We start from the raw sequence: 54,006 nt of genomic DNA, 5'->3' as shown, positions 1-54,006 counted from the left end.
TAGGCAATGGGTATTCCTCTGCTGAGGTGGCCTTTGCGAGAGATTCGTAGGAATGGCCTGTCCCCGCGGCGGAGTTGAACGCTGGTGGGCAGAATACCAGATGCCTGTTGGTCGTTCCCAGTTCGAAATTCCTCACAGTCGGGATGTCCCTGGGGTGTTTGGAGGTTCTAGCTGCCAGTACATTTCCATTCTCGTCTTTGGGTGGACATATGGTTTCAGCCTTCTTTTGGCTAAAGTCGTAGCCTTTGAATGCGTCTACCCAAAAGACGGAAATCTTTCTTCGCTTGAAGCTGAAAAAGGGTTCGTCGATGGGAAGATACTCCGGGGTTCGCCATTCTGGCCCTCGTTCTTCACGACCAGTTCGCCATCTTTGTCTTTGGCTAGTGAGCCCCAGGGCTGGTACTCAAACGCATCTGGGCCGCAAAACAGTCGAGGCTTCTCTCCCGGTACTTGGGGGGAGTCCACGACGCCGCTGTTCAGAAACCTAGAAACGCGATCGATATGGGCTGTTGGCTGTGTTAGTATAATTGCTCATTTTGACGGCAATGAATTCGGGTCAAGTACCTCCAATCTCGGACCACCGCCCTTTATCCCTTGGGTGTATCACGAATTTCTTTGGTCCAAACCACTCCACGTCCGTTTTGAATCCGAAAAAGGCGTCGAAAGTGCCCATGATGTACGCGTCAGTAGGGGCGTCTTCGTATGCCTTCAAAATGGCGGCGTGCAACCCGCGGGCCTCGTGCAACCAAAGATTGAGAGTGTCCTTCTGCCCCAGACAGTCATCATGGAGTAGGAAGAGGTCCGTAATGGAGCCTGTATTCTCACCAACCCCATGGCTACCATCTCCTCGAGCTCTGAGACTAAGCTCGAAGTCGGATGCGTTACCGTGAGCTTGCAAGGGAAATGCGTTGGCGACAAGGACCAGGCCCAGCGCAGCCGACAGTGACTTGAGGAGAAGCATATTAGCGACGACTAGACAAGCAACCGGCTGAGGATGTGATGCTTGGGGCAAATCAGACAGACAGCAAAGGACTTGTCGGATTTTCAACCTGCAGGCCCCAGCATCTATAACGCCTCATGCCCTTTGGAAAGGAAGTGCCAGCATGATGACACCCTCACCGGGGCCCGGCTGCCCGCGAGTAAGCACAGAGGCCCAGAGGCCCAAGGCTCCAGCGTTGTGCCTCGTTTTGTGCATAAGTATAGAGGTAATTGCGCCGGCCCGCCTGTACAAGGGTCGACAAGCTAGACAGGGTAGTACTAGATCTCCACCCGGTCTGTGACGAGCCACGGGCCCGCAATCTGTGCCGCGCATAGTGGACACCACGCACATGGATGTTTACTAAAGTATGGCGCAAACCGCGGCCTCATGCATATTAGGAATAACCGGACAACCACGGACTAATTAGATCAAATGGTGCCGTAATATTGATTCCTTGCATTAGAGCTTACAACATCTACGAGTTGGTTCGAGGTCGTACTGGTATGACCATCTAACGAGAGGCTGTCTCTCTTCTCGCGCATTATCAATTTCAATCACTTTCGAGTTCATCTGAGAACCAACTTCTAAGTTCCTCCGAGAGTCCACTTTCGAGATCGTCAGGTGGCCAGACCAATATCATCTTGATTATAGTTCCGGCTCCATCTCGGGACTAGGCAGCCAGTTCAACTTTCATGCAGGACATCGTTCGGGGTCAAACTCCGGCTGGAGCCGACGAGCTCTGGTAATAAGTATCATCGACAATCTGCTGATCACGTCTCACTCGCAGTCCCATAGCACCAACCCCATAGCTTCCCGCCCCGTCGACAACATGGTGAAGTTCAGTACCCTTCTTTCCTCGGCGCTGGCTCTGAGCCTGGCAGACACCTACTTGGTTACCCCTGAGGGAACCGCGGCTCCAGGCGCCACGCAGAGCTGCAGTGCCTGGGTGCAAGACTCGTACAGCCTGACGTGCGAGGTTCCTTACCAAGGCCGTGGGTATTACGATGCAACAGTTCCAATCTTGGGTGAGTAACCCGAGCCAGGCCATATCCTCACGACAGCAGATGCTGACCTCGAAAACAGAATCCCAGCACCAAGCTCGGAGGTCGCTGCACCCTCATCCAGAACCTCTACTACTGCGTCGAGGTCAACTATGCCAAGACGACCCCTTCGCCCACAAGCCCGCCGGCCGCGACAGCCACCACGGGCCCCAGCGGGGTCGCCACCCCGTCACCCACGCAGGCCGGTATGGTGGCCGGCTGCAACAACTTCTACCAGGTGGGCGACGGCGACACTTGCGGCAACATCGCCTCCGCCCAGGGCGTCCCACTCGCCCAGTTCTACGCGTGGAACCCCGCCATAGGCAGCACTTGCGCCTCCCTGTGGTCCGGGTACTGGGTCTGCGTCGGCACCAGCTCGGCGGCGCCACCGCCCACCACCTTGGTCACGTCCACGACGACCAGCGCCGCTACCACGACCAGCGCCGCCGGCAACGGCATCGCCACCCCGACGCCGATGCAGGCTGGCATGGTCGGCAGCTGCGACGCCTTCCACCTCGTGGTCGGGGGCGACAGCTGCTACGACATCGCCGCGGGCGCCGGGGTCGCCCTGGCCGACTTCTACGCGTGGAACCCGGCGGTCGGCGACACGTGCGCCGCGCTCTGGGGTGGCTACTACGTGTGCACCGGCGTCCTTGGGGGCGGTGGAACCCCGACCACCACGCAGCAGCCGACTACTACCGCCAGCCCCGGAAACGGGGTCGTGACGCCGACGCCGATCCAGGCCGGCATGACCAAGAACTGCAAGGCGTTCCACGCGGTGGTGGGGGAGACTCGTGCTACGACATCGCGGCGGCGGCTGGGGTTTCCCTGGATGATTTTTACAAATGGAACCCTGCTGTCGGGACTAGCTGTGCGGGCCTTTGGGGTGGATACAATGTTTGTGTTGCTGTGTTGTAGTTTATAACTTTAGAGCTACAACGGAAGATAAGTTATAAGAATTGGGAGAAGACTGCTATGAATGTGATATGACGATATTTGAGAGTAACCTGCTCAAGGCGACCGATAAACTGAGACTTCCACTGTTCCTGTTGTCCCTCGGCTTCAAGCCATCGTCTCGTCGCCAGCTGCACCAAACTGTGCATTGCGAACGTCTCTCTATCCTCGTTTATAGAGATAAACGAGTAATCATGCAAAGCCGAAATATCGATCTCGAATTGATTATCCTTACTAGAACTCGACTTAGAGTCGTCATCGGTAGATTCTTCATCGCTACTCGAACTATCCAAAGTAGGGCTGTGTTGCTGTCGGTCTGAATCACTGATGGCACCTTTCTTATCTAAAGGTCGTAGGAGACTCTCAGGGATGCCTTGGCGATCGCAGAAGCTTATTAGCGAAAGTAGGTCGGCTGCCGATGGTCTGGTTTGACGGATGTGGTCGAATGAGATTTGCTATGTGATGATGATTGAGTTTTTCGCTTCTCGATCCCGCCGTAACTGCCCTCTTTCGTAATTAAGAAGACTCGCTTTATTCCGGTCGCTCTGTGTAAACTTCTCGAGGTATTGTCGCACGGAATAACGTGGAACTCTCTGCGAGATATAGGCTGTCGCTTGAACGATTGCTAACGGCATATATTCGAGCGTCTTGATGAGGGATTTAATAGCCTCGATATCTCCCTGCTTGTTTAGCTTTCCTAACTTTTTCTGCGCTAGGGTGATCGCCTCCACCTGATTTATAGGATCGACCGCGATGATATCACGTAATTCGGCCAGCTTAGCCGCCACATCTCTGCTTCTTGTCGTGATGAGGATAGATCTATGTTGGCAACTAGGAAGATATGAGACGAGCGGCTGACTCTGACCGTTTGAGCTGTCCTGTTGCCCGTCGCCATAATCGGCTAGGTTATTTAATAGAAAACTGGCTTTATCGACGTTATCGAGTATTAGAACCCATTTCCCACTCTTCTCTCCGCGTAGCCAGTTATACAGCAATTGGAAGATATTATTTTAGGATTCCTCTGTTCGGGTAGCTTGAGGTAGTCTGCAATGTCTCGGAAACTCTGCTCGTAACGGGCTGCGCTACTCGCGTGGACCTAAAAAACCCAGGTCTCGGGCGATCGGTCTCGGATTCGGTAGGCGTATTCGATGGCGAGTTGCGACTTGCCGACTCCGCCCAAGCCGACAAGTGCAGTTCACGAGGCTGGCTCGCTGCATAAGCGTTGGACCTGGTCGAGGATTGTGTCCCGTTGCACGTAGTCTTTGTCGCGATTGAAAGGAATGAGGGCTGTCGGCTTCGGTGGGGTTCCGGGTCGTTCTGGGTTGGGTTGGACCTAACGTTAGCGCTATTTGGCTCAAGGTTTGGCTATATAGCAACGTACCTGGAGCGGAGTAGTGATGATTATAGGTTACTGCCCAGGAATTTTAGAATTGAGCGATGGAAACTATATCTTAACCGACTTACAGTTCATCGCAATATTGCCCGAAGCATTACCCTGGAATACCTGACTGCTATCGGTTGCTGTTGCATTACCGAACTGTTGTTGGTTCGTGGCCGGTCGTTTCCGCACGGAATCCGATATGGTGCACCTAGTACGTGTCTAATGAGTGGACCAGTATGTAACTAGGTTTGGCTGGGGAGATTTCGACTTCGGTCGCGATTATCGTACAGAGTATTTCAAGTCCATCGAGAAGCGTTTTCGAAGATGGAATGGTTTCAATTGCTATTGTAGATTCTCGACAGCTTTCTGCTGACAATGGTCCTGTGCGGAGGAAATCACGTGTGCTTTATACCAACGAATCAGAGTGTCAGTATATTTTGCGGCTGAATATCATTTCATACGATCAGGGTACGAAGACAACCTCCTCGTCCGTGGTTACTACTATATTATATTTAACCGTTAAACGCCATAGATCCATTAAGCGTCACGGCGAGTATAATCGCTATTACTGGCCTTGCGACGCAGAGTACTAAAGCCGTTTACAAGGTCATCGATGGCTTGGTCGAGGCCCCGCAGACTATCGCTAACTCGAAGGCTCTTGTCGCAGGGACACAAAACTCATTGGACACCCTGACAGGCACATTAATAACAAGCCAAGATATACAAGCCCGGTTTGGTTCTGTTCTGCGATCGATTAACCTTGATCAGACGTTATCGTCTACCCAAGAGCTATGCGACAGATTCAATACGACAATTACGAAGTACACGAGCCATTCGACTGATTCGAGATTTAGTAGCCGTGATAGGTTCCTTGTGAACTTACACGAATCGCAGATCGCACAATTTAATAACCAATTAAGTAATTGTCAGAGAACCATCTCCTTGGTTATAGAGACGATCACATTATATGTTTTACACATTTTAATCAGAGCTGAGCCGTACTAATGAGGTTTACTGTTTACAGGATTGTCTCTCACAGCACCTCGAACGACGTTCAACATTTAAACGCACGCTTCCAAGCCCAAGAACAGGCTCTATCCACCTTGGCTACAGAACTATCAAAGAAGTCCACCACTCCAGAAGGAGATACCACTGTGCCAAACACTATAGGTGGTAACGAACAAGCCAGCCTCCAGCGGTTCGCGACCCTGCAAAAAGCGTGCGAAACTTCTCTGAAAGCCACTCAATCAGCGCGGACCGGCCAGAGCTTTGGAGACATGCAGATAGATCAGTCTCTTGCCATGCAAGGGATAGTGGGCGAAGCTCAAAACGGGGTGGACCAGTCATTCGGAAAGCTGTCGGCGCAAAACAACAGCAGGGCATTCCAAGGGCAAATGGATGCGGCTTCCTTCGCTCGCATGTTTGGATAACGTGGGATGGCTGCACAGGAAGGAAGAAGGTAGTAATAAACATAATTGCTCGGCTGCCTGCTTCGACGGCAGAGGTGTTGCGGAAGGAAGGGAAAGAAGAAAAGGAACTAGGGGAGTCATTTTGTCGGGGAACCCATCTTTTGGGAGAGCCCTGTGGCAGCAGCCACTGTGGCCGAACAGTCAAGTGACCATAGCGCTGCTAGGCACCTCTGCTTTAAATCTGACAGCCTGCTAGCTTGGAAAACTAAGAGCCCCATATTATAGACGCTATCCGCAGTTGCCTAGGAGAATTTTATGATGATTTCAATGAAGGATTCGAAGGCGATGCTAACAGACAGCAGTCGTCAAACATGCTGGAGTGAGCATGGCTCAACTACTTCTTGGCTATCTTGGAGAGGTGTGTTATCTGGATTCTGTATCTTGTGGTTGGTGATTATGGTCTAAAAGGAAAACACACAAGACCGAGTGGATGAAAGATATGTACGAGTGATCTCGACATGGGAAATCGTTCGTATTGTAGGAATAAGGAGTGGAATGCGTGCCGAAGACGCTGCTGACCGGATTTGTATCCAAAGCTCTATTTGCAGACGCTGACAGGGACGGTTGCATTGCGAAAGAGAGCATAAACTGTCAGCAGCTTCTGGCTCCAGATCTTGTCCGGCATAAGGGAATGCAAATATACTGTACTATATGCGAGTTATGAATGCACAAGGGAAGAGTAAGCGAAGCCAAAATTGGTTCGGTACTTGTGAGCTTGGAGGGGTACATGGTGTCAGCACATACCCCTGCAGAGTGGGTCCAGAACGGGAACTATAAAAGAGTAGAGAGAGGACGTAGGTTTCGCTAGTGACTGTAATCGCATACTGGCACGAGAAGAGAACCCGATACCCGCGGCTCTCGAATGGCATTGGAAATTCTCACGGCACAGTCGATGTCGGCGGAGTGTGAACGCCTATTTTCTGGGGCAGGACGTATGGTGACGCCCTGCAGGAACAGGTTAGATGCGCGCACGATTTCGATAAGCCAAGTGTTGCGAAGTTGGCTGGCGGCAGGGCTGATTGAGGAGCTTGACCCATTGTTCGTGCCGGCAACCGGAAAGATGGAGACTCGCGAGGGCAAGGACAGCTCGAGCGAGGATACTGGTAATGCCAGTGATTAGACCAGCGAGTAGTTGTGATGTCCAGAAGATAAATAGTTCTGGGCAACTCCACTCAACATCACATTCTCAGGATAGCGTTTTTATGTCCACTGTGTACATACACCCCATTCGACCCTAACGTGGATCAATTTACTACACTCCACGTCTTCAAATCCGTGGATCTACACTTCCACTCCATAAACCCCGTTCGTGTAATTGATTGAGTTGATCGGAACCCTGCCCCTCTCTCATCTAAACAACGGAACATGCACCTGGTTGGGATCGAGCAAAGCGGAAAGCGGATACAATTCCATCGAAATGGATGTATGCTGCAACCATTACAGCCACATGGAAAATCTGGTGACTTGCGCCGCAGATGTCGAAAAGCCGAGGTGCCCTGCTCGAAATGTGAGCTGGAAACATTTGATGGTTGCATGGCTTCAACACCGACCCTTGCATTCCTATTGGTTTCATATTACGCAAGTACCTGGAGGAGCGCTATCCTCCCGAGGACAAGAAGGGCAGCGGACGTGGCGACTGCCTTTGGGCTGTGATTATAAGGGTTTAGGCAGAGTATTACACTTGTGTCTTCAATCAACCATATCGCAGCTTGCGCACAGTGTTGCGATAAATTTCAGGTGCAGAAGAATCTGTTAACTATAGAAATAAATACTGAGTTAGACACTGGGGGAGGTTAATAAATGGGTAATATTGAACCAATATGGGGTGATGTGCGTAACATTGCTTCAACTACACTTCCACCTCATCCTCTTTCACAAGTCTTCCCAGTATGATACTCTGCACGAGCGTCTCGCTTGTGAGTACCCTGATTCCATGTAATGGGTAGTTGTTGTTTGTGCTGAGTCTGCTTTGTTCTGCACTGGCACCTTGGCCTGTGGTGTAGACGAAGTCGAACGCATGAGTGCTGCTCTCCATGTTTGTCCTGGCCTGTTCAAGACTCCTTGCGCCGACTACAGTTGCGCCTAACATCCGCAGGAGAAGTAAATATGGCGTATGGTTCTGCTCACTACCCTTCTCACGAGCAACGAAGATAAACATGTTCCGCAGAAACGCTGGCCTCTCTTCCAGGATTTGCGGAAGCGTTTTGCTACTGGCTTCGTAGATAGGTATGTTGCGAGAGCGTATTGCGCCACCAAGTATTCTGCTGGAGCCAGCACAAAGCACATATGAAGACCAGTCCACAACCTTTCCTCTAGAAATGCATATGGAGATCCACTTAGCAGACAGGCAAGGGAACCCTAATGCAAGGGCTTGCATATACTTGGCCTCGCGAGAGTGGCTGTCAGCAATCAGTGCCGTAAAGCTAGTAGCTTGGAAATCGGACTTTAATGCTAGGCTCCTTGCTTCAGTGGATGAAGATAGCTTCAGTGGCAGACCAAGACACGCAGGCTCAAACAATTCTTCGAAGCCAGTTACGAGTATCTTTCCACTCGCTTGTTGGATGAGGGACTTGGTGAACTGCTTTCGCGCTTCGCCCTGAGAGTTGAAGGATAGAGCAAAGACCATGCCCTTGAAGAGATCTGAAGACGCAGAAACGCCTCCGAGAGGACCTTTGGCAGGTTGAGCCGGCCTCAAACGGCGTGTTCGCTTGTTGGCTAGCTTGGGTATAGAGCTCTGCGGTGTCCTCGTGTCAGTGCTATTTCCCGTGCCGTCACCCATAGGCGGTAGGTTGCTATCCACCATGGCGATTGGGTCTTGATCCTCTGTCCATTGTTGTTCCCTATACGTTGATGTGGCTCTGACCGACTGGTCGGGGGGGCTCTGTCGTCTAGGTGTCTGCGGAGTGTCAGGAGAAGCTGTCCCAGAGATTCGCTCTTTGCTCTTTCTACTATCCTCAGTGCTAAGTAGTGAGACTGGAGTTGCTGTCTGCAAGTCTGTATAACTGTAAGGGTTTTGGGCATCGGTTTGCAGCGTCCGATCTTCGCCAGCTGATGGGCCAGCAGCATTTCAATCTTCGCTCTTGCTCAGGCCGCCCTGAACAATCCCAAACACCCCTTTCCCGTTGTCGTTGACCCCAATTTTGGCATAGGTTTGGTTTTGACGCTTACTCGTACAATTTTGTATTTTGGCCTTTGCACGATCTGCCAACAGTGCCTTAGTATACTTTTGACTTTTGGCAGTGGGCCGAGGAATGTGATGCGTCGCAACGATGCAGCGGCTCACTCCTGTCTGCGATTTACTAGGCGACGGTACCGGAAGGTGTTTACCCAATCTGAGTCTAAATCCGACCTTTCACTAAAGCAGCGGTTAGGAAGTTATCTGGAATTGCAGATGGTCCTGGTCAGTCCTTTTCGTTACGTACGCTCGTGCAAGAGGCATGGGGGAGTGACTCACACTAAATCAAACCGTGTCTTCCCTCCTTGTGACCACTTCCCGTTCACCATGTACTCTTTCCTGGCTTCATTTGTCGACTTCCCCTCTGGTGACAAGAAGGCCACCACACCCAAGACACGGTAACTATCACCGCATGGTCGGATAGCATGATAGTAACCAGAGCCAGGGAGAAAGCAGATTGTATCGCTCAGCTCATGCGACCCTGCGCTCAGGGTTGGAATAGTGCACAACGTGGCGATGGCCCCATTCCCCAAAACGTAGATCCTGTGCCCCAAATAGGCGGCTAAATCTTCGTGATATTGACTGTCGAGAATGCCGTTTAATTGAAGCGAAAACGACGACGCATTTGTTTCAGTTCGAAGGAGAGCAAGGAGGCTCTTAGCAACATTCTGTGGTTCTTCTATTGCGAGTATCAGAACCAGCCGTTGTTCTAGCCACCGCAGAGAGGCAAAGTCCAGCTCATTCCGAGTTATGCCCGACACAGGATGCATGAGATCTAGCTCGATTCTTCTCCACCGGTGCGCAAGCCACTGACTGACATCAGCATCGACCGGTGACGGTTCGTGCTCGAGCGAAGCCACGCAGCCTTCTATCAAATATCCGTTTACACTCATGTGCTTTCGGTCAGGAGAAATGGTGAGATCCGAATCGAACGATGCACCGGTCTCCAGGTCCAGAGCGTAGCTTGGATTCCACATGGCGCTGAAGTCGGGCACCCAAGACGGGATTTGGCCCGACTGTTCAGATGTTCCTGGGCCTTCCTGGCGTTTTGTGCAAAGCACGACAGGGGATCCCATGTTTTCCGAGATGTAGAGGGCAAACTGGTAAAATACCTCGTTGTTGTTCAGCCCATAGTCTGGTAAAAGGACGCTCGGAAGGTCCTGAAAGTAAGCCCACTTCCAAAAACTCAGCACCGCGTAGATGTGATCGCGTTTCAATTTGGACTGGCGGAACGAGGTGGCAAAGATCAGTTCGAATAACTTTTGTGCCGCCTCCCTCGGGGTCAGCGCGGGTCCATCACGTGCGTCATGGCTGAATTCCAGAATCTGTTTGAAGTTGTATGAGGGGTCAACATTTTGGAGCATTCTCCCGCTGCCAAAGACCGTCATGGCTAATTCGCAGAGAGAACGCATGTATGTATGGTGCCTTCCGGTCCATACGGTGCATCGATACTCACCCATGACCGCTTCTGGGAAAGTCCAGACCCGCCCGAACCATTTCCTCTTGGCCAATCTGAGAAGCCCTTCCCTGATCGAAGGATCGCTGAGTTGGACAAGAGAAGGTGTAAGGTTGGGAAGTGGGCGGGCCCGACCCTTAGGGAAGTGCGTGTCGGCAGCTTCAAAGACAGGTTGGAGCATTTTTTCTTCATAGTACTTCGTAAGACCGACCCAAGCCAGCACTTCTATGGCATCGCGGTAGATATTCGTCATACGAAGAATCTGCTCGTTCTTTTCGGCGGTGTCATCCTGGTTGATACTGATAGCGTCGATCCATATGTTACGCTTGGTCCACTGTTTGCAGTGGTATCGTAGCTCGTCCAACGCTGCGAGAAGCCTATTTGTAATGGTAAATGGCAACCCATTCAAGCTGATTTGAGTCTCGCTTTCCTTTCTACCCCAGACGTAGGAGAGTGCGATGAACTTGCTAGCCCGCTCCAGTGGGACGTGATGGATGGTGCAGACAACCGGACTGCCAAGTTTGCCTGGGGCGATCCTGAGTACCCGAATGTCATTTCCCTCCAGCGGGTTATAGGCGAATGCTGCCCGACCGACGCTGGTGATATCGGTCAAACCAGGGTCGTTGAAACTAGCGGCTGGCTCTGCGCCGCGAATTGGGCCTATACTGGTGTTTTGCTCATCGAGTGCCGGTGTATCGAGGGGTCGTTCGGTTGAGGCCAGTCGTCTAACCATGGTCGCAATGGTCAAACGAATTGCGTCCTTAAAGATGCCAAGTGTTTGTTTTGAGTTGTCAAGTCTGGGGATCTAGTTTCTGGAACGGAGTCAGCTTATAATTCGGTCCTACGCTTTCTGACCTGACCTGACGCACCTTTTTTTTTCTCTCCCGGGTAGACGGTTGTCAGCGTAAGCAGCTCCCGCCCCCCCCCCCCCCACAAGCACAACAGCGTTAGCTTGCTTGGCATGATGCAACAAACCCCGGTCAAACGTCCCAGACTACAGATATATGCTGACGTGCATTTGAGAGCTGAGCTCAGGCTAAACAGAAATTCTTCTCTAACTTCGACAGAAGAAGAAGGCGCAAGTTATGAAAGCATGGGATGATTTTGCTCTAGGAGATGAAGTAATGGTCGAGCCGCAAATAGGCAACCTTGAAATGCCCACTCGGTGATGCTAAACAGAAAACATTGGCCGGCAAACTGGATCCAGAAGGGAAATGCCAAACAGTGGAGAGAGGACGCAGGATTCGCTAGCGACAGTACGGTTATCGAAAGAGCTGTACTAGGTCTGGAGTACAATAACAGGATCAGTAGATTAGCAAGAGACCTGTATTTTATTTTTTGTTCAATTAGTTGTTATTCCATTACATACTCAGAGGGGAGTTAGATGAAGAGGCGGCGGACGTCCAACGCGATAATGGAGGATTGTGTAGAGATGGAGATCGTGGTGGACGCGCCAAATTCTATCGCGACGTCGGTCAAACAAACGAAGCGGGCGAAGCCCAGTGCCAAAGCACGAGATGCGCTACTCTCAAATGAAAGCCACAATGGAACAGAGACAAGTTCGAACGGCAATGGAACCATCGGACCGGAAATGTTGCAGCGCATCTACGAGCTGGTGGCCAACTCCCGTAACGAGATCCATGATTCCCGCATCGAGATCCGAGACCTGAAAGAGATCATCGACAACTAGCAGGCAATCATCCAGTGGCCCACCGCTAAGCTTCAAACCGTCACCCAGCAATTGGAAGTACCCAGGAACGGCGCGGCCCTTACCGGCAGCGCCCAGACGAGCCCACAGGCCGCCCCGCGCTTTAAAGACCGCCAAGATTACTCGTTTAGCGTTATTCACAATAATTACAAGCTGTCTATACTCATTTACGCTACCCGAACCAGAAGATTGGCTCTTGATTATCGACAGAAAATCATAAGCTGGTCAACGCGATTCTGCCCGAATCTGCAATACGATTGTTCGTCCGAAATAGCAGGCCTTACCTCTACTACGGCACCCATTCGGAAGACGGACCTGATGGGTTTCAAAGGTGGGTGCATGGAATGTCTGGCTAACAAAATGGAGCTTGTCCCCCTCGGCTACGTCGCCCACGTCGTCGATTGGAACCAAAGCCGTAGACCGGAGCTTGAATACTTGCTCCCCCATTCCCTCCGCCGCCGTCTCCTCCTCGATACTGACCGAAGGCGGACGCAAAATCCCCTTGGTCTGCTCCGCCACGATCTGCTCCGCCGTGCGCTCTACAGGGGTGTAGAATGGGCAAGTTGCGGTAGGCAGATGTAGGCCTCAGGATGTAGAGCTGCTGATGGATGTCAACATCGCCAGCGACGCGCCAATACTAGCATATGTCAACCGGAGTAATCTAAATAAAATGCGCAAGAAACGCTTACGCATGACGCGTGGGCGCAATGGGCCAGATAACGGCCCAGTGCACCGGCTGCAGAAGATACGCGCCAACCGCCTGGTACCGAGCAATGTTAACGAGGACCAATACTTCCTCGCTGTTATGATCGCCATTGCTCAAAACTCGGTCTATGCCGATAATCTAGAGGGGATTAATTTCTCGCCGAAAGATGTCAGAGTTCGTTTGATGACAACTTCTAAGAACAATGATGCTTTTATTGTCTACACGGCGACAGTTCCAGCTGCGTCTTTGATGATGTTCCATAAACCACACAAGGCGCCAGTGGGCGATGCGCAAATACTGGTTGACTACATCCGCGTACCTATATGGCCTGTTATGGGCCTTAAGGAGCGGCTTGGGCAGGTTCTCGGACGAGAAGTGGTTGGCCACTTTGAGAAGGATAATATGGAGACGTTCGATTCCCAAGGCCGCATTGCTAAAGCATAGACTCAAGGTCTTGACTGCTTAACCCAACACGAGCTTCTCCGAGTGCTAAGAGCCGTACTTCAGGATATTGCCATAGTCTATATAATAAACATTGTCAAATAAATATGAGGCGCCAACATTCGGGTTGCTCGGTGAGCTTCCAATGTTGTACAACGGCTCTCTATGACTAAGTTGGTGGACTTATCCGTTCCTATACCCGTGATCTGCATATGCAACAATTACAGATGCGGTACCTGTATTTCGAAAGATATAACACTACTTAAACAACAGCCGTCATTTGATACGGCATGAGAAGCATGGCCATAGATGTGCACTTGGTCTCCCCAATCAGCATGGGAACTTGGTTGGATCTCTTATGTGAGTCAGGCTACCAAATGAGCCATGAATACAACTGCGCTTGAACGACTAAGCCTAGACTCCGTGAGCGAAGCCATAACGTCCATTTTAGCACGTACTGCCCACGATCTCCTCTCCCACATAACATCGTCGGATGCAGTTGGGATTCATCAAGCCTCCAGGTGTTGTCGAGAATGGACTGGAGGCGTCTCCGATAGTTCAGTGGAAAGCGAGGCATTTTTGCTTCAGCGTTTCATTTCTCATCTGGTGAAGGCCTCCAACACCAATCCGCTTACATTGCTGGCTACCTTGGAGCATTTACACCGCTTGAAAGGCAAGCTCAGGTTGGCGACACGCAAGTTCAAATGTACAACGTACCGTATCTTCCCAGCTTCGCTGATAGTAGCGAACAAGTATCTATACGATTGGTCGCCGAAGAACAAGAAGTGGGCCAGATACACATCTATCCTCCTATACATGTGGTCTTGGGATCAGAGAAAAATGTTAGATGACGATGACGATAAACCTGCTTGCGGTATGCACCAACCAGATTCTACTCTCAATAGCACAACTCAGAACCAGATTCTTTCTCGGCATCTATGTGCATCCAAATGGCAAAACGACCCTTGCCATCTGCTCCTTCTATGACGAGATGACTTTCAAAGGATGTACTGTCATCACCATCAAGTAGCCAGTGTGTTAGGGCACCAGTGCCTTACTTGTATTCGACTCGGCCAAGTAGACAAGTTCGCCGCCACGGAAATCGAATATTGTATTGGTGCGGAACTCCTCTGGTAACAGCCCATTCTTTGCCGACTCAAATAGATCACTGTGGCCCTGTGCACAGTTTTCCTTACTCATAATGTTTATAACCCGCTCTCCAGATCGAGCACCCTTGAGGATATTGATAACATAAGCCCCTTGAACATTGGCTTCGAGAATCTGGACGATCCTGGGCAGTAGTTTATGTTCCCAGAATTTGGAAAACGTAGTGTCGTTGTTCGGAGTGGGTTGGGACCGGGCATCGTGAGATCTGTGTCCTTTTGCTGTGACTAGTCCACCATAATATCCTGTCTGCAATTTGTCCTTAGCAGAGATTGCTGGTTTCGACGGAGAGGCAGCTGCGACAATTGCCTTGTCTTTTGCAAGCCAAGCTTCCTGTTCGCCAATACCTTCTTGGGCCATCTTTGACTTTCAAAATCTGAGGAGAGAGGGTGCCAGGGGAGATTGAGATTTTGAGGGGGCCCCCCTGGTGGGCAGGAAGGGCGCGGCTGTAGGTAGCGCGTAACCTGTGTGCTGACACATCAGACCTCGTAGTGCTCTCCAATAATTCATTAGTTCTTCTAGTTCGCACCTACTCGTGCATATGTTTCGGATCATGCCAGCTGAAGCTACTTCTAGCGTTATGAATTTCATACCGCAAGATACAACGAGGGACAGAGATTATCCGGCTCGCTGACGCCTTCTTCGTCCGGGGCTTCGACACCATCCGTAGCGAGAAACGGGCTTGCACCTGTACCTGCCAATGTGACTTAAGAGAGTACAGATAGAAGAGCTGTAATAACGCCGACCGCGTGAGACCAAGCGCGTAATTTCTGGCTCTACACTATGTGAGATCTAGAACAGGGCCTGCACCGCTTCTAACGCTGCTTCCAAGCAGCCATAGATGCTCATCTTCTTTTAGGTGTCTGGTCTGGTTCCATATATCATGCTGACTCTAGTTCAAGTGTGCCAGCTTAGGGAAAGGGTTACGAGCCGGTTCGGCGCCAAGGGCGGCTGGCAAAAGTCCCGAGCTGGATCACCTGATACCGATGCTTTATTATATAAGGACGACTTCAGTACATCTTTTAATTTGTCGAAAGCAGTCCACAATTGAATTTTCATCACTTGAAGCTTTCTCGAATATGTCTGGCTCAATGACATCCGGCATCATGACTGTGAGTAAAAACTTTGAGAAACTGTACAAGACGGAGCTCGATGGGATGCAGTATGAGTTTACCAATAAGCAAGACGCGATCGCCCAGCAAATCTCGCAATTCTGGGCGCATAGTCAGGCGACGGGAGACGTCAAGGCCTACCTGGAAGGTGATGAGGGTCATGACTACGCCAAGATCGACAAATGGGTGCAGGCTCGCACTCCGTTTACAGATCCGCCTAACGAAAAGCTGGCAGAAAACGATGAGGTTTACATCATTGGCAATCGAGCATCCTTTGACGTCGCACAGTACGATAAGGCTTCATCTGCCGGCATGTCCATGATCCATCTACTCGCTCTTCCTAGGAAGCGCGTTTACAACGGTGTCTCCTTGAATAAGGAGAATGTCTATCTGATAGACAACATGATCGATCTCTTCAAGTCGAATTGGAAGAAAGCGGAATTTCGGAATAAGGTGTTAGCTCACCAAAGAGAGGCCATCGATAATGCCAAGGGCAGCAAGGACGACGAAGGCTATAGGCTTGCATTGAAGCACTACGAAGAGTTGGAGAGCAGCATACATCAGCTCCAGGCCGAAGACTTCAAATTCGGCTTGCACCTCTTCCCAGATCAAAGCATCCCCCACCTGCACCTGCACATCATTGCAGCAACCAAGAGTATGCGCAAATACAGCACGTCGCACCATGACCAGAAGACAAAAGATGCTCTGGAGGTACGGGATATGATAAGGAATGGCAAGGTCCAAGTTCCGACGCACGATACGACTACAACCGTGACGGAGGCCGCAGACTGTACGACAGAAATCACCATCTGCGAGTGTAGTGACGGATGTATGGTCATTGCCGAAAATGGCAGGTTCGAGAAGCCTGACAATCTTGAAATTTGCATGGAGGAATACAGCAAAAGTCACACATGGTTCATCAGATTGGGAGATACTACGGTCAAAATGGTCTCAATCTTTGCACAAGACGTCATGGGCCAAGAGGTGCTCGAGATGCTGAGGGAAGACCACCTAGACAAGGCAAGACCCTACAATTACACTCAGTTGGTGGCGTTCCAAGCTGCCGAGCTACTTGCCCGCATCAGGGCAGCAAAAGCTCAGCCAGAGCTAGAGGATTGGCAGTCTGACCTGGACGCGACGCTTCTTGAGTTTGCCCGCATACAGGTGACTGGGGCAATCTACGAGACGGAGTGACAGGAGAAGCTGTTCGTGGAAGTGATGGCGACGAGGAAGCAGAAACTCGGGCCGGATCATCCAGACACGCTGACCAGCATGAATAACCTTGCTTATACGTGCGAGGGCCAAGGCCGGCTACCTGAAGCTCTTGCTTTGATGCAGGAATGTGTGCGGGCTAGGCGAGATGTCTTGGGTGCTCAACATCCCCATTACATGCTTGGGAGCTGAAGCAAACCGGCGCAGATGCTGGTTGAGTATTAAATGGTCGATCGTGTAAGGATTGTGCATTTTGGGGTAACGATGGCGGTCGTGGTCTCAAAGAAAATTATAAGACTAAATTAATAAAGGATGCGACGATCACGAGATAGGAACTCGCGCATACTGTGATAATAGAAGATGAAATGAGCGTCGAAGCTGGCGATGGCCGGATTCATGTCAAAGGTTCTTTTTGCAGACGCTTACATTGACGATTGCATTGGACGACACCAAGAAGGACAGCACCAGGGCCAGCAGCTGGGATTACGCCATCGTGGCCACGGCCCGTTTCGACCTCGGAGACGGCAAGGTCCCAGCCCCCTATTTCAAGCCGACGCCGTTCTGCAAGGACAGCAGCAAGCCGTACTACGTGTGATACACGGACGACAAGCGCCAGAGCCTGCTCAACCTGGCGGCCCACGCCGCCAACGAGGCCCAACACATTATACATACAGTACCTGTGCCACCCCTGTCCTCCACTCAACTTGCTTCTGTCTCATCTTTCTATCCAAATTGAAGTCTGCGGGAGAAGTCCCCTGAAACATCGATTCGCACTTGGTCTTCGGCATCCAGTATAGCATTTGAGCTAATGTATGGCTCTTGAGCATTTGAAATAGACACTCGAGGGGTCCCTGTCGTGAGCATGTGTAGCGGTATTTCAGCACTTGTGAGGTGAGAGGCTTATCCTCGTCAAGACACGCCGAAGAGAAGCAGGACCGAAATCCATTTTCCCAATATGGGTTCTGGAACCATATCAGTAGCTGCCAGCAGGACTGGGCTGAACAGGACTGGGCTGAGCAGGCGCAGCAGAACTGGCAGTAATGGTCGGATTGCGGGAACCGTGCTTTCCAATGCCGAGTATAGACAAAGATAGCCAAGAAAGGTTGATATGATACTTACAGAGTTGCCGTGCCGATCACCAGGTTGAGAGCTACTTGATACTTCTATAGTTGCTCGGACATCGATTTGACCTGGTTCTGTCTGACGAAGCCCAGGGTCAGCCGATCTCGTGTTGACATGCTGCCCTCATTGGAGTGTCTAGTCCATCGTTGTAGGTCATCCCTAAACTGGGTACAGGACTTAGTACAAGCATCGATGGCGCTTTTCGATTGTTCGAGGATAGCTGCTCCTAGCGCTTCCCATTGCGGCGGGCTGATTGAATCGAGTGACTGGAGAGCTGCCTCGACAGAGCGAACATCCTCGTGGAGGGTTTTCAGGGTGGATGGAGCGTCAGAGATCTTCCAGAGGTCTTCAACTAGAAGCCGTGTCCAATGTAGCGCGGGGGTAAGAATGCCGGCCAGACCAAGCGCAAGACTCACGGGATCAGCCATGGTGTTCGGAATGAAGGAAGAGAAGTCCGCACTTTCTTCGCAGTACGATACTGAACGGTGTGTGCGGGTGGGATCGGAATGGCTTATGTCTCATTGGCGTAAGTGTAGAGAAGCCGTCTTATGTCACGTGCAGACGCAGCCTGCCTGAGAGGCCTCCTACGTGGTTTACTGCAGGCCAGCTGAGCCAATCCCATTTTTTCTCTTCTGCAGTTTATTTTCTACATTCCACTACGTCGAGTTATACCGCGATCGAATCTTCAAAATGGCAGAGCGGATATCAGTCGCCTTTAAAGGGATAAACCATGGGTTTCAAGTGGGTACGAACAGCGGGTCTCTGCAAGTGCACCTCCCCCAGGTAAGTTAAGCCTCAGCGGCTTCCTCTGTAGTACCACGACACAGGCTAAATAGAACCTTAACAGAACGACCAGAAATACCGCCGACACCCTCTTCCAACATCCCCTTCCGCCGCGATACCGATTTCGTCAACCGCAAGACACTCTTCGACCCCTTACTACAGGCATGCTCAAGCCCAGCCTCCCGCACTGCCCTTGTGGGGCTCGGCGGGGTCGGCAAGTCACAGCTGGCAATCGAGTGCTGCTATCAGACCAGGGAGGCCGCGTCGTCGCAGAAGAACGAAGACATATGGGTATTCTGGGTCCATGCTGGGACCCGCGCCCGTATAGAGGAGGATTTTAGAAAGATAGCCGATGATGTTAAGATCCCCGGTCGAAATCAGCCGAACGCAGACATCCCTCAGCTCGTGGAACAGTGGCTTCGCAACGACAGGAATGGACGATGGCTTCTGGTTCTGGACAACGCCGACCACCCTGACGTCCTCTTCGAGAACGAACAGAGCACCGCTTACTCGGACGCAGCGAACGAACGCACGCGGAGGGCTCTGTGGACCTACTTGCCACAGGCTTCAAACGGGTCAATTCTGATCACAACACGAAACAAGAGGGTCGCCTTCAAGCTGACAGGAGACCACAAAAGCATCATCGAGGTACACCCGATGGATAAAGACGATGCACTGGTACTGCTCGCCACGAAGGCTGGCGATCAGCCAGACATGGATTCTGGTCCTGCGCTAGTGGAAGCACTGGAATATATGCCTCTAGCGATTAGCCAAGCAGGAGCGTATATCCAGCAGCGAGCCCCGCGAACTTCAATCCGAAGATATTTAGATGAATTTCGAAAAAGCGAACGGAAGAAGACTAGTCTCTTAAACCACGACTCAGACGACCTCCGACGAGATCCGAACGCATCGAACTCTGTCATTGTTACGTGACAGATCTGTTTCGATGCTGTTCGATCGGACAGGCGGTCAGCGGCTGATCTACTTTCTCTCATAAGCTTCTTTAATCGTCAGGGCATCTTAGAGTCGTGGCTACGACCGCTTAACGACGGATCGAGTCAAGATACGAGCGAAAACAGCGATGCTTCTAACCAAAGCGATTCCTCTAATATATCTTCTAGAGATATATTTAAAGAGGATTTAGCAACACTTCGAAACTACTCTTTAGTTTCTACGAACAAAGATGGTGACGTCCTTGAGATACATGGTCTCGTGCAGTTGTCGACAAGAAGATAGCTCGATACGGAGGAGGAAACAGAAAGGTTTAAGGAACAGTTCCTCAGGCGGATGGCATAGGAAGTGCCGACTGGTGCCTATAAAAATTGGGAAGTCTGCCAAAAGCTGTTTCCGCACGCTGAAAGCGCTTTGAACTACCGTCCATACAGCCTAACATTGTTAGAAGATTGGGCTTTAATCCTGTACAATGCAGGCTAGTATGCACAGGCGCAAGGGAGGTATTCTATAGCTGAAAGGATAGCCAAGAAGTCGCGGGTTACAAGGGAAGAGATATTTGGAAAAGATCATGAATTGACGTTGGATAGTGTTTCGATACTCGGTGGAGTCTTGAGAGATAAAGGTCAATGGGAGGCGGCGGAGAAGCTGGAGGTGGAAGTGATGGAGACTCGCAAGCAGAAACTCGGGCCAGATTATCCTTCCACGCTGACCAGCATAGCCAACCTGGCGTCGACGTACAGGAACCAAGGCCGATGGGAGGCAGCGGAGAAGCTGTTTATGGAAGTAATAGAGACTCGCAAGCAGAAACTCGGGCCGGATCATCCTTCCACGCTGACCAGCATGGCCAACCTGGCGTCGACGTACAGGAACCAAGGCCGATGGGAGGCAGCGGAGAAGCTGGAGGTGGAAGTGATGGAGACGAGCAAGCAGAAACTCGGGCCGGATCATCCAGACACGCTGACCAGCATGGCTAACCTGGCGTCGACGTTTTGGAACCAAGGCCGATGGGAGGCAGCGGAGAAGCTGTTTATAGAAGTGATGGAGACTCGCAAGCAGAAACTCGGGCCGGATCATCCTTCCACGCTGACCAGCATGAATAACCTTGCTTTCACACTCAAAGCACTAGGTCGACATGATGAAGCCATCTCTATTGAGTATGAAATCAGATTCCAATGTAGCCTCTTTCAACGCACCCCAGCCTGAATCGCAGTGTATACCAGCTATGTATATCGATCATGAGCGGCTGTTTCCACCTTTACGTTATACTCTTCAGAGGTCACGCACACCGCCGCATACGGCCTACCCTAACCTTCATCCTCTCTTGGACGACATGAAGTTGTCGCCTCTGTTGCCTCACGGGACAGATACCCTACGCCCGCCCCAGCACGGCCGAGGCCTACATGGCCACAACGGTGCCGTGCACACTTCTATCTATTACGCACTTCATCGACGCTATCAATGAGGAGAGCTAACCCGGAGGAAGCCTTTTATCCGTCTGTGAACTACGACTACATGTAGGGTATGGAAGTCCCTTATCCTACTGGAGCCCGTTAGTTCTTTTCTGGGGCAAGGATGGAGGCTATAAAGTCTAGTGTCAGAACTAAGAATTGTGAGAGGGGTGAAGGAGTGTATTGTCTAAATGCCTTGGCCTTCCACCACTGAAGCCTGGTTGCAGGCTAGGTCTTTATAGACCTAGTCAGAAGTGGACAGAGTGTCTATAGAATAATCTAGATACATCTGGAGTCTGGTAGACTTGCAGAGAAGGGAGGAGAGGTATCTCCCAACAAGAATAGAGTGGAATGGGAGGTTTGGTAGGACGAAGCATGTTTTATATAATAACGACGTAAATTTCTTAGGGAAACCCAGCTTCCTAGTTTACATCTCCACCGCATTCAACAACCTTACAACCAATGTGAACGACATAGATCGACAGGGCCCTCAAATGGACCCAGCCTTAGCTTGTACAAAGGCGGCTCTTCTTAAGAGGGACAACATATTCTGTACCTGCTCACTGTTTTGAAAGGCTAGATGCCCATCTAAGCCCATATGCCAGCTACACCACCCATGATATCTATCATTCCCATCGTATCAGCAAGTACCTGCTCTATGGTTAGGGAGCTCTGAGAATCGACCAGATGAGGTGGATGGCCGAGACATACCAAGCCTGCACAAAGGACGATACCTAGACAAATTACCATCACTTAGCAAATACCAGCGAGGTGGACGTACCCTGCCGCATCCAGTGGAAGAGACCAGTTCCAGGCCAAGAAGATGGTTCGAATAGAGGATGCTGCCCAAATCACTATAAGCAGTTTCACGATACGTGAGATGCGTTCTTTAGCTCGTCCAGTTAACCGTGGCTCGAGGCTCAGGAATAGAACCATCCCCCAGATGACGATAGTAAAGTAAACTGTGATAAAAGCAAGGTGTACAAGGGATTCGTCAACATGACGGTAGGCGTCGTTTGTCTCAAAAACTGGCCGAAGTCTGTTCTATATAAACCATGCAAATTAAGCGGCTGCCCCCGGGATGGCCAACAGGATAGCAAGAAGCATAATCATCTCAGTAAGGCAGCCTAAGAAATACAAGAAATATAAGGCCTGAAAAAGGAATTGAGAAACGAGCGCCATCTGGACGTTATACGCGGAGGCCGACGATAGCTGAAAAGACTGGTTGCATAGCTTTGCGTACTGGATGCGGAAACCCGGGGGAAACGCTTCAGCTATGTTTTAGAGCTCGATTACTGGTTAGTACAGCCACAGAATGCTGAGTTTTGTGTATATCTGTCAATATCTATTAAAGAGGACGTTTTAGTAACCACACTTTTGGAGGAAACCCTTGCTCATCACAATCCAGCGCTGAACTGCATATACGGAAGACCTTATTAGTTTCGCTTGACGCTTGGCTTTGAGGGTATCTGTTTGCGCATGGGGCTCCGAGTATTGCATCTGGCTCGTTGTCTAGGAAACCTCGCGTCTGAACTAGCCTCATGTCCCGCTGCAGCCAATTCGATGCTTGGGGCTTCCCACCGAGAACGTAGCTTATCTGAGTCAATCAATTCCGCAACTGGCTTCGGCCTTACATCCTGGTTTTACGAGAGCCAGGTCAGCAGAAAGGGTCCCGACTAGGAACTGGATCGGGTTCTGCATTGGGCTGTTATTCCTCTCAGCATATGGACTGGCCCAGGCACGCTTCCGCCCCAAATCAGGAACTGGCCCCAGCTTCGCTGCTGACCCAGATAGGATTGCTAAGGCAGCCGGTCGATGTCTTCTACGGTGGCTCTGCCCAGAACCTTGTCATACTAACTTACATATTAGACATACTAGCTGCTCACTAAGGAGAAACCCGGAGACTACCGTGGATTCAACGAGGAAGAGAGCAGAATGAAGCATGTTATTCTGATTACGCATTTGCTTGGCCTGGTACACGCCCACTGTGAGTAATCGAGAGCACGGCTGCCAGGCGATGGGTGACTGATATGGTTGGAAGACATATTCCCTAACCTGATACATGATGGTGAAGTGACGGAAGACTGGGCGTGAGTCCCTTCCTATGCGTGCCCCTGCCACCAAAGACTTATTTGTACACAGCTATGTCCGTCAAACCTCGAACTACGAGAGCCAAAGCCCGGTCATGCATGCCTCCGCAGCACAGATCCGATGCGACGAACTGGGGAGTCCCCCTTATAGCGCCGGAATTCGCCAGGTCATAGCTGGGGAGACAGTGGGGTTTCGGGTCAGCCCCAGCATTCAACACCCCGGCCCAGTGGCATTCTACATGGCCAAAGCTCCAAAAGCGCATACGGCAAAGACGTTCGACGGCGACGGCGACGTCTGGTTCAAGATTGCTCAGGAACAGCCAGACTTTGGCATCTCACAGCTGACGTGGCCGTCGGAGGGACGAACCGAACTGTCTGTCCGGATCCCCCAGTGTATAGTCGCTGGAGACTACTTGCTTCGAGTAGAGCACCTCGGTCTACATGGCGCCTATAATATTGGCGGTGCACAAGTAAGAACATTGTCTTTATCTTGCGGTGGCCTCTGCTTATAACTATGAGACAGTTCTTCCAAGCATGCGCTCAGCTGTCTGTGTCTGGGTCGGGCACTAGGGAGTTCCCTGGAGTCCATCTTCCTGGTGCCTATTCAGTAAGCAGAAGAAAATTGGTAGCATATCGTGATACCTAACGTGCTTGCAGGAGAATGACCCCGGTATCCATGTGAACTTGTGGTGGCCGGTACCTACAAACTACACGAATCCAGGTCCTCTACCCATACAATGTTGATAGGTTCTTCAGCAAGAAAGATTCCACGCAATTTCTCGTAAGGCAGGGGAATGAAGCTTTTCGTTTCGCATACCGGTCATCATGAGTGAGGTTTTGGCGTTAAACTCGAATGGAAGGCGTGGAAGGAAGCTTTGTGTCTTGACGCTGTCTTGTTAGCATAACAATTACACGGGTGTTAGGGGAGTAGCACACTATAAATACTCTACTCCTGTTATCTCCCAGTGATCTCTTTCTGTTCTTCCCATGCCGTTTGCTCTATTCCATTCAACAGCTTCCCTGCATATAAACAACCTCAAAGCATACCTTTACTCTGGTTTCTCTAGCTACTACGCACCATGTCAACCATCAATACGACTATTTCGACTTCTCAGTCGATACTGGATTCAACAAAATCAATAGACTATATTGCGCTCGCAGCAAGGAACGCCACCTGCCTACCACCATTTCCAACCCCACCGTGTTCGAGAATGCCATCAAGTTTGACGCCACTTGGGAGCCAGTGTGGGTAGGTGCATACGAAATCAGCGGGGAGGGGGCTCCATATCTCTACGAGGCACAAAGACAGAGATGCGCATGACCACTGCTCTCGACACGCTAAGCTGTTCCATTGATGAATCTATAGTATCTCGCTCTCCTAGAAATAACGAACCGCAGGATGCGTCTGTGGTGAAAGGTATATCCAGACCTGCATAACCCTCTATGCGCTTCGTATGCTTTACCTGCTCCTATCCTCCGCCAAAATTGGCGACGCTGTCTGCTGTAGTACTAGCTCTTCCACGACCCCCATCGACTTCTGAAGCAGGACAAGTGCTTTATGTAGGTTTGCAAGTAGCCTGTAGAGATGTCCAACATCGGAGGGCGATCGCTCCTCTGGGGGGATCTCGACGTGCTGGACTCACCCTCGTCACCGGTCGAGGGGCTGTGCTGCTCTGATATAGCGAAACTGCTTTCGTTTGAGGCCGAGTCTTCGATGAAGTCCTTGAGACTGCCTGGGCTGTCTGGTACATCACTAGATAAATTACTGTTCGTTCCTACATCAATTAGTTAATGAAAAGCCATCTTTTGCTTAACCATCGACTTACCTATGTCGTCGTCTTCCGCTTCCGAATCATCAAGGAATGTGTTGCAGTGAGCTGACATTGCCGTGGCTGTCCTTCTCGATATGCTGTCTATATATACCAATTTCGTTTGCAAAGATGTTTTGGATGAGTAAAAAAAGCTCAGGTAGTAAGGAAAGGTGGAGTGATGGAAGCCTTGAAGTTCTACTATACTACAATCATTACTTTACTAGACATATATACTGAAGCCGAACTGTATGTACGGCCAAAATGAAAGCGCAGTGTCATCAATCGTTCAGCTTCTTGCTCTTTTCGCTTTTTAGCCGCTTACATTGTAGAAAGATTGATACTGTAGGCATCAAGAACATGAAGCGGTGATTCACTCGGGACTGTAACCCTGTTTCAGAAGAGACGGATCTTACATTTGCACCGGGTGCCCTTTGCATAGATACTGGATTGCAAGATGCATAAGCTACAGTAGGGTAGATATACACCTCAGGATGGGGAGAGTTGCTGATTCGTCGTTCATAGCAGCAGAACCGTGACGGACGGTAACACTACACAGGCGCCGGTTCTTCAGAGGCATCATCTGCTAGTAGGCCTTGTTGCGAAGCTAGCGATTCCTCGAGGAGGAAGCGCTTTTTTGTAGCCGACTCACATGCAGCTTGTTCCCAACTGCATTCGGATTATGGACACCGGGCTGTATGATCGCGCGTTTATGGCGTACAGGACGATAAGATCCATATGTTACAATAGCCTAGATATAGACCCCAGAATGGATAGAGGTGTTGATGACGCCGCCACTCCATATTGGCGAACAGCAGCAGACCCATGGAGGGTGGAGATCATGCAGGCACCAGCACACTCACGTAGCAAGTCACTTGCTCTCTTGATGCTGCTTCACTGTGCTTACAACATATATTGTACAATGCACACGGTCGTGCGTACTGTATCATAGAAACTATAAGCGCTCTGTGGTCTCTCCCCATGCCTTAAATACTTTGCTTCCGTTCTTTTTATCTTCTTTCGTAGCCACTCACTCTCCCTACTTGGTGGTTCCGTAGGCGTCGTCTTATTCTCCTCTCTTAATTGCAGGGAACGACCACTGTCTCAGTAACGAGGGGCCCGAAACTCAGCAGACGGCTCCCACCCACGCTCGTTTTACGTGTGGGATCATTACCGACATACGGAGAGGCTCAGAGCTAGAATCCCGATGATCAACGGAGCGGCGGCTTTAATCGACCTCACAGTCAACGTACTCAATTGTCGTCGTTGCCGCGCCGTTATTTCAAGCGATGAGCAAACTGCCGAGGTCTGCTATGTTCTGGAGCATTGTCGATGTGTACGTCTTGAGGATCCCCACGTTAAACCACACTGATCAGCGATAGGTCCTTTGCGCAAGCTGTCAAGTATATCGGTGTCCGCAGATCTCCCATCAAGGACTTTGTGGGCCTCAAAGACCCTTGAAGACATTCCGGCTCGGGACGTGTGAGATATGCTGGCAGTGGATGAAGGCTCCGGACAGGCTGCCGTGTGGTATGCTGTATTTCCCCATGTCGAACGTAGCTAACATGGGAAAGGACACACATTTTGCTGTCGATGCGTGGCACTGAACCGTATGTACTCGGCTGCATGTCCAACATGCCGGACTGAGTGGCGTAATCTGCCCCTTCGACACCCTCGTCGCATTTGCCGCATGTGGAATATTGGGATGGAAGTGACGCTTCCAAAGCCAACTACGCACCATAGAGATCAAGTAAAAGGGGGTTCATTGGTACGAAGAGTGGGATATGGACGCCATAGGAGGTATTTCCTTTTCGACGAAACAGCCAGAGCCAGCCGGGAGATTGTGGGCAGCACTCAGGCCAGCGTTGACGAGACGCGTTTTTAGCAGTTGCTCCATAATTCAGTTCAGTTTTCTAAGTCATTGTGCTCTTTGCGCTCTTCTCCATCGATGTGTGACAGTGTCCAACATGATCAGTCACTGCCTTTAACAGCTAGTGAATCCACTTCCCTCTCTTACTATGCATGCAATCCAGCTCTCCTTCTACAAGCACGCCACTATGCTCTGGGCACGGAAAAGTACGATGTTCCACTCGCCGCTCCCAAGTCGCTTAGACTTTATAATGTTGCCGCAGTATTTGCATAATACACCAACCGATTTCCCCCATCTCCATACAGCTACCTCTGACCAGTACTGTGGTGTGGTCTCTTGATATCTGGTAGCCCGTAGGTTGTCCATTCTACCGATTCCCTGAAGGCCTCTGGTTAGCTGAATGAATACAATTCCGTCAATTCGCATTAGCTTCAGTAGCCCCTAGCCGCGATTCGCGCAGACCGCCGGTGTCTTCTATTGTGTTGAAGCTCGTGCTCGCTTTCCTCGATTTCGAAATCCCGGCCCAAAATCTCGATCAAGTCGTTGATATCGTCAAGCTCGCTTTGGTACTGAGCCGGCTCGGCGCTGCTAACTTCGTGGTAAAAGCTGCTCAGAGGGCGGACTCTTACTTGCGCATAGCTTACCCACGTTGTCCGACAACATGCCAGGTGCGGCAGCTTGTAGCACCGCCAACGGCGATGACTTGAGGTCTGTCGTCTCGCCGAGTCACTACATCACTAGCAGCATGCTGCTGGCGGCTAGATTCCACAGTTGGCTCATACCACTCGTCACATTGCATCTGACCCGGCGTGGTTGATCGTGTGTCACTCGGAGTACCAAAGGCCATTTCTTTTATCGAAAAATTATGAACTGCATCAACAGACATCCGTAGACCAGTATCAGACGACATGTAGGTCGGTGTTTCGCGACTGCTTTGACGGGAGGCACGGAGGGGTCTGATCAGAGGTCACAGTCTTTGATTTGCAAGACGTCTTGTGGTATCAAGCTGTACTAGGACCATCTGATCAGCGAAACGCTATATCCTTCCTTGAACTGGGTCGCCGACTACAGTAGATTGAGTCCTACTACGGCTTCCTTGAGAGTACGTTATGTACATTGTGGACGTGTGGACGTGTGGACGTGTGAGACGTTCTCGCTGCCCGCTTGCGACGCCATACAGAAGGTAACGAAATCGGCTTCCTCGCTGGGGGCCGAGAAATTCATCTCCGCTTGGACCACTTTCTATTTTAGGAAAGGTGCACAGTGACGCTTACCCGCTAACCAGATGCCTGGTTTTGTACTCTACCAAGGCTTGGCATGTACCTGTCATCCTATATAGGCTCTTAGGTATTCTAATCAATCACGAGGACAGTTAACCTTAATAGCGCGGGGTCGCGAACCAGCTCCACGCTGCTTTCTATATAACCACATGAAGGCATTACCATAAAAGCATATGTACATAACCCCTTTTTGAGGAATGTTCCAGCATCCCAAATTGAGCACCACGAAGAAGCCGGCATGGCCCTGAACCCTCCATTTTCAAAGCTATTAGAAAAGAGAAAATAAAGAGTAAAAGCTCTAGAATGGAAACTGTACAAGACTCACTGCTTTCCAACCCCTTCCATGTCGCATTCTATAAAAAACACCCTCCCCGAAGCACAGCCGATAGTTACCAAAGAACCGGAAACAGCGGATCCACCATAGGTTGGCCGGAAATCAGGTGGTAGCCATAAAAAATAATTCCCTTGCCAAGTAATCCACCTGTGATCCTCGCTGATACCATAGCCAAGGCGTGCAACCTCGCGCTGTGGAGGTGATGACTGACTAGGTTGGGCACCAACAGAAATGGCTCCAACATCAGTAAGAAGATATGAAGAATCCGGGCTAAATGATAATATAGGGAAAATAATGCCTATGTAGGTGGACTGCAACTCCTGGCCTGTCTGCGCGTCCCAGACCTTGACCGTGTGGTCGTCCGACGCCGACGCCACCAGCTTGCTGTCGTGCGAGAACGCCACCGAGTTGACCCCAGAGTCGTGGCCCTTGAGCGTCTGCAGCTCTTGGCCCGTCGCGGCGTCCCAGACCTTGACCTTCTGGTCGTGCGATGCCGACGCCACCAGCTTGCTGTCGTGCGAGAACGCCACCGAGTTGACCCCAGAGTCGTGGCCCTTGAGCGTCTGCAGCTCTTGGCCCGTCGCGGCGTCCCAGACCTTGACCTTCTGGTCGTGCGATGCCGACGCCACCAGCTTGCTGTCGTGCGAGAACGCCACCGAGTTGACCCCAGAGTCGTGGCCCTTGAGCGTCTGCAGCTCTTGGCCCGTTGCGGCGTCCCAGACCTTGACCGTCTGGTCGAGCGACGCCGACGCCACCAGCTTGCTGTCGTGCGAGAACGCCACCGAAGTGACCCAACGGCTGTGGCCCATGAGCGTCTGCAGCTCTTGGCCCGTTGCGGCGTCCCAGACCTTGACCGTCTGGTCGTGCGACGCCGACGCCACCAGCTTGCTGTCGTGCGAGAACGCCACCGAGTTGACCCTAAGGCTGTGGCCCGTGAGCGTCTGCAGCTCTTGGCCCGTCTCCGCGTCCCAGACCTTGACCGTATGGTCGTCCGACGCCGACGCCACCAGCTTGCTGTCTTGCGAGAACGCCACCGAGTTGACCGCATTGTTGTGGCCCTCGAGCGTCTGGCGGCAATTATTCCCACTTGTCGTCGACCTCCGGTCGACGTTTTTATCCATTGTGGAACGTCATCTCTAAATATAGCACGGATCACGCTCTGTTTCGGGGCGAAGAGGAGGCTAGATGAATAGACTTGAAGAGGGGCAGCTTGAATAGTAGAAACGTTGGCTAGAATAAAGCGGTTCGCATCGTCGAAGAAAGCGTCGAGTTGTTTAGCAGGACTTGACTTAAACGGATGTTAGCCACCTAACGAAACGAATTGATTCGTAACTTACAGTGAGGCCTCTTATCGTGGCTAGAATCTCTAGGCTTTCCGAAACTCTATTTATCAGACTGAGCGCTTCTAGCCAGTGGAGAAAGTGGCGGATCAAGAAGTTATGCACCTCATCACCATCGGAGAGCTGTGTACCTGAATGCTCTAGGTGGTAAACCCAGTAGCGGCAGGCATACTGCATCTCTGGTCGCAGGTGCTTCTTGATCCGCTCAGGATCGATCTCTGAGAGCGCTATCCCAGGTGCTTGGACTTGGCAGATATCCGTCCGCAGCGAGCTATTCATGACTTGCAGACATTCCGTAGCTAGCCGACGATGGACCTCCTTCTCATTAATCCAGAACAGGTTGCTCTCTCGCTTCTCCGGGTCGAGAAGGAAGTCGCGAAATGACAGATGCAGTAGTCGGATTGGCCGGTCGGAAGAAGAGGGAATACTGAGTACAGAATGAAGTAGGTCCAAAGTGACGGCAACCGTCTTTAAGGGCATATCTAGTAGCCGCACCAAGGGTGCTAGGGCAAGGGGTTCAGCGAGAATAACAATTGGCCCAACAATCGATCGAAACCGCTCAACGGTGTGCTTTCTCTGTTCGCCTAACGTATCGCTGAGGAGCTTGTTCAATACAGGCATATATGTCGCCTCGAGCTGAGAGACTTGAGCCGTCGCCCGGTAGCTTATGATCTCTTGTAGTTGGTCTGCAGGGTCCCCGAGTCTTCGGTCAGCGACAAACCGACAAACGGTAGCGGCAAAGATGAACAGCGGTACCGCCATCTTGACCAAGATCCGCATGTCGTCTTCGCTTGGCCATACGGCGGGTATGTGTCGGTCTTCTGCCACGGAAGCGTTGTAGTCATTCTTCACTCGCGTGAGCTCACTGTTGAAGAAGACCTGGATATCGTGCTCAATTACGGATGTAGCGACCTTGTGAAGGATAAGGTGTTGGTATTCCTCTTTAATCGCAGCGAAGCCAAGACGGATAGGAAGCTCGGGTCTGCTGGTAAGAAAGATTTTGAGCCGGGGCGATTGTATGCTTTTCGAGATCGAGAATAAGTGTATCAAGCGTCTGACATCCTCCTCGTGCTCGCACTCATCCAAGGCATCGACGATAATCAGAAGAGCACGGTTCTTGTAAGCAGCTCTAGAAATTTTCGATAGCGGTTGAAATATGAGCTTCTCGATTTGTTCTCGCATCGCTTTTCCGAAGATCGCAGGGTCGGAATCGATGGCATCTTGGATGTGCGGGATAACAGCCGGTTCCCGTGAGCACAGCTGCGCTGCCAGGGTGGAGAAGAACTTGGACACGCCACCGCGATCCCCTTCACCACGTTTGAAAAAGAAGCTAGCACCAAGAAACCCACCCGTGGAGGCAGTATGCGCTAGGGTACGCGAGATAGTCGACTTGCCCGTTCCTGCCATGCCATTGAGCCAGAACATTGTTTTTGCCTTCAGGTCCTGAATCCATCCGTCAATCTCGGCTAGGAGCTCGACTCGAGTGCCGTGAAGGCATTGGGGATTGTGTTCCTCGGCATGTGAGTCAAATGCGGCTCCTTGTGCGACAGGGAGTCTGGCGAGCACAAGTTTTTGGTCGATATTAAGGAGAACGGTTCTGTAAGGGTAGATCGTGAGCAGCCGAGAGCATATCTGGACTGGAAGAAGCGGCTTACGTTTGATCAACCTGTAAGGCCAAGGAGATTGTTTGCGAGCATCGTTGGAGAATATCAACTTTCTTCTGAACATCCTCACTCCTGAAAGGCCATTTCAGAGCGCGAAGGCCGCATCGTCTCATCGCTTTCCTGCTCTTCCTGGAGGTAAGGTCCTCTTCTAGCCTTTGAAGTTCTCCTTGTCCATCTTGTAATGCGGTGTATAGATTCTGGGATGTGCGGAGCTTTGTCCCTTGGGGGCCGTCTAGGAGTTTGCGGACGCTCTCGGTGACAGCCTTCAGATTCGTCACTTCCGTATTGATTCGTCCGATATCGTCTCTCGCGTTCGAAACATCTTCCACGTACTGCGCACAAAGCTTGGTGATCTTTACTGCTAACTCGATAACGGCAAGAGCGCTGGCCGCGGTGCCGAACACTTCAGCCATCGAGTCTTGGGTGGTGTTTCGTTTCGCGTCGGCTGCAACTGAGAAACGGTCGAAGAGAAGAATTGTCGAGGCTACGTAGGCTGAGCCGTCCCGCTGAGCGGGACATGAACCAAGTGAATTTAATTATCTTCCTCCAACAGCTTCAACTCTATTTATCTCACCGAACGCTCATACTCTTTAGTGTCAATGCTCTGGTCTCGCTCTAGGGCTTTAGATATTATTAATATCGTGTTACCGCCATTGCCCACCAGATATCGTCATTAAAGCATCAAGCTGTATTCATCATGCTTTAACTATCAAGGTTGTCATACGATTAGCTTCAATGCTCTTTGGGTGGGAGCGCAGCGGCTTCTTTGGCGGGGTAGCTTATTTGGTTTGGCGGGGTAGCTTTGGTAGCTTCTTTGGTGGGGGTCCCCGCTTTCCCCAAGCCAAAGGAGATAGGAAGCCTGCAAATAGGTTGTGTGGAAATCATTGGAAGGCAGCTAGCTGCCTCTGACTCTTCTGCCTCGTGAGAATGACAGTGCCGCCGTCATAGTCAGATGTCGTATACGGCCATAGGGTCGGCGCCTGCCGTGCCAGTAGGCGCTATTGCAGTACACTCGGGGTCGATTTCGCACTCAGCATCCGCGTCGACATCCATATGGACAGAGGCATTCACATCGACGCTGGAGCCGGACTAATCATGTTGCTTCAAGTTCCATACCGGCGTTATGGTTCCGTATCTACGTACCGAGTCCAGCTCCACGACGAACGCTACGCCGACCGCTGCGACAGGCGCAGATACCCGGCCAACACACACTAGGTACCCTGACCACGCCGCGATGGATGCGTCGCTGCAGAGAGCTGTACGTCAGAACAGCTGGGTGGCGGCTAGAAGGCCCTTGGCGCAGATTATGACCAGGCAAGACATTGGTAATCTGGATAGATGGAAGATTTCGGGGAGAGACATCGCGCTTGCGCTTCTGCTTGGGCTCTGTATCCTGCTGTTCTTCGGCATAGAGCTGCGTACGAAGGAAATCAGGCACATCGTCGTGACAATTGATGGGGTGACCTTCTTCGATATGCCGAATCAGGCTTCGGAAGTGATGGGTACGTAGCCTGTAGTGTTTGCTGTTCGCACTATCACGCCAGCAATATGGTCCAAGATGGCAGGGAGGTCCCGGGCATCGCATTCGTTCGTAGAGCTCGTTCCAGGTAGTCTGATGACCCGTCGTTGCTTTAGCGTGTAGCTGCGTTGTTCGTCTGGCAAGCATTGTTTGGGTAGCAGATAACCTCCCCCGGGTAGTGGCCCCCATTGACGCGTCGCCGGGTCTGTCGATATCTATGTAGTTAAAGGCGATTGCGAGTCGCAGCGGCTTCCCTTCTCGAAAGAGAGGCGCCCATGTCCGAAGCTGCTTCTCGACAAGGCTCCAGTCAATATCGAAACTGCTAAAATACTTAACGAGATCGCGCGCCGAGCGATCTCGGACAGAGACTGTGACTGTAGTATCATCAATTTGCACTGAATCTTTAGCTTTTCGGAGCTTTGCTCTAACCAATTCCTCTAGCTTTGGCTGTAAGAACTTGAGCCAGTAGGCACCCGGTGCAAGCACAAGGTCCGGTTCCGTATCCTTTAGAAGGACTCTATTATTGTACATCACCTTGAACTTAATCGAGTAGTGAATGCAGCGAGGTGGCTCATCATCGTAGGCTTCGTCCTCTTTCCAGTCAGCAAGCTGCAGTAAGGGAAGCGTTGCTCGCTCGATGCTCAGCTGCCTGCGACCAGCGCACTGAACCGATTCCTCCCACGCGAAACCCTCCGAAGGTGCAAGCGACGCTCGCCAGCTCTGCTGGGTATTGATTATAGCCTGAGGAGATAGACTAGCGGAGCCAAAAGGAGCACCACCATCGTCGTCGAACGAATCGTATAGATACGAATCAAATTCATCATCCATTTTCGCGGCTATGCACTGGGCAAGACAGCGCCAGTCTTAACGAAGACGGTGGCGAAACAGATTTGGCGGGGGTAGAGAGATCCATTGTCAGACTCGAACGAAATGAGTCACAGATGGTTCCAGAAGCAGCGAACCGCTAGATACTGTATGGCGGAAATTAGGAACTGTATCCAGTATTGGACGTGGATTGTATTGTTGTTGGTTTGGAGCAGACAAAGGAGCCAGAGACGATGCTGGACGCTAAGCTGCATTCAGTTTGAGGCCCCTGTGCTGCGCTGCCATTTGGCAGGCAGCCGACAGCGCTTCTTTCCAATATTTGGCGGTCGCATTTGCAGGGTAAGTCTCCAATGACCAAGAGCTTCTCTCTCGCATGGAAATCGTCAAGTTCAAGAGGTGCTGCTGCACAGCTAGTCCCATGGTTTTGAAGGACTTCTTAACATAACAGGATCGATGACACGCTAGAACCTTGTTCAATGCATAGCGAAGCCCGGTATGCAGTAATCGCTGATGACGGTTCTGCTTATCGTCCATTGTCTGCTCTAGAGTCGGATGGACTACTTGAAGTGGAGTGCAGAATTGGATGACCGACACAGTACTTCGTGATGTACCTGCCAAGGCGTCAGTAACTACATCCAGAGACAGTCAGCATACTACGACCCGCACTGTGTGCTTTCCTAAAGCGGAAAGTGGTCTGACCGGAGAACTCGTTTTGGTTGCCGTCGAAGAGGAAGCCGATTTCGTTACCTGCTGTATCATTCACATTTCCCACCCGCAAGCCAGCACTTGCTATACAGTGTATCTACCGTTCCGCGAGACGCTATCGTAGCACCATGAACACGCAGAAATATGCTCTAAGAGGCCCAGCAAGCTGCCGAACCGTTTTGGATAGCTAGAACTCTGCCATGGCCCACACAAAACAAGACGCGGGACCTCGGCCGCTACTGCAACGTCTTCAGCGCGCTTGCGTACTAGAACCCGACACACGAGCGGTGGGCACGGCGATGCACGTCCCGCGCGGGCAGTGTGTGCCGGACTTGAACAGGATTGTCTGTCCCTATCTCTCAGCTACCGTTCCGTCGAGTGTATGCAACTCCGTTGCTGACAGCCGCAGTTTCGCCAATCAGTCGCCTACCATGCGAGACCGAGCCACGGCGAGCGACATGATCGCGCCGCCATGCTGAAGCCGTCGATTTCGAGGCCCAGCCAGCCGCCAGTGACGACGCGAACGCCGGTGTCGATGTGGATATCGATGCCGATGCCGAGTATGAAACCGACCTCGAATATATTGTAGCAGCTCCTGTTGGCGCGGCAGAGTCTCTCTATCTACGACATCATCCCTGACGAGGACGGCGGGACTGTCATTCCCAACAGTCCCATGAGACAGGTTGGCTTTCAGCTATGTCAACTATAGGTTTCCAGTCAATAGGCGGGCGTCTGGAGCAAAACAAGAAGAGGGTTGCAGTGTCAGACATGGCCACTTCGGGCTCACCACATACACTCTTGTAGAATAGACGGTTAAACACCACGACACGATTAAATAGAAAAACATTCATTACATCGTTGTTCTGCGTCTCCATCTCGCTGATCGTGTTTGGCATGCCGCTGCCGATGCGTGCTCGCCTATCTCCAGGCATTACCACAATAATCCTTCTATTTCCGCTGCCTCATCACCTGCCGCTGTGCACTCTTCTCCTGACTCAGATGGCGGCGGCGTGTTTGGCACCCCCTTTGCAGTTGCAAGCTCCTCGAGTGACTTCGTAAGCCTCTTGACGAACCAAGATGCTGCGTCCAGATCCCGATCGCCCAAGCAGTCGAATACCGGTCGTTGAGCAAGTACACCAGAATTCTGTTCAAGAATATTCTGGACCAGTGATGTCACCTGATTGACTGTGAGCAGGTTTTGATCAGACCTCCTTGCCGAAATGGAATAACAACGCAGGGCAGCGTATATGGCGTTACTATCGTTCGCCGCAAGCTCGTCTGGATGGTGCGTAGATGGTGTAAAAGACCCTGTGGAAGAGGCAGAAGTAGCCAACTCGTGTTGACTCTGCCCCTTTTTGCACTGTACACAGATGGGAAAGATCCAGTTTTGCGGATTCGCACTCAGTGAGCCTTGCATTTGGACAGGGTGACCATCCTCTGCGAGCTTTCGGATGGCAGTCATCAGCTGCATCTCGACCCAGGAAAATGTGCTTGGATCCTTGCTTGGACCATCAAAGTAAGAATAAAGAGACTTTGGTTCGAGTTCAAGAGAAAGTCCTGAAAGAACTTCATGAATCAACGATTCCAATCGATCAAGTGCAATCACACGTCCCTGCAGGACACCAGGTGAAACTTCGCCAGGGAAGAGGAGATTTGTGCCATAGGCGCGTGATCTTCCCACAACGTCTTGGTCGGATAATCGTGGGACGTTTCGTAGGCGTCTGCCATATTGCAAGCCTTGAAAGGTGCAGGTGCAAGCCCGTTTCTCGCCACGGATGGTGTTGAAGCCATGGACGAAGAAGGCGTTAGCGAGCCTGATAGGCTCTGCCCCTCGTCCCATTGCTCGGACGCTGGAGTAGCTCTATCATCTGTTTTAGTGGTCGTGCATGGGCCCGGAAAGTAGGGAGGTCTTTGTTTTTTCCCTTCGTAGCAGCGGTTACCCATTTATCCACCTCCTTGATAGCGAAGCGAGGGTTGTCTTTATGCTGCACCAAAAATGATTGTATTGCTGCCGGGGAGACTGTGTTTGCCGGCACCCTGGAAGAGAACTGCTTTGCAAGCCCTTCAACAGTCTCGCCATCTAGCACGGGCCTTTCTGGATCACAAATGTCGTTTTCGGCTTGCTTGAACACCATGCAGAAAAGTTCCTTTGCTACGGTGCTGTCCGCAAGGGGAAGTTCGATCTTCAGGTCAACGCGACCAGGCCGGATGAGTGCTTCATCGAGGTGTTCGGGGTGGTTTGAAGTCATGACCAATATTCGACCCTCCTGTGCCGAAACCCCGTCAAGAGCATTGAGCAGGTCTGAAAGAGACAACCCAGCCTTGGCCTTGGCTCTAGGGCTGTTTGTAGAGTTGCCATCCTCCCACTTTTGTGTGTCTGAGTCGGCTTGTCGGGACAGCGTCATGTTCACAGCATCGACGTCTTCTAAGAGTAGAACGCAGCGAGGAGGTAGGTCGGCAATCAAGGAGCGCAGATTGCTAGCACTGACGTTTGAGAGGTTGAGAATGTAGATCTCGAGGCCAAAGCGTCCGGCCAGGGCTAAGCTCAAACTGGACTTCCCACCCCCAGGACGCCCGTACAGAAGGTATCCTCTTCGGTATGGGATGCCGCGGCTGGAATACCACCTTTGGGATTGCACAAAGTTTTCGGCATCTTTCATCAAACTTGCCTTTGTCTCCTCGTCCATGATGATTGTTGAGATTTTTCTGATGCGTTTCGCTTCTTTGCGTCTCCAATGGCCGTCATTGTCCTCGAAAATCGATGTCTTGCCCTCGTTGGCTTTGAGGTACGCTTCTCGACAATCCTCCAAAAGTCTTTTCACAATAGCGGGCGACCTGCTGAGGCAGGAGATTGTGATTACCTCTTGAGAATGAAATCCTACATCCTTTTCCATTGAGCTTAGCCAGAGCATATAACCTTGATAGAAGAATGGAAAGGTTCCTCTGTAAGGAGAGTAACTCAGAGACTTCTTCTTTGCCTCTTCGGTTTCCAAACCTCGTCGGATCTTCACGAGTGATGATCGAGCGGTGCACGCGAACTGCTGTGAAGCAAGCCAAGGTACCACCATGTCTCTAACCTCGCTTGAGTTAGAGATTTGTACAGTAGAAGCTAGCGTCGTTAGCAAGACTCGCTGATAGGTCGGGTAGGTATAGAGGGGGTACATACTTAAATGTTCTTCCACCCATCCCCATATGGTGAAGGCTGCCCGTTTGCCAAAATATAAAGCAGCCAAGAAAAAGCACAGCAAGCTAGCATGACTACTTCGCCTACCAGCCAGCAACTGCTCGATAGTGACAGAGATGCCAGTGAATCCCGGGAAGAAGAAGTCCAAGATAGAGGCCTTTGGCAGTGAACTCATGTAGAATTGCTGGGGGCGTGTCTGGTTGATGGAAGCCATGGTATCGCGAATGTAGTCTAGGCAAGTGAATTGTTATGAGATTTATTTTCGATGTAGAATAAAGAAGTGAAGTGTATTGAAGAGGTATCGTCAGGCTGGTTAAAGAGCAAGACATATGCCTCGTTTTAGGGAGCCTTAGTATTCTTATACTTCAAGAGAAGTGTATATGGCCAATACTGAGAGTGTGATATTCATGGCAGTCCCGATTACGAACCTCTTCCCGGTTCAAGGAGTGTTACATCGCCGTCATTAATATACTAGGTTACAACCCCCGTCCGGAAGACGAACCGGTGGCTTGCATGCAAGTCTTTCCAGATCAGTCAGGGCAGTTTTGGGGTTCTTGTTCTTATCATGTACCAGTACAGCCGAGAGAGGTACCGTAGTATCTTTATGGTCTCAGACACTTAGTGTAAATATACACTTTTGGAAGCTGGCGGGTTTCCTGGCTATACAAAATATATCTTCCGCAAAGCTCGTGAGTGATCAAGACTCTGGGGAAAAGGTTGGGAATGTCTGCTTGAAGTTTTCATTTTATCGTATACTACAAATTTTACTACGATCTTCCAATTTAGCTCATCTATAAATATACTCTACGTCCATTTACACAGATGCCCGTCTTGATACATCATGTAGAAGCTCTACGTATCCAGCCCATAGTTGTCAACCATAAGAGACTACCCAGCTTAGCAGTCCCGTAACTATCAGGTCTTTTACTTGTTACTAGGTAAGTGGCTCCTTTCATCCTGAAGCATGTAGAATCAGCAGGAAAACAAGATAAGAAAGTTCAAGTTGAATCACCGTATACATAATATAATGTCTTACATTCCTTCTTCCAGTACATTCCAGATGCATGGCTGCTACTTCCCAACATGTTCGTATGTAGACACATCAAGTAGTTATACTCAGTATTGATATCTATTAAAACTTGATGAAGGATTTCTTATGAAAAGGAATCTAACCTAGTCTAGCGTACCTGCTTGTATCTACGACCAATCATTATCGAACTACCTAGCAGGTTGCATAGACGCGGACCGACTACTGCATCATGTACTACTGTCCGTAGTTTTAAATTCAATCACTCTTTTGTGAGCACCCTGGTCTGCATAAGAGCGTGGGGTAACGATGAGCCTCGCTCGTTGGGACCTGAATATCTGCTCAATAGGAATGACGGAACCACCACGCCACCTGATGATGACATCCTAACCTATGCCTGCGATTCTAGCAATTGTCTCTAGCCATAGTGATTTGCACACATAGGTAAACATTGAGCGAAGCGATAAGCGATGCTTTCTCTTAATCTACTACGCTTTGCCTATGTCACTCCTAGCCGTTCGAACTCAAATTGTGTAGCAGCGAAACCCATACACTTTATTCATCTCTGTTCTCTAGCGATTGAGATACATAGTATGCCCCGATCTTTTCTTTCTGAAGTTCAGTCACCCTCTGCGGTGTGTTGTGTGATGTCGGAGGTACCAGCTTGGGCCAGCTTTTCAGTTGGTCTGCAGTGGCAAAGGAAAATGTAACTGGGGATCCGTTTCTCATTTCGAAAGCAACACGTGCGTCCATAATAACCCTGTAGAATACATTAGTACGAACCACGCCGGCAACGCTCTCATCACTCACAGTCCACCATCTTCAAATGGAATCGATTGAGGCTCACAGCCAGCACGTTCCAGCCGAGCAAGTGCAACTTCAAACATGCGATTTGCCGCACGAACACTGTTCAATATTGCTGGGGAAGCCTTGTGTGAACCGCGGAAGTATGTGGGATGGGATTTTGCGTTCCATAACTGGACGACGAGTACGTCGGCGTGTGTGCCGCCGCGCCTGAGTTGGAAGATGTGGCCTTGATCTTCTTGGATCCTCCGGTAGTCCCCCAGTGCACACCATTTATAGGTGTGCTCAAGAATAGAGACAATACGCTAAGGCCGTCAGAATAATGTCAGAAAAAGCTCAAATCGGCGCGCCCTACGGTATCCCCAAGTATGTGGAGGCGGTAGAATTCCATACCAGCTTCCGAAGAGGGCGAAAACTGCGACTCATTCAGGTCCATCTGTGCGATCAGGTGACCTATTGAAGGATCTTGTATGCAAAGAAATCCATCTTCTTTGAGGGTTGTAGTAGCATCCTCTACAGAAAATGTTGTTGAAGCCATAAAAACGCGGGTTAGTGATGGAAAAGAGGTGGACGAGGTGATGTGGGAGTTTGCTACCCTCAGAAAGAAGCCCGCAGCACCCACGGTTGCATGATCGGTGGAGAAAATCACGAAAATGTGATCGAATCCACTTTTGGTTAGGTTCCACACCCCGTGCGCACTGTCCAGCAACTAGCTCACATTAGGCTTCGACCTGCACTCATTGCTGTACTTGCTGTACTGTGTACATTCTTTGTATCAGTCAATGCCGATATCTTAGAGGTGGCGTGGTTAAGGGGCTAGACTACCCTTGGCTTGATTGGGATACAGCAAGCAGCAAGGCTGTTTCTCATCATGTATTGTACCATGGCCCCAAGGGAATACATGGAGAGCTTATTCGTGACCTATTCATAAAGTCTGTATCATGGCAGTGTACGTTAGGCGTAATTTATAATATTACTGGACTAGAAAGAACCGTACAGAGCTAAGAGAAAGCCCATTCGCCATTTGCGTCCATGTTCGCAGCTGTTGGAGCAATGTTCCAGATGGCGGGGACGTCTGAACTCATATCAGAGAATGCCCAAATCCCGTTGTCATTTGTAGCCATGTTCGCAAGTGTTTGCGAAACTGCCCATTCATCACCGTCTGTAGATGCCATCGTACCAATGTCCGTGAAAGACCATTCGCCGTCCACAGATGTCTCAGTATGAGAAGCCATGGGATTATAGGTTGCGCCAGTGACTGAAGCCATTTCGTGAAATGCTTGCTGAGTCCTACCCAGAGTAATACCAACTATATCAGCACACCTATCCTGGTCTTGATCTGATAGTATGGAGTTGCCGGTTTCATTTTCCTCAGGAGGACTTTCACTTATTCTGGTTCTCTTTTGGGCCGGGCCTGGATTTGCATCGGGGAGGTCTCGAAGTCGTTTACTACCAACATCACTTCCTTGCAATCGATTCAACTCCCTACTGACCAATCCATTAAGCTCCGCGATCCTTCGCTCTGTGAGAATGCTCTTTGGATGGTTTTGGCTACCTGTGCAGTCATGCCTTATATAACGATGCACTTGCTTAAAGACTTCATAGCAATGCGGGCAAGTTTCGTGACATTGAACATCTGCAGCCTGTCCTTAGCAAGGTAGTAGTTCGGATGGAGCTACATACGAGCCTGAAAATGTCGGACAAGATTGCTTCGTGTTGTAAAGGCCTCTTTCCTATTGCATCCCTTGAATGGACAGTGAAGCAGGGTTGGCTGAATGGAAGGAAGCAGATCACGCTTGTCACAAAGCCCGTCCGTTTCGCCTTCCTTCGTGAGAAGATTGGTAGATTGGGCAATATGCATTCGGCAGCGCTCTAATTCGGCAAGCAGGAGCCGTTCTCGTGACTATTTCACCGATTGTGAGACAAAATCTTGGATAATATCATGGTACTAACCCGGTAACACTCGACATGGTCGAGCAACTGTTCATTCGATGCAAAGAAGGCAAAACAAGTTTGACATTGACGATGCTGCTTGTATTCATCTGCCATTGATGAAATCTTCAGGTGGATGGATTGTCAAGCCGGAACAATCTGGAATAAGCTGGAATGCTTTGTCCATCTGCTTGTAAACTTAAGGCTAATCTTGGGTAGCCCTTAGCGGGGTCCACTCCATAGTTTGCCTTGCTGCCCAATACGTTCAAGAGTTGCTATTTAAAGCTGAGATAGTTCCCGAATTTCACAACCAACATTAACACCACAAAGAACACTCACCTCTATTCGATTTTATCGTCACCATTCAGTATAATCTTCAGGAAATCCGAAGGGCAATGGCGGTCTGCGAACGATGCAAGGGCGAAGGCACGATCGATGGTGGCATATGCACGGACTGCAAGGGCAAGGGCAAGGTTTAGATGACCCTTAGTTGGGTAGCAACTTGGTACGCTTTACGACATCTTCAACAAGACATATAGCATTGACCAAGAGAGAATCAGTCATGTCAATGTGTAGAGGCATTCTGACACAATAACGACCCTTCGATTCAGTTGATTGTGGGATGGAATTCGTTCTTTGGGGTGACAACTTTGGGCATGCATAAGGAAAAGCTCCCACTCTTCAATTGCGGTTATTCCCAAGCCGGATGAGGCAGAATGGTGTCGTGTCTGATTAGATGCAATTGGTTCGCTTTGGACATATGAAGGATTCCAACTCCCTATAACGGATATGATTACCGACCCACTTATGCATATACAGTATTGGAAGGATCCTCTTCACTGGTTTGAAATGAGGTAGAATCTACTAGACGCCTGCCTGGTCTTTGTTCACATTAATATGCATATTAATCGTAGCAAGGCTGCATAGGAGCTAGGGTAGTCACATATTTGTGATTGTATTCGGTGATGGACACATCTGGATGCCCGGTCAAGGTAAACATTATGGTCATAATAGAGCCTGCATGTAACTAGTGCCGACCGTTGGTACAAATTGAATCACGGTTCTGTGAGCGTCCCTGCTCGAGCATAATCACGCGTTTGTGATCGGGAAGATATCATGTTGGCTTTTTTTTCGGATGCATTGGCATAGAGTGGAAATAGTATTCGTCACCCCGTAGAAGGATGGGGTTGCAAGTGCTTTCTTTCATCAATAGAATTCGAGCGAATACAGTCCATAACCATCTCTTACCCATTTTTAAAGTACACGGAACACGGAATGTGTAGGAAGATGCAAGATACATAACGTACTGCTGTTTTAGACTTAGTGAGCCCAGGACGAGGGCAGCACAGGCCTCCCTCCACCCAAGTGTGTTTTTGTAGAACGGCCTGCGAAAATTGGCCAGACATTGGCGCATGTTCGACCTAGCAGACGACACAGACGACACCATCTACAGACTTCTTGGGAAAGCCATACATATGAGTCAAACTGCAAGCCATTGAAAAGGTGCATTCAAGGGATGGCACACTTGCATATGGTGTGGCACTCCTAGGACGTAGAAATTGATTCATTGGATGGATAAAGTTAACTACGATTCAAAGGTTGCTGGAGCTCGGTCAACGGTTACCTTCAGAAACTATCAAATTAAAGACGTGCAGCAGACGCCGATATGTGGACTGCTCTTCCAGAGGAAGCATGTTATTAATATATAAACTGGCAATGCTGCCGATTTTGACGAATGATAAACTCGCTTGTATAACTACTCAACTAATTTCAAAGTCTTGCTTGCCATCTTGAAACCTACAGCCTTTGCTCAACTCAACTGCTATCACCAATAAGCCCCAGTCAACGATGGCTGCTGCAGCCGTTGCGTCGATCGATCCTCTGGCCATCCCGGTCCTTGGGCAGTCTCTTGGCCGGGGTGATCTAGACATCTCCTGCCTCACGTGAGTCCAATGATGTCATCAATCTTTAGAACCAGTGTGCACTGACTTGTTGGCTCCAATCGCAGGTACAATGAACTTCCCTATATTGACGACCAGTCGATGCTCCAGTACAAAGGACATGTGAAGGCCCTACTTGAAATCATTGGCCGCTACTCTATGGGCCAGTACTTCGGCGTCCACTCTGCCCATCGCCATGACAAGATCCCCCTCGGCACAGTTCGCCTTGAGAGAGAGCTGGGCATTGAGGAGTCCACGTGGACCAAGGCCACTGCGATCGAGAATGTCGACCTCGACAACATACACGCCACGGCCTTCAAGCTCACCCAGAATGGCTTCGTTGCCTTCGAGTTCGCCGAGGGCCTTTCGCCTACTGCCGGAATAAAGATTCCTCCTCAGTTCCTCAGCGACATTGCCACATATCTTGCCGAGAACGATATCACCAACAAGGTGGTTCTCGAGGTCAAAGACTTTGCTAAACGGGATGAAAAGGGATTCGAACCCACTGCTGAGATAGAGATCCAGTGGGGGAAGACAGAGGCCGTAACCATCGTCTTGCCTATCTCCGCCCGGGCCAAGGCCAGTCGGGGCATCGCAACCTTGACCCCGACGGGTTGGAACCTCCGCCATGTGGCTCGAGGCACTATCCCAAGCGACCCTGATCCACCGGCCGGTGAGCATTACGAAAAGGTTGTCGTGGGGCCCAAGAAGGACACTCACAAGGTCATCTATACCAGTAGCGCAGCTGTCACCCCCGATTTGTTGCGCCAGGCACTCACTGAACTTGAATTCATCAGGGCCTGATTACATACGTCAGTAGCGCCCATGCTTTAGAGGTGAAGTGGGTATCGGCACAGAGGTACAGACAGAGAAGGCGTGACTTCAGAGAGTTGAGATATGTGGTACATGTTGGATCATTCACGTTCGTTCCTTCACTTGTTACTAGGTTGTTCCATCTACTTTAGCCGTTATTGCAGTTCAAACTGCCTTAACTTGTATAGGCAGCTTATCTCCCGATCAGTCTATTAATAAATTTCCTGCCGTGGACAACCTAGCTCGTCTAGATCGCCCTAGATCACCCAGCTCATCCAGGATTCCCCTTCAAGCATCTATGCAGGGTGAACCCCGGGAAAGCCCGGAACAAAAACCTCATGTTATCTGGGGCCATTTCATGGTGTTGCCCTGTAAGTTATTCCCCGACTCATCAAGCTAAAAGTCGATCTCCAATCAAGCCATGAGATGCGCCAGCGCGGGAATTGGGGAATGTGATCAAAAGATGGGAGGTTCTCCGCTTCCAGCCCTCAGCACTCCATTGCTCCAAAGTCTCGTCAATTAAGCTATGCCGATACCTTCTATTAGTTGGTCTATTGAAGGGGTGGCGCCCGTCCCGTTCTGATTTATATCCGAGGTAATCACGCTAGCAATACCTAGCGGCTCCTCGTAGCGGCGAGAGCCAACAGTAATTACTACGAGTAGCTGCTGCTGGGAGTAACATCCCTCACAGGCACATGCAACCACCAGTAGCAATAGCAGCTTTGTGCCTGATCCTTATCGTTCGCCTCGAGACCGGTATCGCTCTCCACTAACAACCTCACCACAGCCTCGTGCCTGCTGCTTGCGGCTGAGTGCATTGGTGCCCACCATGTATTACTTGGTGCAATGAGACGGGCCAGTTTCGGACACACAACTCCTTCTTCGTCACCGCGCGTATGATGTGACTTTCAGCATATCGCGGCACGTATCGGGATGTGTGAGCCCAGCTACTAGGTGATCAGATGAAAGACTAAGGTTATGTAATTGACATCAGTGCCCGGTTGAAGCCCAGAGCCTCAGAGTAACTGCCTCAAGATACTTCAAGTTGAAGCTACCCTCACTAACAGGAACCTGGTCCTCAGCATTCACATACACAAACCCATTATCCAGGAAAATGCCAACCAATCTTGCTTCTTCAATACGTTCCATGTCCTCCCGAGAAACTGGTCCCATGGCGGAATAAAATGCCTTCCAGAACAGGTCACGAAGCTCTCCCTGGTTGGCATGATAGCGCCAGCCTTCCTCCCTCGTGCGGATTCCGAGTAGGGTCTCGAGGCCCCCAAGCGACGTCCCAAACGGACTAATGGCCGTATCTTTCCAATCGCAGATGCCCGTAATGCGACCCGTCTCCTGGTGCACGTGGATGTTGTTCTCTAGGAGGTCAGTGTGGTTGGGCACTAGCGGCCAGTCGTCGGCGAAGAGGCCCGGGAGATTGGAGATAAGGTGCTCTAGCGTTGGGCGAAATCGGTCGGGAAGCCCCTGGGAGAGCTGTGAGAGTCGCGATGAGTAGTCGGAATATAGCCTTTTGCGGCTTGGGGTCGGTGTCGATGCCGGCGTGTTGTGCCACGCCGAGGCGAAGAAGCTACATCGGCAAAGTCAGCTATGCGGTTTCCTCGGTGTCATAGGCGGCGGGGGACGTGGGTTTGGTATCGACGGACCTGGCAAAGTCTTGTACTGTTTGTCTTAGGAGGTAGCAGTGATTTCCGTGTAACTGGTCCAGGGCAAGATATACGGAGATCCCGCCTACATTGCTCATCGTATAGATGTGGAGCTTGTCAAGTCTGCCAGAATTCGAGTGGCGTGGTACGAAGCGCCCGTAGGTTTGTTCAATGCATCGGAGAAAGTCGAGATCTAGGGAAGAATCACTAGCGCGATACTGGACAACGTATTCTCCAACGTTGTTATCGGGAACGACTGTATAGCTAGTTGAGCCTTGCACAGGTGCGGGGCGGACACGCCGGCCTAGAATCTGTTCGGCGGCTTGGTCGCATTGTTCCTGCGTTGTAGGGGCGTTGTCGGAAAAGAACTCCGCTATCTGGCGTCTCGATAGCTCTGCAACACGGGCCTGCATTGTGGCCATTATGTGTTATCGTAAGAATTGGGTGAGGCTTAGGGGTCGGCTGAAGTTGACTCCTAAAATTTGGATCACGACGTATCGACGGATACGAGAGATGCCGACTAGGCTCAGGCCGATGCGTGAAAAGCGAAGAGGTAAAGGTGGGTGGGACGCAATTAGCTGCTGGATAAGTCACTGGGTCCTTTGTTGAAAGTACGTAGTGTTACCTGTACTCGTGGGCGAGCCAGTGACGCTGTGCGGACGACTATGGCCTATTTTTAGTGGGCAGTGCTATCCTAGGGGCTGAAAACCTCCCACAAAGCACAACCCCTGTACATAGGAACAACGAAGTGAACATCAGACACAAGTGCTCCATACACTCACTAGCGAAACCTACGTCCTCTCTTCACTCTTTGATAGTTTCCGTTTTAGACCCTTTTTGCAGGGGTAGCTGTTGACATTATGTACCCCGCCATGCTCGCATGTACAGAGTCGATTTTCAGCTTTGCTTACCCCTTCTCTTGTACATCCATAAATCAATTACAATACTCTGGAATTACTTTATGCTACACAAGTGCTAGTGCTAGAAACCGCTGACGGTCTATACGCTATTTGGCTCTGCTCGTTCCTGTAAGCGTCTACAAACAGATATTTTGACAGAACTCGGTCAGCCTTACTGTAATGAATCAACGCCAGAAACGATGTTGACTGGATTGTTTGTCAAAAAAAAATTTGCCGTTTCTAGCTCTGGCTCTTTTCGAGCATAAAGTAATTCCAGAGTACTGTAATCGATTTATGGATGTATAAGAGAAGGAGAAGCAAAGGCAGGAATTAGCTCTATACCTACGACCATGGCAGGGTACATAGTGTCAACAGCTACCCCTCAAAAGCGGGTCCAAACGGGAACTATCAAAGAGTGGATAGAGGACGTAGGTTTCGCTAGCGACTGTACAGTACTGTATTTTTGCTGCGTAGCTCGAAGAGTCTCACGGGCTGTTTTCGGTCCTGAGTTTGGTTGGCCCTTACTGTGAAGCAGAATGGGAACCGTTGCGCAAGTGGCACTGAGAGACGGGATGGACGCCGGACAGAGAGCTTGTGATGCATCCCATATTCTGGTGCGCAGGACGGAGCCTGGTATTTCCCCCGCTCCGCTTGTACCATTCCGATAGAGATCGGTCGCTTCGGACCTGAATCATCCAGCAGCGTATTCTCCTTTCGCTGCATCCATTAAGAGCTCGAAGATCCTCGCGCGCTGTTTCCGGTCTTGACTTCCTAGTTGCCTGCAGACCTGTTGGCCCTACTGTTGGAGTGCAGCGTCGGAAGAGTAGCAATGGTGCACTAGCGCGACTAGCGGGCCAACTCCACGGCCTCTCTGGACTACGCAAGAATTTACTCTCGTCAAGACGCGCCGAAGGCAATCTGGGCCAGAAATCATTCTCGCTAACATGCGTTATAGTGTCAGAACAGCAGCTATGTACACAGGCGAGGCCACCTTCGCCCAACTGGCATCTGAAATCACGCCTCATGGACGCCAGGAGCGTTGCAGCTGGTGCAGCCCTTCGGTTCCCACCTGAAAATCCAACTATCTCCCGTGCGCTGTTTCTATCGCCGTGATCCAATTCCACATTGATCCGCAATAGAAGCAAGGCGAAAGCCGCGCGCTAGAACACGGATTACTCTCAAGCACTGCAGCTGGCAAGACAGAAGGACTCGAAAATACGTATATACAGGTCAGTATTTTCGTACGCGTACCTTTCACTGGCGCGACTGTATCACGCCGTCTTCGTGATACTCTCCAGTGATATCCCCCCCCAATCCACTCCGATGGCATCTGCCGAAGCTCAAAGGAGATGCTCATTTCCCTCCGAGAGCCTACACAAGGTACAACAGATTAACACGAATGTTGCTTTGGGAACTACAAGAAGCAACTAGACGCATTTCTTGAAAATACACAGGTACGGCCGCCACATTTAGTAGCACTGCATTTTCTCTAACGAGACGTTCACCGAAGAAGGCCGAGGGCGGGAGAGGGTGGACGAACTCTAGTCATAAGTCGTTGCAAGGTAACGCAGTAGCTCTACTGGACCACTTGCCGAAAATGCGAAAGGAGATCGGGGATCAAAAAGGAGTGAAGCGTAGGAAAGAGGATGGAGTACGAGGAGACAATGAACGGAGCAGGAGTGGGCACTAGTTTGGAATGAAGGTGTATGTGACCCTAAGCGGACAAGACTTGAGCCTCTATTCACTTTCGGTATGTCCCTGCAGACTTTCGTGACATGCCTGACTGTCGATCTGCCTAAAGGAGCCGGGTTAATGCAGCGTGCCATCCGAGTCATCGGGTTGAAAAAGCCATGATAGAAGCAGGTCACCCCTAGAGACGGCTGATAAAACATCGACTGATGGTTGCCCTGGCGCAACGGGCTAGGCGGCGAAGGGGACGACGATAGAAAGCACGCGACCTCTAAGGCACTGGCGCCCACTTGTATTCCATATTTCACATCGCACGTGATAAAAGTACCAAAATGTATTGAGTTTATTTCTTTGTTCGCAGCTCGGCATTTGCCTCGAAGCTTCCTTCTGCGCCATCTACGCCGGCTGCAGATGATTGTAGAGCAGGCCACGCTTCCGAGAACAACCCTCGAGCCGATCCGCACCATGCTTCCTCTTCCTCCTGACCGCAGACACCTGCCGGTGTTTGGGCGCTGGCCGGAGGACGGCTTGGTCAAAGTCAATCACCATGACACGCCCGCGCTCCACGTTCCACAGCAGGTTGGCATCGCGCAGGTCGCCGTGGTCCACCCCTGCCGCCCACACCGCCTCCAACGAGCGACGCCTCTGCGCCTCCAGCTCCGCCGCCTCCATGCCCGCGTCCGCCGCTGTCTCGCCGCCCCACGACATGAGCATCATGTGCACCACCCTCCTCCCCCCGGTAGCACGTACCCCCAATCCAGGTGCACCAGGCCCAGGTGCACAGGCACCACCCAGCCCTCGAGCGTCGCCAGCCGCGCGTAGACCCGGCACTCGTGCTGCAGCTGCTCGAGGCCACCCGACAGTGTCCCCTTGCCGACAAAGGTGTAGCCGTATGGTCCAAGTTCCACTTTGAATAGCACGCCTGTCGCACCCTCTCTTACCCCACCCACCTAACCCTAGGCAACCTCGGTATGGACTGTCGCGCAGCTGCTCACTGACCAGGCGTGTGAACTCGTCGGCCGTGACAGGGTGCCGCAGGCCATCTCCCGCGACACGATGCGCGAGCACATTCGGACAGCCGTCGTCGAGGTCCCAGCCCCTCTTGAGGCCTAGCAGGCACGCCTGCGAGCAGTATTGCCGGGTAGGCGCTGAGTGGCGCGTTTCATCTTCCTCGGAGCTGCTATGCGATGGGCCGCCCTTCCGCTTTTCCACCGACCTTGTCCACGGCGGCGGCAAGTCATCTTCCGGCCCGTCCTCGTCCTCGCCCTCGTCATCCCGGCGAGACGACGACGACGGCCTACAGGACGGCCTCGGCCGCAAGGCGACTTTCCGGCCAATGGGACTTTCGTCGGGTACAAAATCTGGATCGGCTCGTCGTGCAGGGGACGATGACGCCGCCTGCGACGACTCCGTCTCCTCTGCGGAAAACTGCGCGGCATCCTCGTATGGCTCTGCCCATGTCTTCAAGACCGCCTTCGCTCTCTTCAGAGCGGCGTCGAGAAAAGGTCCCTGAAGCGCATCCGATTGGAGACTCAACAGACAAAAGCTGCTGAGCTGCGCCACGGCCGTGTAGATCCGTTGTTCCGCCCAGTTTTCGCACGATGCGTCGCCCACATCTTTGCTAGGCACACAAGGGTGGCAGAACAGCGTTTGTGGATCGGCCCGGTCGACGTGGAGCAGCAGCAGCGACTCGCCCGCTGCCACATAGCCATACCCAACCCCGTAGGTGACCATGTAGTCAAAGACTTGGGTGAGCGCCATGGCCAGCCGTGCTTCGGCTTCAAATTGATCTCGCCCGGCACCCGTCCTCGACGTAGTCCTATTCACTTGTTCGACGACTTCCATAAACAAGGTTTCCTTCGAAATGGCCAGATTCACATGATCGGCCGCAATTTTGGCTCGCGGGTGTCAATGGGGATGGCATGATGAGCTCGAGTTGGGTGAGCGTCGCCAGGGGAGCTGCTGATCCGATTCCGAACCCATGTTGGCGAGAGGAATCTCGGGCCAGCGTCTCTTCGGCGTGTCTTGAGGAGAAGTTCTTGCGCAGTTCAGGAGGATTGGGCAGTTGGTCCTAAAATGACGCGGGGTCGCGAACCAGCTCTGCGCTAATAACGGTGGGTTCTAGGCCTGGCCCGCTGGTTGCGCTAGTGCGCTAGTGCGCCATTGCTAACTCTTCCGACGCTGCACTCCAACAGTAGGACCAACATGTCTGCAGGCAACTATGAAATCAAGACCGGAAACAGCGCGCGAGGATCTTTGAGCTCTCGACGGTTGCGGCGATAGAGAATACGCTGCTGGATGATTCAGGTCCGAGGCGACCGGCCTCTAGGTCGGAATGGTACAAGCGGAGCGGGGGAAACATCAGGCTCTGTCCTGCGCACCAGAACATGGGTTGCATCACAAGCCGTCCGTCCGGCGTCCATTCCGTCTCTCAGTGCTACTTGCGCAACGGTTCCCATTCTGCTTCGCAGTAAGGGTCAACAAAACTCCGGACCGAAAACAGCCCGTGAGACTCTTCGAGCTTACGCAGCAAAAAGACAGTACTGTATGCTACTGGATGATTCTAGCTTCATTCGGAATCGGCGTACCACGTCGATAAGGGTACAATTGGATACTACGGTCGGGCAAACCAGAATGGTAGTTTGGCCTCCCAGTATCCTTTCTGCATACTACTCGGTGGGAATTGGAGGGCCCCAGAGTGCCTCGTGTGAGCCAGCAAGTGCGCCACGCCCAATAGTGAACATAACTATAGTGGCGTCTGCTTGGGATCCCCATTCGCTCTAACTCTGCTGCCCGCTGGCTTTGCTCATTTGGACCGGCGGCGCCATCAGCAGCTCTGCATCCTGAGGTCTACATCTGCCCTCCGTAGCTTGACCAGTCTAGACTCTGTACGTCAGAAAAAGAGTACACACATGATGCCCATGGTCCAAATGCAGAGCTTGTTGATACCCAAGAACGTTTTAGACTCGGCGGACGGATGAGTATCAATTTGCAAGTGGACGACGACCAACAATAGCACACGTCAGGACCGATGCGCATATGGAGTCCTATCTATACCGTGATTCGTAACTATTTTGTCGGTGCCGACTCTCGTCGTTAGCTAAGCTACGGTTTCGCGATGTCTTCCGCATTACCACTCCATAGGCTGGTGTTATTGGGAGAAGAAGGTGTCGGGAAAACCGCGCTTGCAATCCAGTTCTACATACACCACTTTGTCCCAACGGTAAGTTGCTCCCGAATCCCACCTGCATCCCATACTAATCAATATTTTACTGCCCTGCAGTATGATCCCACTATCGAAGATTCATACCAGAAACAAGTCGTTGTCGATGGACGGGCATGCGCAGTCCAAGTCCTGATACTGCCGGCCAGAAAGACTATTCCATACTGCGTGACCAATGGATACAACACGGCCAAAGCTTCTTTCTGGTATATAGCATTACTTCCAGATCGTCTTTCTTGAACGTACGAGATCTCTACGCGAATATTCGACAGACGAAGGAATCACTAGATCCACATCACCTCGGGCCCATACTGCTTATTGGGAACAAGTGCGATGTCGAATCGGAGCGAGTGGTATCGGCTCAAGAGGGCCATGCTCTGGCGCTCGAGCTGGGCTGCGGATTTGTCGAGACTTCGGCAAAGTACGGTATAAACGTCGAGGCGGCATTTTATGATGCCGTGAGAATACTTCGGCGGGGGCGTACGGCGGCTCTTGTAGAGCAGCAAATATGTGCTAAAAAGGTTGATGACCCCTTCGCCGACGACCAGGATCAGCGTGTTTGGCATCATTTTCGAAGCATCCTTGGCCGCTACTGCTGCGTCCACTAATCGATATGGCTTGGGACTTGTTTGTTGGTAGCGCCCGTTCATGTACACTTCTATGACTAGTAGAATCTAGGTGTAACTAAATGCATGGTAATTGTCACGAGTATCTTTATTACCCCCATGGCTGATACGTTTCCCATCCTTCTTCCTCTTTCGACGACTAAAACGGCTAACCTTTCTGTATCCGGTATAAACTTGCAAGCAATGAACATGTATGTCCGGTCTGCTGCCGGCGGGTCTCTCCCTCTGGTTTATCTAAACGCCCAGTCCAACTGGCCTGCGCCTGTGTTACCACTCCGGTCATGAGGTACTAGGCTACCGTCGGTTGACGCAGGCGCAAGCTTCCGATATTGGATCAGTTCCTCAGTTTCGCAATATAGTTTGTCTAGGTATTCCATAGCCGAAGCGTCCTTGAGGAACTTGGCCACTTGGATACCTGCACTAATTAGCTGCAGGACGTTCGAGTCTTTCGGCGGAACCTTTGAGGAAGGTTGGTTGTGAGGTGACATTTTCAGACGCTTACAGGAACTTGCAGTGCCAAGTAGAGCATTTCATCTTCGTGACTGTAGGCATCGCTTGTCTCGAAATTGGCCCAATTCTTCTCTGTGTCAACCATTTAAAGTAAGTGGTTGTCCCCAGGTGTCTAGCAGGATGGCAAGAAGCATGAGTATCTTAGTAAGTCAGCCTAGGCAATACAGAAAGTATGAGGTCCAAAGAAGGCATTCATATACAGATACGGGCTCCATCAGAAAGGGCCCACCAGCATCATCCGACGCTGATGAAGGAGCACCAAAAGCACCGGATACTCCCACTCTAGGCTCATCAAGTTGATTGACTGCCACTGTTAGAGGGCTGTCACACTCGAAGTCATCCGGAACGGTCTATCTAAATCTAATGACCGTGGCGGAGGTCAGATTTGGGAAACGACAGCTGTCGCTGTAGTCTCTGTAGTCTCTGTAGTCTCTGTAGTCTCTGTAGTCTCTGTAGTCTCTGTAGTCTCTGTAGTCGCTTGGTTAACTCGCAGTTATGACCGAGCCACCATGAGCAAAAACGCAAGCCACTTCAAGATTACTGTTGGTATACCCGATTCAGGGGTATCCAATACCGACGATAGGGGTATCACGTGCACGCAACGCACTAGCCAATAGCCACTCGTACGATGTTATGGGAGATCTATCTAGGGACACAGAAGGAGAGATAGACATGAATAATCTGCCAATCGGACCCCAGACCAACTAGACGATCGTACTAGAGACACTACTGCTAGGGCTAATGTTGATGGAGCATACTTTGGGAGCATGCCCATAAGCAATACGTCACCAGTAACACGGCGACAATGAATGGACTGTCACAGCCAACTAATTCGCCGGGCCATGCCATACAACCACGCCTCCGGAACCCTGCACTGCCTTTTTAGAAAACCCCCATCGTCCTCGTCTTCATAGGCAGCTAGCATTAATACTGCCTTTTCTTTCCTATCGACTTTTTTTTCCTTCTTTGTCTTCGTTCAAGTCTAACAATCTCACTCGGCACTCTTGGGCCGTGGCAGCCCGCTGATCTAGTGACATGCTGTGTCGCACAAAGAAAGCCTTTGTCGAGTCCTGCGCAATCTCCATTGACATATCCAAGCCAAGTCGCTCTGCAGCGCATATTTCGGACGTCAGCGACCATCTTGCACACCTCATGCATCTAC

At 51.0% G+C, this 54,006-nt stretch overlaps 9 protein-coding genes across 9 annotated transcripts; 2 read left to right on the top strand and 7 right to left on the bottom strand.

The window, feature by feature from the left end:
* Window positions 1–14,347: 14,347 nt before the first annotated feature.
* Window positions 14,348–14,833, bottom strand: PG994_015296 (uncharacterized protein; the record flags this gene model as incomplete). The annotated part of the gene is made up of 1 exon (XM_066866703.1): window positions 14,348–14,833. One exon carries the CDS (start codon window positions 14,831–14,833, stop codon window positions 14,348–14,350), a length of 486 nt encoding a protein of 161 aa, XP_066707617.1.
* Window positions 14,834–15,579: 746 nt separating this feature from the next.
* On the top strand, window positions 15,580–16,696 carry PG994_015295 (uncharacterized protein; the record flags this gene model as incomplete). The annotated part of the gene is made up of 2 exons (XM_066866702.1): window positions 15,580–16,489; window positions 16,671–16,696. 2 exons carry the CDS (start codon window positions 15,580–15,582, stop codon window positions 16,694–16,696), a joined length of 936 nt encoding a protein of 311 aa, XP_066707616.1.
* A 1,264-nt stretch (window positions 16,697–17,960) lies between these two features.
* On the bottom strand, window positions 17,961–18,347 carry PG994_015294 (uncharacterized protein; the record flags this gene model as incomplete). Its single annotated transcript, XM_066866701.1, has 1 exon — window positions 17,961–18,347. One exon carries the CDS (start codon window positions 18,345–18,347, stop codon window positions 17,961–17,963), a length of 387 nt encoding a protein of 128 aa, XP_066707615.1.
* Window positions 18,348–23,248: 4,901 nt separating this feature from the next.
* Window positions 23,249–24,128, top strand: PG994_015293 (glycoside hydrolase family 61 protein; the record flags this gene model as incomplete). Its single annotated transcript, XM_066866700.1, has 3 exons — window positions 23,249–23,286; window positions 23,666–23,801; window positions 23,852–24,128. 3 exons carry the CDS (start codon window positions 23,249–23,251, stop codon window positions 23,936–23,938), a joined length of 261 nt encoding a protein of 86 aa, XP_066707614.1. The 3' UTR covers window positions 23,939–24,128.
* A 575-nt stretch (window positions 24,129–24,703) lies between these two features.
* On the bottom strand, window positions 24,704–25,078 carry PG994_015292 (uncharacterized protein; the record flags this gene model as incomplete). The annotated part of the gene is made up of 2 exons (XM_066866699.1): window positions 24,704–24,969; window positions 25,021–25,078. The coding sequence occupies 2 exons, from the start codon at window positions 25,076–25,078 to the stop codon at window positions 24,704–24,706; spliced, it is 324 nt and encodes a 107-aa protein (XP_066707613.1).
* Window positions 25,079–27,303: 2,225 nt separating this feature from the next.
* On the bottom strand, window positions 27,304–27,719 carry PG994_015291 (uncharacterized protein; the record flags this gene model as incomplete). The annotated part of the gene is made up of 2 exons (XM_066866698.1): window positions 27,304–27,478; window positions 27,517–27,719. 2 exons carry the CDS (start codon window positions 27,717–27,719, stop codon window positions 27,304–27,306), a joined length of 378 nt encoding a protein of 125 aa, XP_066707612.1.
* A 3,758-nt stretch (window positions 27,720–31,477) lies between these two features.
* Window positions 31,478–31,903, bottom strand: PG994_015290 (uncharacterized protein; the record flags this gene model as incomplete). Its single annotated transcript, XM_066866697.1, has 1 exon — window positions 31,478–31,903. The coding sequence occupies one exon, from the start codon at window positions 31,901–31,903 to the stop codon at window positions 31,478–31,480; it is 426 nt and encodes a 141-aa protein (XP_066707611.1).
* Window positions 31,904–48,881: 16,978 nt separating this feature from the next.
* On the bottom strand, window positions 48,882–50,246 carry PG994_015289 (metalloprotease-like protein; the record flags this gene model as incomplete). The annotated part of the gene is made up of 1 exon (XM_066866696.1): window positions 48,882–50,246. The coding sequence occupies one exon, from the start codon at window positions 50,244–50,246 to the stop codon at window positions 48,882–48,884; it is 1,365 nt and encodes a 454-aa protein (XP_066707610.1).
* Window positions 50,247–51,992: 1,746 nt separating this feature from the next.
* PG994_015288 (uncharacterized protein) lies at window positions 51,993–52,358 on the bottom strand (the record flags this gene model as incomplete). Its single annotated transcript, XM_066866695.1, has 1 exon — window positions 51,993–52,358. One exon carries the CDS (start codon window positions 52,356–52,358, stop codon window positions 51,993–51,995), a length of 366 nt encoding a protein of 121 aa, XP_066707609.1.
* Window positions 52,359–54,006: the final 1,648 nt, after the last annotated feature.

Source organism: Apiospora phragmitis (assembly GCF_038363925.1).
Source record: "Apiospora phragmitis strain CBS 135458 chromosome Unknown utg000016l:1.0-887042.0:1.0-888152.0, whole genome shotgun sequence".
In the NCBI taxonomy this organism is placed as follows: Eukaryota; Fungi; Ascomycota; class Sordariomycetes; order Amphisphaeriales; family Apiosporaceae; genus Apiospora; species Apiospora phragmitis.
This window is presented reverse-complemented; position numbering and strand designations above follow the sequence as displayed.